General features: G+C 36.4%; 1 protein-coding gene across 3 annotated transcripts; it reads right to left on the bottom strand.

The window, feature by feature from the left end:
* Positions 1 to 28977: 28977 nt before the first annotated feature.
* Depdc1 (DEP domain containing 1) lies at positions 28978 to 68462 on the bottom strand. Of its 3 annotated transcripts, none has more exons than XM_028890372.2 (12): positions 68296 to 68462; positions 64679 to 64944; positions 44068 to 44224; positions 42397 to 42518; positions 41870 to 42000; positions 40878 to 40925; positions 37772 to 37912; positions 35335 to 36174; positions 34742 to 34914; positions 32104 to 32280; positions 30606 to 30791; positions 28978 to 29950 (listed from the first exon to the last, which is right to left on the bottom strand). In XM_028890372.2, exons 1-12 carry the CDS (start codon positions 68341 to 68343, stop codon positions 29810 to 29812), a joined length of 2430 nt encoding a protein of 809 aa, XP_028746205.1. In that variant the 5' UTR covers positions 68344 to 68462; the 3' UTR covers positions 28978 to 29809. The 3 variants fall into 3 exon arrangements, with proteins under 3 accessions (XP_028746205.1, XP_037063156.1, XP_028746206.1); XM_037207261.1 differs by lacking the exon at positions 68296 to 68462 and adding an exon at positions 67478 to 67521; XM_028890373.2 differs by lacking the exon at positions 35335 to 36174.
* Positions 68463 to 72089: the final 3627 nt, after the last annotated feature.

Below are 72089 nucleotides of genomic sequence, written 5' to 3'. Positions count from 1 at the left end.
AATCTAGCTGTCTTACAAAAGAATTGCTTCACCTGAAAGTTCCTTATAAGAAATCAATGCTAAATATCACAGCTGCTAATATCAGGAGTTCAAGCTAATAAAGTGAAAATACTAAATCCTGAAAATGCTTTTTCTCAAAGTAAGCTAATGAAGGATATATTTCACGAAAGAACATCTATGTTCTTGACTCCTTTGAATAGTAACAGTTTTGGTGAAAATATTGGAACTAACAACAATCAAGTCAAAATGTTTCAACAAATCCAAGACACTATTCCACAAAAGAAAGCTACCATGATTTGTGGGCCATATTAGATCTCACTCCAATCTTCCTGGTCCTTTAGCTGAGGGTAATGCGAAATGGAAAGATCCCTGGTCGGGATTATGGAAGGGTCCTGATCCTGTGTTAATAGGGGGTTGAGGACAGGTTTGTGTTTTTTCATAAGAGGAGAATGAAGCTTGGTGGTTACTGGAGCATCTGGTAAGGAGCGTGGAACTAAGAAAAGTCAGCTCCAATGATGTTCCTATAAAAGAACCAGAATGAAAGTGGCTCGATTAGTGTTTTTGAAGTTTTGTCACTGGTTAATGCAAACAGTGAGGAAAGAGTTCAGAGCTGTGCTGCTTTGGCTTTACTTATTTTCTTTAGAAAATACTTTATATCACCTAATAGCTGTGCAGTATTTGGCAAAGAACATTACAGCAGCTAAATGTGGTAATTTCACCCTCAGCATGAAGTGAAGTTTTTTGGTAGAGCAAACCAAAAGTCCTGCTGTAATAGAAATGTTTGTCTGAATTGAAGCACTTAGGGGAACTATTATGAATTTGGGTGAAGGAACAGCCTCTAGTAAAAAAACTGTCTACCACTGACAGTGCATCTCTGCTGGTTCTATAAAGGCTGAGAGAACTCAGCAACTTTGGGATGTGGCTTTGTTCTGAGAATGTTACAATTCCCTAGCAACAAGTATCACAACTCTATAATGACAACACTCACTAAATCCCAGTGCTTTATAACAAAGTTGACTATAAACACTAAACTTTAGAAATGATGTACATACTTCCTGTCTAGTTAAGAGAATCTTTCTAATAGAGATGGTGATAATAATTAAGAGTAAGAAGTAGAAAGAAGAAAATAAGATATGTGAGATTGTAGAAATTATTCTGTCTTGTTAGATCTGTGTTAAGAAATCTTTAGGTGTTTGCTAAGTTAGATATATTTTAATGGTAGTCCTTTATAAGTTTGTAAAATAGATCTATAGAGTTCCTTTAAGAATATAAGCTTGCAAGAAGTATCTAAGGTAGTCTTAAGACATGTAGTAATAAGCTTAAAAGATGCTAGTTGTAAATGTAAATTTAAATAAGAAATAAGAAGATGGAATGAATATAAGTATATAAGAATTAATAAGAAATATATTTGCTAAAGTAGTTTTATAGTTTCCTTAAGGTATAAATAAGTAGATGTTAATATGTTATATGTGAGTTTGTAAAAATGTGTAAATGTTGAGTGAGTTTACGCTTAAGCACATGTTATGTGAGTTTGTAAAAAAGTATAAATGTTAACTATGAGTCTATTCTTAATGTATATGGTGAAAGAACCTGAGACACAGAAGGAGGTGTCCTAGTAGACTGCAAAGTAGGCAGTCTGAATGGCTTCAAAAGCTCCAGAAGCCACTAAGAAGCTAAGAATGATGGACGCCAGAAGCAGCACAACAAGGCATCCACAGCTGAGATCCATGGAAAATTGGTGTAACACAGAAAAACCTGAGCTAACATCAAAAATGGTGCAGTTTAGAATACTACTGTACCTAAAAAGGTGTCTGGCTTGAGAATAAAAGTTCAGAGACACTTGTTTGAACAAAAATTGTTAACTGCAAAAAGTTTTGTTTGAAAAATGTCTCTTCATATTTGGAAGTGAAAGCCTGATACCAGAATTTATTTCTTGTTTGAACTTTTTGAACTTAAAATGAGATAAAATTACAAAGATTTTGGTTATGGATATCTCATATTTGGAAGGCTAGTACCAGAATTTATCATTTGAATTTTAAGACTTAAGATATGAAATAAAAAATAGAGATTTCATTGCAATGGGACAATTTTGAGTAATGACCTAGGTACGGTTTTCTGGAATTGGGTTAAAAATGGAACTGTTTAAATGAAGAAATTTATTTCTACCTGTAATCAAGATGCAGTTTTGTGTATGCATATATGCTTTATTAACTGGTGATTCATGAATTGTTTCGTGGAACTCTTTATGTAAAATGGAATTACTTATGGAACTGGTTTTGTGTTACAAATGGAACTGTTTAAACAGAAAAGTTTGGGTTTTCTAGGTAGGCTTGAGATTTTTGATTAAAATTATAAAGAAAAGGGAGAGTTAATATTCCTTAGTCTTTTTAATTCAAATTGTTGTTTGAGTGGATTAATGTCATGTTTTGTTAGTAAGAAATGCAAATGGGGTATACTAAGAGACTACTTTTAAAGTGTGTAAAGAGTTATTAAGAAACTGCTTTTGGATGTTTTGCTAAAAGTTTTCAAAGTGTTAATGATTAGATAGAAAATATTGCTTTTCAATATGTGTTTGTAGGAATTGTATAAGTTTGGGTTCCTCTAACTAGGTTTGAGATTTTGTTTAAAAAATTATAAAGAAAAGAAGGAGTTATGAGATTGAATTATGTTTGCAGAAACCTATTGATATTAATGCATCCTGGTTTTGTGGAGTTAAGAAAATGTTTAAGTTTAATGTGAGTACATTGAAGTTTTTCCTATGTTCTGTTAACAAGAAAATTCAAATGATTGAGTTAAAGTTATAAGATGGAGAAAATTGTTAAGTATATATAGCACCATATATGCTAATTCAAATGGTTCTGTTAAGAGGTTGCTTTGAGTTGTAAGATTGAGAGAATTGTGACTATGTATACCAATATTTATGTTAACCTGTTAATGGTAATGATGAAGCTAAGGGATTCTTTTAGTTTGTAGTTGCCTTTAGAGTTTTTGGTTTAGAAAGGGCTTGAGGCAGCTAAGACTGCTGTAGTCACCTTGGACCTAATTCAAAAGAGAAATGCCATCTTTATCATCCTCTACTTCCATATTTGGAGGTGTAACAGCTATGAAGATTGCTGAAAGCCATTAATAACTATTTTTTATATATTAAGAAAGGGGAACTGTAGGAGCCTGTTCTCAGGTTCCTCATGGCTTTACCCAGCATGTCCGCATAGAGGATGATTAGGACCACAGGCCTGAGTGCAGGTGTCTGAGATGGTCTGCACTTGACTGTGCTGAGGGAGAAGGTCTTTTGCTCCACATCTTGGTGTCTCTATGAAAACCCTGGGGCAGAGACAGTTGGGGCCTATTGGAAAAGGTTCCAGGCCCTCTCGAGGCTATCCTTTATTTTCTATCTGTTTATCTCCACAAGATTCTCTGCAATAAATCCTTCTATCTAATATTTCCTGCTGCTCAAACTCAAGAAAACTCTGGGGAGCTGTGGGGTTGGTGGGTAAATGCCCCACAGCATATAAAGCAGCTTTAAGGCTGCTGGCTGAAATGGTTCAACCTCATGGACTACTCCAGCTGGGACTTCATTATTATCCCAATTTTCTCAAGGTCCCCCCAAAGATAATGACACCCTTAGACAACAGAAAATAGTCTACAGAATGATGCCCACATTTGCAAAATATTGGTTATTGATATTTTTTATTATTTAAGGGGTTTTGATTACAGTTGTTATTGGTAATGGTCAGAAAAAAAGTGAACACAGGAGATTAGAATCAGGAATCTTGTTCTGAAAATAAAAAAGGGGGATGTAGAAATGATAGGATAAAAGGGTAGAATATTGAATCTACTTTAATAAAAAAACTATTTAGCTCAAAATATTTTATATTCGTATGGATTTTGGTACATTGATACAAATTTAAAGTTATTTTTACTATATTAAATGTATGTTTCTATTCTTATTATGCTAATGCAACTCAGTTTAAAATGTATTGTATAATTAAGAAATATAGATTAACAGTCATCTATAGTAGTCAAAATTATACTCACATTAGGTATGTTCTCAAGATCATACGCAGATATATTTAGATGATAGAAGATAGATAGATGATAGATAGATAGATAGATAGATAGATAGATATAGACAGACAGATGATCTTCAGACAAGTGAAAGACCTACAGAATATGGCATTTAATATGTTTAATAACTGTAGCATTAATTCTAATTGGTCTCAATAATAAAAACTGAGAATCAGTTATCAGGGTGAAAGGTGAAAGATGAGAGAAGCAGAGCATTCAGCCACTAGAAATATTTCTTACCTCTAGGAATTCTCAGACTGACACAGCTAAGCTCCTGTCTCCACTCAGCCATGTTTCTTCCTGTTTCCTCCTCCCAAGTGCTGGGATTAAAGGTGTGTGCTACCACTGCCTCACCTCTAATGGCTAGCTCTGCACTCTGATCTTCAAGCAAGCTTTATTTGTGAGAGCACAAACAAAATATCTCCACATTTCCCCCTTTCTTTGTGTAAAATAAAATAGAACCTTGTAACTAATATAATAAAAACTAAATACAATAAGTACAATATATGTAGGCAATAAATAAATCAACAATGTCTAGTCCACTAACAATTGACAAATTCAGAGAAAATACTCCATATCTATTCTATCTTGGTGAGTCCAAAATATTGTACTTTCTATACTAACTTTCATTATCCAAACTATCTTTTTTTTTTTTTTTTTGATTTTTCAAGACAGGGTTTCTCTGTGTAGCTTTGCGCCTTTCCTGGGACTCACTTGGTAGCCCAGGCTGGCTTCGAACTCACAGAGATCCACCTGCCTCTGCCTCCCAAGTGCTGGGATTAAAGGTGTGCACCACCACCGCCCAGCCCCCAAACTATCTTTTAATATATCTCAACATTATACACTTTACACCTCTTTAGTGGATTTCTTTTCTGAATCTGGTAACAAGGAAAACTATAGCTATAAATTCTTTAACTCCACCAGAGACCTGACAAGGAGATAACATTACCTGAATAAGCAGGAAGTACAAGCATGCAACTTCCAAAAAATATGGGAAATGACAGAAATAGCTGGTTACCTAGACAGTCACCCAAAGTTCCTTTCCAATATCGGAGCATCCATCTTTGGCCTACAGGCCTACCCTATCTGACAGACTTATCTTTGAAGCAGGATTTTCTGAAGGACTATCCTACCTTGTATTAGCAAAGTTTAACAATCCTTTCTTTTGTGTCCTGTTTGTCCCACTTGGACAGCTAACTGTTGTCTGTCAAGGCAAGGGCATTATCTTGCCCAGTGGCTAACTTTTGCTTCAAAGAAGGTAAATTCTATATGTAGTTTCTTTGGTGCCCATCATCTTCTCTGAAGTAGATTGGTCCTGCCAGGAGCAGACATGGCTCATTGTCATTAAAAAACAGCAACAGCAACAACAACAAAAAAATGTGTTGTTAAAACATCTTAAATGCCATATTCTGCAGATCTCTGAATTGTTTGATGATGACCTATCTATTTATAATATATCTATTTGACCTTGAAAACATACCTAATATGACTACAAGTTTGATTGTAATAGGTGGTTAACTACTAACTTGCATTTCCTTATTATCCTAAATAGTTGATAATAATAACTTTAAAGATCTAGAAATTTCCATTACATTGTCAAATGAGCTGCATAGATATAATACTTTGAACAAGAGTAGAAATATATGTACAGTATGTTGTAACAAAAAAACCCTTAAATTTATGTCAATATACAAAAATTCATATCAATATAAAATATTTAAAACAAGTAGTTGTTTTTTAAAAGTACATTTAATAATCTACCCCTTTATCCTATCATTTCCATATCCACACTTTTAGATTAGATTTAGAATCCACATTAGTAGATTCAATAATCTACCCTTTTATCCTATCATTTATGTATCTCCCTTTTTCTTTTTTCAAAACAAGAACCCTGAATCTAATCTCCTTTGTTTAGCTTTTTTAAATGACTACCAAAACAACTTATGAACAACCACCCTAAACAATGACAAACATCCATAACCCATTAAACAACCAAAAACCACCCACTCCACCTCTTGGGAATGTGGGCATCATGTTCTTAAAATTACTTCCTGCTCTCTTGGGTGACATCATCTTTAAAGGATCCTGAAAAGAAAAAGTTGGGTTACTTGTCAAGTTCTGGGAGAGGGAGTTGTATCATTTGTTGCCCAGTCTCTGTATAATGGAAAAATGCTAGACTTGTCCCAAGTCCTGGCTTGAATAATCTGTGAGACTGGATTATCTCAGCTAGCTACCTTGAGATTGTTCTGAGAAATTTGTAGTCCAAAGCCAATCTTTAGGTGGTATTTTTCAGCTCAGTAGTTTTATCACAGTCCTGGTGAAATCATCATTGTGGGGCCCCATCATCCTTTTGGAGACTTCAAAGGTTGCTGTTAGGTGTGGTCATGGTTTGCTGCCAAAAATTTAATATTTTGAACATCATATTCAACAGATCTTAAAGAGGTTATTAAAGGATCAATATTTATTATGTACATCCAGAGTACAAAAACTTAATTTCTAGTTACTTGATAGAGACTCAAACCTGAAATCATGTACAGGAAACTACATGAGCTTTTTCTAGAATTAGTTAGTACTCTATATGATCATTGATATTATGACAAAAAGTTTAATATATATATACTGATCTTATAAATTTTGAGATAATAGTCATACCTTAAGAAAAGCTTTAAGGAGTCAAAATAAAGCCAAAGGATCATGAGATTAATAGGAATAGAATAGTCCCTTAGTTTTGGCTTTTCTTCTGTCCCATATCAGGTGGCTCTTCTAAAATGAGATAGAGATTTTGGATTTTACTTTAACAAGCATGCTTATCTTTAGAGAAGGAGAGAGCCACACTCCAACTACAAAGCCAGCTTTAATTTTTAACTGGACTAGGACTACAAAAAGACCATTTTCTTTATGTGTCTGTAGAGAACAGCAGAAACAAACATTTAGGAAGATTTATGAAGTTTTATCCTGTTGAAAATGTGATATATCAATAAGCCAATTTACTCTTTTTCTTTGGACACTTTTTTCTGGATGATTTGTCCTTTTTTTTTTTTCACATGTGTCATTTGTCCAGTGGTATTCAGATTCCTTAGCTGGATGCCTTTATTCTCTTGAAAAGACAAAAACAAAACCCTTCACCAATCCTAATTTTAGGGAAATTTCCTTTTTCCATGTTATATCTGATCAAGGGAGAAGCATTTGTTAGTTGAAGTTTCCTTTTGCCATATCATATTTGATCAAGTGAGAAGCATTTATTAATCATATGATATAGGAGGAATGTAGCCGGCATGCTGAAAAAAAAAAAAAAAAACCACAGCTGTTCCCACTGATCCAAGTTAGAATCTGCTGTTGCACTTGGTGATTGGTGACAGATGACTATCAGAATGCTGGGGGCCAATGACAAAAAGATAGCACAGCTAAGAGAGTCTCTAGTTGTCAATGGGAAATCGAGAGGGAATATATATGCTTGCCCCATATCTGCAATAAATTATTCCACTGCTTGCTTCTCCTCTGACTCCCAGTTTCTGTGTCCTTGATACCACACCTTCTCACATCCTCCCCAAGGGGTGTCCAGATAGGGCCACTCACAATAGTATAAGTTAGTTTAGATTGAATGGTCATGCTGGTTGATGAAGTATCATCTCTTGTAATTAAGAGGTCTCTCTTGTTCAAATCAAACCTTTATCAGTTTTATCTTTAGTTTATCTTCTGCTTGAGAAACAAAAGTAAAACCTCTTCCCCAACATAACACATATCCTCGTTTCCATTCTGTGGTCAGTACATCTTTATGTATACAGGGTGATTTAATTCTGTAGTTTCTTCTATTACCCAATGTCTCTCAGAAGCTATTGTTCCTTTCTCATTAGCACTGAGAAAATTCAAAGTTAATAGAGCATTATGTAATCTCTTTTTAGGGATTTTGTTATCCCTTCCTGTTTATTTGCCATTGAACCCTTTAGAGCTCAATTTTATCTTTCTGTGACTGCTTGGCCTATAGGATTGTGTGGTATACCAGTAACATGCCTTATATTGTAATAAGCAAATAACTGTTTCATTTTTCCAGAGACATATGCTGGAGCATTGTCAGTTTTAATTTATACAGGTATGCCCATGATGGCCATAACTTCAAGCAAATGTGTGATTACAGAATCAACCTTTTCAGAACTCAAAGAATTCACCCATTGAAACCTTGAACTGATAACAATGGTGTGTTGTACATATTTTAAATTTCCAAATTCTACAAAATGAAACATATCCATCTGCCAGATTTCATTCCTCTGAGTACCCTTTGGGTTACTTCTTGCAGGTAGTGGAGTTATATAAAAAACAAGTATATTATTTCCTTATAATTTTCTTGGCTTGTTGCCCAATGATAGAAAAAATCCCTTTTCAAATCCTTGCTATTGACATGTTTTTTTAAATGAAACTCTGATGCTTCCAGCACATTTCCTATCAATAATTGATTAATTTATTCATTACCTTGTGCTAGAATGCCTGGCAGACACATATGAGATCAGATGTGTGCTATATATAAGGAATGATTGCTGTTCCTGATTATTTCTTGTGACTGAATAAATAACGAATTTAATTCTCATCAGGAATAAATTCAACAGTTTTAATGTGTAAAACATCTCTTTCTGCATACTGAGAGTCAGTAACTATTTTAAGAGCTTCTATAACATTCATCAATACCATAAGAATAGCATATAATTCTGACTTTTGAACAGAATCATAAGCGTTTTGAGCCACATTACATAAATTTTCTGATTTGTGACCTGCCTTCCCTTATTTAGAATGTAGGTGATCCAGATATTGGTGTTCCCCATACAATGTGAGGAAGGATTCAGTTAGTTCTCTAGAAATTGAATTCTCTTGCTTTTGGGATATTTGTTATTAATCTCTCTAAAAAAAAAAAAAAAACTATTGCAATCTCTTTACTGAGGCTCACTTTCTGCCCATAATTTGTTAATTTCATCATTAGAAAAAGGTACTGCAATTTCTGTTGGGTCTACTCTTGCTAATTGATGAAATCATATATTTTTTTTTAGAATCAGCTCATAGACCTTGTCCACATAAGTTTTCAATTTTTTACTCTGTTTCTGTGGTAAAAATATCCATTCTAAGATATATCTTCCCTCTGCATTAATATTCCTGTAGGAAAATGCATATAGAGTAAAATAACCAAAATGCAATCAAGCTCTGGTCAAATGATCCACATGTGCATTGTGAAATTTATTTTCCACCAAAGCCAATTCTCTATCAGTTTCAGTTAATAATGCTTTTGAACTATTTAAGTCTTTGTCACCATTCAAAGTTTTGAACAAAATAATCAGTTCTTGATTTTCTACTCCAATAGTCATCTCTAGATAGAACATGTCTCCTAGCAATCTTTGAAAATCATTAATAGTCCATAATCTATCTCTCCTAATTTGCACGTTTTGGAATCTATTTTTCTGTAGACCAATTTATATCCTAAATAATTGATAGAACCTCCTCCTTGTATTTTTTCATGAGCAATTTGTAATCAACAAGGCAAAATTTTCCTTACTTCTTCAAACATTCTTCTTAAAGTATTTAAATTTGAGTCACCTAGTAAAATATCCTCCATGTAATGGTAAACTACACATTGAAGAAATTGCTTACACATTATTTCCAATGGCTGTTGTACAAAATATTGGCACAGAGTAGGGCTATTTAACATTCTGTGGGAGCACCTTCCATTGATATCTCTTAGCAGACTGAGAATTATTATAAGTAGGCACCAGGAAAGCAAATTTTCCCCCATCTTTGTCTTGTAAAATTATAGTAAAGAAAAAGTCTTTTAAATCAGTAACTATAAGATGAAATTCTTTAGGTAACAGAGAAGACAAACAAATTCTAGACTGTACAGAGCCCATTGTTGAATCACCTTATTAACAGGTCTTAGATCTGTTACCATTCTCCATTTTCCAGATTTCTTTTTAAGAAATCCTTGGAGGAGAATTCCAAGGGCTGGTTGATTTTTCAATATGTTGACCATTTAGCTGCACCTGTATTAGCTGTTCTACAGCCTACAGTTTCTCTGATGTTGAAGGCCATTGCTTAACCCATACAGGTTTGTCTGTCAACCATTTTATAGGTAGGGCTGTTGGTGCCTTTGAACAACCAGTTGCTGTTGTGCCCTGTTCTTGTACAACCTGAATGGTTGATAACTGTTCTTTACAATACCTTCTATTATTTTGCCAGAAACATACATTAATTTATGGTTTGATCCTGAGATTGGAGGAATGTTAATCTGAGTATTGCATTGCTGTAACAAACCATAACTCCATAAGTTCAATGGTATATTAGCCACATATGGCTTTAATTTTTCTCTCTGTCCTTATGGCCCTATACATTTGACACATCTTACACTCTGTTTTACCAACATTCCAGTCCTTAAAAACTGAACACTTATCTCCTGAAGAGGCCAATTTGGATGGCAAAAGTCTGTACAATTATTCTTACATCCTATGTCTACAAGCCATTCAATGATGATGTCCTGCCATCGAATGTCATTCTGTATACTGTGAATATGTGTTGCTCTGATTGGTTGATAAATAAAGCCATTTGGTCTATGGCAAGGCACCTTAGAGGCAGGCAAGAAATCTAGGCAGAAAAACAGGAAAGAGAAAGGCAGAATCTGGAGGAGATGTCAGCAACCTGCCCAAGGAGGAACATGTAATGGAACACAGGCAAAGCCGTAGAACATGTGGCAATACATAAGTTAATAGTTATGGGTTAATTTAAGATATAAAAGCTGGCTATCAAGAAGCTTGAGCCATAGGCTGTGGCCATGCAGTTATATTTAATATAAGCCTCTGTGTGTTTACTTGGGGGATACATGTGGGAGAGATTTGTCCCAGCTATTAGAAGGCTGGGACACAGGAAAACTTCTGACTACAATGTCATTTATTTGTATTTTTAATTTTGGTCTTTGTTCATTTATAGATGTTTGCCAAAATATTTCCTTTATAGTGTCTCCTGAATTTTTGTTCTCTCTCTATAGCTGTTTTATCATCCAGAGCAGTGTGGTTTTTTACAATCAACAATAGATTATTTAATTGCTCTTGGAAGGAGTTTATTCCATGGTGATAGGAAATGACTGAACTGAATTTGACATGGGGGCCTGGTGAGAGGCCCCTCAAGGCATTTCCTGATGGCAAAGGATTGCCTTGATTGTCTCTTGTTAATCTACATTCATTAGTGCAAATGTCTGTCTTTGCCCCACCGTTTACATACTCCAGAAGGGAAGGATGTTCTGTTGTGATTATTCTTAGAAAAAAAATTGTTTCTAGGAATGCTTGCTTACAATCCCTTTTTAGGTGACCTTGTTTACTTCAATTGAAACACCTGACATTTCAATTTTTCTTCAAACCTCTGAAAATCGTATCTCTTATCCAAGCATCATCACAGCTATAAGATTCAATATTGATTGTATAGCAGATCTAATACTTTAATGGTGCTGATCTTAACTTTAAAAGCCCAATTATCTTTTTGCATTGTGCATTAGCATTTTCAAATGCCAGAGATGCAATTATTATTTGTCTAGCTTCTGAATTTGATATCATTCTATTTACTGCTGAAGTCAATCTTTGTAAAGAATGAGTAAAGGTTTCTTTTGGGCCATATATAACTTTAGTAAATGACTCAATTTTCTTTCCTACTTCTTCAATTCTGTCCTAAGCATTCATGGTTGCTGTGTGGCATAAAGCCAGGGTGTGGTCATCATATAGAGATTTCATTTGTACATTAGCATTTTCTCCCTCTCCAAGAAGTTGGTCTTGGGAGAGTTTCATTCCTCTAGCCCTACTTCATTGTTCAACGGTCTTAGCCTCATCTTTTTACCAGGTCCTCCACTGTAATTGAGGACCAGCCTCCAAGATTTCTGTAACCAAATATCTCCAGTCTTGAGGAATAATTCTATTACAAGATGACCATGAGTTTAACATGTGCTTCACAAAAGGTGAATGCATGCCATATGAGACTCTCACTTCCTTGAATCTCCTTAAATCTAACATTTCCTCAGGAGTCCACTCAGCTCCTACACAGCCTTGGGGATATGTATCATTTGACAATTCCTGTATGGTTACTAGATAAATTAAAGTTGGCTATTTGAAAGCCTTCGGCTGTTCTTCTCTAACCTTATAATGCAGTGCTGATATTGGTTCTCCTTTAAATTTCTGTGTGCATCTAAATATCTCTATGATCTGTTTTAATGAGTTTTTCTAAAACTTGTATCTCAGCACTCATATTAACCAACTTTTTAAATGATGAAACAAAAATGATCAAATAGAAAATATCTGTAATGGACATTGTATTAATCCCATCTAAATTAATTATCCTCCCATGTAATTGCTCCATTTTCAAACTGTGCATCCTGTAATCATACAGAGACCTAATAGTTTCCTTGTGACATGTGACAGTGAGATTCGTTTGCTTTTGACAGCACCAATTTACTTCAAATATGATGATGGGCACCAAAGAACCTTCATATGGACTTTGCCCAAATGGTTAGCTTTTGCCATAAAGAAAGCAAAGAAACTGCCCTTGTCTCAATTGCTGACAGTATACTGCTATGGGATGTTGTGTATGGCAAATGTGTTGCTCTGATTGGTCAATAAATAAACCCTGATTGGCCAGAGGCTAGGCAGAAAGTATAGGCGGGACTAACAGAGAGGAGAAAAGAAAGAACAGGAAGGCAGAAGGAGTCACTGCCAGCTGCCACCAGGACAAGCAGCATGTGAAGATGCTGGTAAGCCATGAGCCACGTGGCAAGGTAAAGATTTATGGAAATGGATTAATTTAAGCTATAAGAACAGTTAGCAAGAAGCCTGCCACGACCAGTTTGTAATCAATATAAGTCTCTGTATTTACTTGGTTGGGTCTGAGTGGCTGTGGGACTGGCAGGTGACAAAGATTTGTCCTGACTGTGGGCAAGGCAGGAAAACTCTAGCTACAGTATACTGTGCAAACTAGACCAGTAGTATGCAAAGGAAAGTGACTGCCAAACTTTGCCAAGGCAAAGTAGTGCAGTCTTTCAAAATTCCCTGCTTCTCAGAAATGTTTGTCAGATATACCAAACCTGTAGGCCAAAGTTGCATGACTAAACAGTATAGAATAACCTAGGGTGACTCTCCAGGCAGTCAGATATTCCTGTCATTAGGTAACATTTCATCCTTTTGGAATCTTCGATGGAGTTACAGGCTAAATAATTACACTTAAAATTTTCTTTAGTTATGATAAAAAGGTAAATTAGAGATGAAACTTTAGACTCACAAAGATAAGTTAGATAATAGAATATTTTCTATGATTTTGCCAAATACAAGTAGACTGGATATTGTAACTAATTCTTACTTAATAACTGATTTTGTTGTATATAGTTTACTATGTTAAAGTTGAAACATTCCTTTTTATTATTTAGACATAAAGTGGGGCAGGGTGGCAGTGATGCATGCCTTTAATCACAGCACTTGGAAGGCAGAGCCAGGTGGATTTCTGTGAGTTCAAGGCCAGCCTGGTTTACAGAGTGAGATCCAGGACAGGCACCAAAACTACACATAGAAACCGTCTTGGAAAAAAAAAAAAAAGAGGGAGACAATGCTGTGGAATAATCCTTCCATACACTGTAAATTATGTTGTATCTTGTAGATGTAACCAACCATCTTATTAAATAAGAAACACAGTGCCAATACAGAGATGGAAGCCAAGAGGTCAGAGCAATAGCTATGAGATAAAAACTATACCCTTCACTATGGCTGTTGCACTACCTCTCCGAAAAAGAGACCCATTTCCTGTGTGTCTGTCTTTTTTTATAGTGTTTCTGTTCTGCATTCTCGTTGCTTGTAAACCCAACCACATGACCTCCTAGTCACTGCCTGTCTGTACAAACCTCCAGGTCTTCTATGGTTGGTATTGAGATTAAAGGCATGTGTCTCTATGCTGACTGTATCCTTGAACACACAGAGATCCATTTAGCTCTGCCTCCCAAGAGCTGGGATTAAAGGCATGCACCACCACCCAGCTTCTGCTAAGGCTTGCTATTAGCTCTGACCCCCAGGCAACTTTATTTATTAACATACATATCACATTTTAGTACAAATAAAATATCACCATAGTGACTGATTTAATAAAAAAGCTGACTGACCAATAGGTAGACAGGATAAGTTTAGGTAGGAAAATCAGACTAAGGACACTGGGAAGAAGGGTGGAGCCAGAGGAGTTGCCAGTGAGACATGGAGAGGAAAAAGGAGGTGCAAGTTAAAAGAAAAGTAATGCCACATGGCAGAATGTAGATTATTTCACTTAGCAGTGTTATCCATTTTCATCCACATTGTCATAAATGACAGAGTTAATATTTTTTGCAAGTAAATACTTCTCAATTAAGTGTGTATATTACATTAAAAACATCATGTGTCTACTGAGCTTAAGTTCCAGGAAAGCCAGAGCTACAGAGAAAGCATTTTTAAAACAAAAGAAAGCAAAACAAACAAACAAAAAAAGCAAATTGTGTGTCTTTGTGTGTATCTGTGTATGTACACAAAGAAGTATATGCAGGTGTCTGAAGAGAAGAGAAGATATAAGAGTCTTATATATAAGGGATAATTCCTATTCCTGGTTGTTTCTTGTAACTGAATAAGTAACAAAGTTAATTATGACTCATTAGGTATAAATTCTGCAGTCAGTAACTATGTTTAGAGGTTCAGAAAAACCCATTAATACCATCAGAATAGCATGTATTTCTGATTTTTGGACAGAATTATAAGGACTTTGAACCACTTCACTTAAATTTTCTGATTTTTAACCTGTCTTTCCTTGTTTATTTTCATCTGCATAAAATGTAGGGGCTCCAGATATGGCTATTACCTGTACAATGTCAGGTAAAATGCAGTTAGTTCTCTGTATAAGTTTAATTCTATGGCTTTGGGATTTTTGTTGTTAATCTCTCCCCAAATAATTGCTTCAAGCTCTTTGACAAGGTTTACTTTCTGCTCATAATTTGTCAATTTCATCATTAGTTAAAGGCACTACAATTTCTGCCATGTCTATTTCTGCTAATTGACAAAGTCTCAAATTTCTTTTTAAAATCAACTCAGAGATCTTTTCCACATAAGTTTTTTAAATTTTCACTGTGTTTCTTTGACAGAAATATCCATTCAAATATATCTTCCCTCTATATTAAAATTCCTGTAGGAGAATGCTTAGAGGGTAAAATAACCAAAATGTAATCAAGCTTTGGATCCATATGATCTACATGTGCATCCTGTATTTTCTTTTCCACCAAGGTCAATTCTCTCTCAGCTTCAGCTGATAATTCTCTTGGATTATTTAAGTCCTTGTTACTCTCTAAAGTTTTGAACAAATTATTCAGTTCATCATTTTTAACCCCAAGAATAGTCTGTAGATGAGAAATGTCTTTGAATAATCTTTGAAAGTCATAAAGAATTTATAATTGATCCCTCCCAATTTTCACCTTTTGGGGTCTAAATTTTTTTGTTTTGTTTTGTTTTTTAAAACTCAATTAAATTTTAATTCAGTTAATATCAAATCTCATAAAAAAATTTTCCCTTAAAATACTAAGTTTAAGGGAATTTTTTCTTTTGCTTTTTTTCCCCCATTTTTCTTTATTAAGAAACTTTCTACTCACTCTACATACTATCCACAGATCTCCCCTCCTCCCTCCTCTCACCTTCCTGCCCTCCCTCCCAAGCCACCCCACATCCCCACATCCCCCAAATCAAGGCCTCCCATTGGGAGTCAGCAGAGCCTGGCACACTGAACCTAGGCAGGTCCAAGGCCCTCCCCACTGCACCAAGGCTGTGCAAGGCATCACACCATGGGCACTGGGCTCCCCAAAACCTGCCCATACAGCAGGGATGGATCCCAATCCTTGGGGTCTAAATTTTTGTAGACCTATTTTATATCCTAAATAATTAATAGAATCTCCTCTTTGTATCTTTTCAAGAGCAATTTTAATCCGCAAAAAGGCAAAATTTTCTTTACTTCTTCAAAAATTCTTTCTAAAGTATTTATATTTGAATCAGCTAGTAAAATGTCATCCATGTAATGGTAAATTGTAGATTTAAGAAATTGATCATGTATTACTTCCAATGACTGTCATACAAAATATTTGGACTATTTAGCTCTCTGTGTTGGAGAACCATCCATTGATATCTCTTGACTTGCTGGGAATTATTATAAGTATGTACCATGAAGGCAAATTTTTCTCTGTCTTTTTCTTGTAAGGATATTGAGAACAAAACAATCTTTTAAACTGATAACAATAAGAGGCTCTCCTTTGGGTAACAGAGAAGGCAAAGGAATTTCAGATTGTAAAGAGCCCATTGACTGAATTACCTTGTTAATTGCTCTTAGATATGTTACCATTCTCCACTTACCAGATTTCTTTGTAATAATAAATACAAAATTCCAAGGGCTCATTGATTCTTCAATATTCCGAGCATTTAACTGCTCTTCTACCAGCTCTTTTAAAGCCTGGAGTTTCTCTGTTATTAAAGGCCATTGCTGAACCCATACAGGTTCTGATAACCATTTTAAAGTTAGGGTTGTTGGTGTCTTTGGAAGATCAGCAGTTGTTTTGTCATGTTCTTGTACAATTCAGATGATCAGTGACTGTTTTTTATAATACCTTATAATATTTTTCTCAGAATCATATGTTGATTTATGGTTTGTTTCTGAGTTTGGAGGAATGTTAATCTGGGTATTACATTGTTGTGATAAATCATGACCCCATAGCTGCATAGCTATATTAGCCACATATGGCATTAATTTTCTTCTCTGTCCTTTTGGTACTATATATTCTATCCATCTCATGCTCTGTTTCACTTGAAATAATGTTCCAATCCCTAACAGATGAGCCTTTACCTCCTGAAAGGGCCCATTTGATGCCAAGATTCTAGTGCAATTATTGTTATGTCTGCACCTGTGTTTACAAGACCTTCAATGTGAAAGTCATTTATTCATATTTTTAATTTTGGTCTTTGTTCATTTATAGAAGTTTGCCAAAAAAATCCTTTATGATTTCTCCTGAATTTTTTTGTTCTCTCTTCTATAGCTCTTTTATCACCCCAAGAAGTATGTTTTGTTTTGTTTTTTACAATAGGCATTTGATTAATTGCTCGGGGAAGAGTTTTCTTTTATGATAGCATTAAAGGGCTGAACTAAATTTGCCACAGGGCCTACAAGAAGCCCCCCAGGGAGTTTCCAGATGGCAAAGGCAAATGATTACCTTGTTTGTCCCTTGTTGATCTTCATTCAGTAGTCCAATGTTTGCTTTACTACATCTGCATAATCCAGAAGGGAGGGGCATTCTGTTGGGATTGTTCCTTGAAAAAACTTTGTTTCTAAATCTGCCGTTTCCAGTTCCTTTTTAGGTGACCTTGTTCAACAAAATCAAAACACCTGGCATTACTATTTATCTTTAAATCTCTGGAAATCACCTCTTTTATCCAAGTTTCATCATGGTCATGATATTCAATATTAATTGTATCTCGGATCCATTCCTCCGAGGGTGCTATCTTGCCTTTAATGGCCTATTTTTCCTCTTGCATTGTGCATTAGCATTTTCAAAGGTCAGAAATGCAATAATTTTCTGTCTAGCTTCTGAATTTGGTATCATTCTATTTACTGCTGAAGACAGACTTTGTAAGAAATCAGTTAAGGTTTCTTTTGGGCCCTGTATAACTTTTGTAAATGACTCAATTTTCTTTCCTACTTCTTCAATTCTGACCCAAGCATTCTAGCTGCCATTCAGCATAAAATAAGGGTGTGGTCATCATATAAAGATTGTCTTTGTATATCAGCATAATTGCCTTCTCCAAGAAGTTGATCTTGGGAAATTTCCATACCTTTAGGCCTACACCATTGTTTAATTGTCTTAGCCTCATCTTTCCACCAGGTCCTCCATTGTAACTGTGGACCAGCTTTTAGGACAGCTGTAACCAAATCTTTCCAGTCTTGAGGGATAATTTTATTACAATTTGACCATGAGTTTAATCTCTGTTTTACAAATAGAGAATGCATACCATATGATATTATAGCATCTTTGAATCTCCTCAAATCTGACATTGGCCCAGGAGTTCAGGCAGCTCTTACATAGCTTGAGCATTTGGCAGCTCCTGTAAGGTTACATGATAGATTAAATTTGGCTGTTTGAAAGCCTTAAGCTCTTTCTCTGTAACCATATAATGCAATGCTGAGATTGGTTTACCTTTAAATTCTTCTGTCTGTGTCTGAATTTCTCTATGATCCATTTTAACAAGTTTTTATAAAACTTTTATCTTGGAATTCACATTAATCAACTTTCTTAGTGATAAAACAAAAATGATCAAACAAATACAATTTATAGTTGATGTTGTATAAATCCCATCAACATTAGTTATCCTTTCATTTGATTGTTTCATTTTCAGACTGCCTAATGTGTTATCAAACATAGACAAAGTTCCCTCCATTGTAAAAATGTTTCCCATTTTTTAATGTGGGAAAAAATACCTCTTTTATCAAATTTCTCCTTTTAAGATATCTTAATTGACTCACCAAGTTTGCCAACTGTGATGATTCAGATGTGAGGCTGACAGCTTCTCTGTAGAACAGTAGAAGCTTGAGTGGATTTCAAGGCAGTTACTTAATGTAGTAGCAGCCAAAGTTGGAGATCCAGGGAAAGCCCACAACTCACCAGGAAAGAAGAAGCCAAAGAGACTCTGGCCCACATGGGGTGGAAACTTCAACTTCGTGCAGCTCAGGGCTGAGCTGAGTCCTACAAGGCCACAGGGTGTGGTGATATTGTGTTCCCCAATATATTGTGCACTGCAATATACTTATCTGGGATCAGAGAACAGAACAGCCACTAGATATAGAGGCCAGAAAATGGTGACACACACACCTTTAATCCTAGCATTCCAAAAGCAGAGATCCATCTGGATCTCTGTAAAGTTCAAAGCCACACTGTGAACAGCCAGGCATGGTGACACACACCTTTAATCCCAGGAAGTGATGGCAAGAAGCAGAAAAGTATATAAAGTGTGAGGACTAGGAAATAGAGCCTTTTTAAGTTTTTAGGCTTTTGAGCAGCAGTTTAGCTGAGATCCATTTGGATGAGGACACAGAGGCTTCCAGTTTGAAAAAACAGGATCAGCTGAGGAATTGGCAAGGTGAGGTCACTGTGGCTTGTTCTGCTTCTCTGATCTTCCAGCATTCACCCCGATATATCTGGCTCCCATGTTTTTTATTTATAAGACCTTTTAAGATTCATGCTACAACAGGCAAGTGGCTTTTTTTGTGAATTTGTGCCACAAACATTGATTGCCAGATATAACATGAATATTAAAAGGTCTTATCAAAAAAAAAAAAAAAAAAAAAAAAAAAAAAAAAAAAAAAAAAAAAAAAAACAAAACAAAAAAAAACAGAGCCAGATATTGGGATGGAAGCTGAAAGATCAGAGAAACAGAACCAGACACATTCTTTCCTCTATGAAATCCTCAGCCTCAAGAGTGAGACTTCCTGTTTAATCATGCCTTATATATCTTTCTGTGTCTTGCCATCTTACTTCCTTTCTAGTGCTGAGATAAAAGGTGCATGTGCTTCCCAAACATTTGGTAGCAAAGGCATGAGATGTCAAGTGCTGGCTTTAAAGGCAAGTGCTACCACACCTGACTCCGTTCCCAGTGTGGCCTCAAACTCTCAACAATCTTAATAGATCTCTGCCTCCTGAATGCTAGGATTAACGGCATGTGCTACCACTGCCTGACCTCTATGTTTAATATAGTGCCTGGCTTGGTTCTCTGATCCCCAGGCAAGCTCTATTGGGGTACACAATATATCACCACAGGAGCAGGAGTTACAGATGATTGTAAGATGAAAAGGAGACTGTGATCCCCTGGAAGAGTAGCAAGCACTCTAATTTTCCTCTCTTTCTTTCTTTCTTTCTTTCTTTCTTTCTTTCTTTCTTTCTTTCTTTCTTTCTTTCTTTCTCTCTCTCTCTCTCTCTCTCTCTCTCTCTCTCTCTCTTTCTTTCTTTTTTTGCAAGTGGTTCTTATTTAGAAATCATTGTCTACCTCAATGTTCTGGTTCTTTTTTCTGTTTTATCACATCAGTTTCATAGTTTTTATGGGTCTTCCATTTAGCTTCTTGATTCATTTTGACAATAAGAAAGATCTAATTCAATTCTTCTGCTATGATTGTTGTTTTCTCAGCACATCTTTTTGAAGGAACCATCCTTTATTTAATGCCCTTGGAGTCTTTACCAGAAGTCAACCTTCTGTACTGGATACAATTATCTTGGATACTCAGAAAGCTGAACTTAGAGGGTTATATGAGCTCATAAGTTTGAGAAGAGCTAGGGCAAAAATAGAGGTCCTGAGAAAACACAACAAAATAAAGTACACATGGGCTGTAAATATGTGATTTTCTCAAATTTTTACTCTATTCCTTTGATTTTGATGTCTGTTTTTTTTTTTCTAGCACCACACTATTCTGATCACTGTAGTTTGCCTATGTGTTTTGAAACCTAGTATTTGATCTCAAATATTTACCTCAGGATTGCTGTTCTCTAGGTACTCTTGGTTCATATTAATTTGTTTTTCCTTTCTCTAGAAAATGTCACTAGCATTTTGATGGGAACTATGTGGAATATGTAAATAGCTTTGGAGAGTGTAGCTATTAGCAATACCAATTATTTTCACCTATAAGCATGGGTATCTTTCTATTTCTTATGAACTCCATAATTTCTTCCACTTTTCTTTTTCTTTCATTGTAGACATTTTTCACTTCCTGGCTTAAACTGATTCACAACTAATTTATTTTATTGTGTGTGTATATTGTGAATGGTGCCTGTTTTGAAATTTTTTCATTCAGTTAGTTGGTACATAAAAGTATTTTTATGTTGACTTTGTACATGGAAACTTCAGACATTTTTAATAGATCTGGGATTCTCTATACAGAAGGTAGATTTTGGAGCATTGGCAAGCCTATTGTATTATTTTTTTCTTTCCATATTTTTACTGTGAAGACTTTCAAGATTTTTTTCTCTTGTAACTAGTTTTTGGTGACATGGCTCTAGGTGCTGTGGTATGGTTGTATTTTGCTTGAGGTTGCCTGAGTTTCTGTGGGCTTATGTCCTTTCTTGCATTAAAAAAAGCCATACTTTTGCCTAGTATTTTTTTCAACAACTCCTTCCCAATGTCAACCTACTCTCATTAACCATCTTTGTATCTTTCACATAGCTTATTGAGGTGTTCATTTGTTTTGTTTTTCTCTATTTTGTACTGCTGATTTCAAATTCAGACCTCTCTTTTCTGCTGTATCTAATTTTCACTTTCCCTCATTCTACACATTGAGCATATTGTATATTTTAGCTCTAGAATTTGTACTTGTATCTTTACATCTTTATGTATATGCACTTAGATCTTTATATCTTCTCTATTATACTTTATTTTCTTATTAGAGTATATGTATGTTCATAATAACTTCTAAAATTTGTTTTTCTAATGATTCCATTATCTCATTTATTTCTATGTATGCCATTTTGATTAAGTTTTTGTGCTGGTTATATTTTGATGGACATTTGACATTTTGTTTTCTATACTGTTAAGAATTAAGCATAGACTTGTTAAGATATAAATAATGACACAGCATGGAGCTTAAATGTTCTTTCACGTGTGTTGCACTTATTGAAAAAGTGTCATCTGGAGAGGTTGTGGGAACATTAAGAAGTGAGGTTTAATGGCAGTGGTTGGGTCTTCAGGTCATCAAATGAATGTATTTGAAAGTGATATTGGGTCACCAGCCTCTTCATTTGCTCTCTGGTCAGGAGCTGAGGAATTTTGTTGTATCATGTGCTTTTGCCATATTCTGCCCTAACACTGACTGAAAAGCAATGGGGGGCCAATTGGTCACAGATTGAAGGTTCTACATTATTTCAGATATCTGTTACATTAATGTAACCCTAACACAAACCCACTGATTTTTAAATTTTTTTCCTGTGTATGATTGGGAGTTTTGCCTGAATATATTTCTGCGCACTATGTGCATCCAGTGCCCACAACTGCCAGAAGAGGGCACCAGATACCCTGGGGCTGGAGTTGCAGATGGTTGCCAGGCCCCATATAGTTGCTGGGATTCAAACCTGCATCCTCTGGAAGATCAACTAGTGCCCTTAACTGTTGAGCCATCTCTTCAGCCCACTCCACCCCATTACCTTCTTAAAAACTACACTTATTTATGAGGTGTTCTGTTGTGTGACAGACTTTCCCTGGAGAGAAACACACTTTACTCATCTACAGAAAAGAAACCCATGATAGACCAAAGTAACAATTGTACCAAAGTCCAACTTGGTGAACCAGTGAGATTTTTCTTTTACTTACAGGAGCAGGAATGACTCAAAAGCAGCTGCATCACCAGTAACATGAGTGGCCACTCATAAAAGCTGCAACCATAAAAGTTTCTATACAGCTTGCAGGGAGTTGGTCATCTAAGAATCCTTCCTCTATGAATCTTGCCTGTTCAGTCTCTTCCCCTAGCAGTTATTTACTTCTTTTTGAACTGCTGGGGCAGGGGTGTGTAGGTCCAAGGAGAATCTTGCAGATTTCTTTTTCTGACACCTATGAACTTTTGTTTAACTCCTGAGTCTCATGAGCCTCTTTTCCCCTCTTAGAGGTAATATTTTAATCCCAAGGAAACTGTCATAACTTAACCACATTTTTATCCACATTGTATAGATGAAGATACTTAGTTTCCCAAAGACAAAAAGGTAGTCAGTGGAAATCCCATACAATTTCCACAACTAAATACAATACCAATCTCTGGACAGTGGAAGGATAGTAGATCATTATATGGTACCAATTAACAGAGGGATTGGGGATAATGGTGGCAATTACTTCTAGGATCAAAACTGTATAATTTTTTTATATCTATATTTTTATTTTACAATTAACTTAACTTCACATATCAGCCATGGATTCCCCCATCCTCCCTCCTCCCACCTCCTTCCCTTCCCCCCAATACACTCCCCATTCCCACCTCCTCCAAGGCAAGATCTCCCCTGGGGAGTCAGCCCAGCTTGGTAGACTCAGCCTAGGCAGGTCTAGTCCCCTCTTCCATACACCAAGGCTGAACAAAGTTTCCCAGCATAGGCCTCAGGCTCCAAACAGTCAGCCCATGCACCAAGGACAGGTCCTGGCTTCACTGCCTGGGGGCCTCCCAAACAGTTCAGGCTAATCAACTGTCCCACTTATCCAGAGGGCCCAGTATAGTTCCATGAAGGCTCCTCAGCCATTGGTTCACAGTGCATGCATCTCCACTAATTTGGCTATTTGTCCCAGTGCCTTTTCCAATCATGGTCTCCATATCTCTCACTCATACAATCCCTCCTCTCTCTTGCTGATTGGACTCCCAGAGCTCCACCTGGGGCTCTGACAGGGATCTCTGTATCAGCTTCCATCAGCCACTGGATGAGAGTTCTATCATGACAGTCAGGGTGTTCAGCCACCTGATCACCAGAGCAGGTCAGCTCATGCACTCTATATCATTGCCAGTAGTCTACAGTGGAGGTATCTTTGTGGATTTCTGGGGACCTCTCTAGCACTCTGTTTCTTCCTATTCCACTGGGGTCTTCATTCATCATGGTATCTCCCTCCCTGTTCCCCTATTCTGCTCCTGTTCCAGCTGAGAACTCCTGCTCCCTAAGCTTTCTTTCCCCCATCCCTTGCCCTCCATTACCCCCACCCTGTGCATGTAGATCTCATTCATTTCTCTGTCATTGGGTGATCCCTGTGTCATTCTGAGGGTTCAACCTCCCTCAAGACCCAGCTATACCACTCTTGGGCATATACCCAAGGAATGATCAATCATACCACAAGGACACATGCTCAACTATGTTCATAGCAGCATTATTTGCAATAGCCAGAACCTGGAAACAACCTAGATGCCCCTCAACTGAAGAATGAATAAAGAAATGTGGTACATATACACAATGGAGTACTACTCAGCAGAGAAAAACAATGACATCATGAGATTTGCAGGCAAATGGATGGAACTAGAAAATATCATCCTGAGTGAGATAACCCAGACTCAGAAAGACAAGCATGGTATGTACTTACTCATAAGTGGATACTAGATGTAAAGCAAAGGATAACCAGACTGCAACTCACAACTCCAGGGAGGCTACCTAGTAAAAAAAAAAAAAAAAAAAAAAAAAAAAAAACTGTAAAAATTAATCAGATATCTTTTGATCTGATGGAACCTATGCATGTCAATGTTTTTTAAAAAGAATATTTAATATATTATCTTTTTAGAGCAGATATTCAATCTACCTCTACTTTATCCCTGGAAGTTTGACTTTGATTCTTAGGTCGAGAAAAAGCAAATATAAATAAAAGAGAATTTTTATTTGTAACTAAGTTCAAATTCTATAGGTCAACCTATCTGTGGCTCAACTTTATGACTGTACCCATGAGATCCCTTCATGCTGCAGTGGCTCTAAGCTGTAATTGTACACCAGACCTCATCAGCTTTTTGAGTCTAGAATATTGTTTTGAAAATATACATTCTTTCATTTCTTCACATTTTTCTGCTCTACCTCATCAAAAATATCCAATCAGAATACATAATCAAAATCTTAGTGCCATGTAGTGGGTAGCTGTTCCAGCTTTGACCTAGAAGTCCTACCCCTAGTGAGGCTTCTGGTAACTGTCATGGCTACCTATGACCTGTCCCTGGTGTGGAGCAAAGATAGTAGCCCTTCAGAATCAAGATCTGGGTTGTTTCCAGGTTCTGATTATTACAAATAATGCTGCTATGAACATAGTTGAGCATGTGTCCTTGTGGTATGATTGAGCATTCCTTGGTTATTTGCCCAAGAGTGGTGTAGCTGGGTCTTGAGGGAGGTTGATTCACAATTTTCTAAGAAAACATCATATTGATTTCCAAAGTGGCTGTACAAGTTTGCATTCCCACCAATAGTGGAGGAGTGTTCCCCTTGCTTCACATTCTCTCCAACGTAAGCTGTCTTCAGTGTTTTTGATCTGATAAGTGTAAGATGGTATCTCAGAGTCATTTTGAATTGCATTTCCCTGATTATTAAGGATGTTGAGTAATTCCTTAAATGTCTTTCAGCTATTTGAGTCTCTTCTGTTGAGAATTCTGTTTAGCTCTATAGCCCATTTTTTTTTAATTGGACTGTTGTGCATTTTAATGTTTAATTTCTTGTGTTCTTTATATATTCTAGATATCAGCCCTCTGTCAGATGTGGTGTTGGTGAAGATCTTTTCCCATTCTGTAGGCTGTAGTTTTGTCTTATTGACCAGAAATCCACAAAGATACCTCTACTGTAGACTACTGGCAATGGTTGAGAGAATGCCTGAGCTGACCTGCTCTGGTGATCAGGTGGCTGAACACCCTGATTTCATGATAGAACTCTCATCCAGTGGCTGATGGAAGCTGATACAGAGATCACTAGCCAAGCCCCAGGTGGAGCTCCGGGAGTCCAATCAGCAAGAGAGAAGAGGGATTGTATGAGTAAGAGATATGGAGACCATGATTGGAAAAGGCACTAGGACAAATAGCCAAATTAGTGGAAATGCATGAACTGTGAACCAATCAATGGCTGAGGAGCCCCCATGGAACTGGACCAGGCCCTCTGGATAAGTGGGACAGTTGATTAGCCTGAACTCTTTGGGGGGCCCCCAGGCAGTGGAGCCGGGACCTGTCCTTGGTGCATAGGCTGGCTGTTTGGAGCCTGGGGCCTATGCTGGGACACTTTGTTCAGCCTTGGTGTATGGAAGAGGGGACTAGACCTGCCTAGACTGAGTCTACCAGGCTGGGCTGACTCCCCAGGGGAGATCTTGCCTTGGAGGAGGTGGGAATGGGGGATGGATTGAGGGGGAGGGATGGGGGTGGTAGGAGGGAGGACGGGGGAATCCATGGCTGATATGTGAAATTAAGCTAATTATATATATATATGAATCGAGATCCAGACATACTTGCTCTCTTGGTTCCTTGTGATCCTGGATGCTGGATGGTAGACCAAACAGAGTTCTCTAAAGAACACTGCTTGACTGCACTTCACCTCTCCTGGATCCTGTAACCAACCCCTGTTGCTGGAGGACTTTTCTCCAGGTTCCACTAAGGCCAGCAGTCCCACAATCCACATATAAAATAATCACTCAGACGCTTATATCACTTATAAACTGTATGGTCATGGCAGGATTCTTGCTAACTGTTCTTATATCTTAAATTAACCCATTTCTATAAATCTATACCTGGCCACATTGCTTGTGGCTTACTAGCATCTTTACATGTTGCTTGTCCTGGCAGTGGATGCAGTGTCTCTCCCCGCTTCTTCCTGTTTCCCCAATTCTCCTCTCTCCTTGTCCTGCCTATACTTCCTGTCTGGTCACTGGCCATCAGTGTTTTATTTATATAGAGCGATATCCACAACAAACCCCTTTATTGGCTGTAAGTGATCCCAAAATAAACCTTTTTAATTAAGTGGAGTTGCCTTAATAAATCCCCACAATAGTACCAGCACTTAAAAAAATTGAATAGTAACAATTGCTCATATTTTTTTTTTTTGATTTGTCAACCCAAAGTAACTGAACAGCTATAGTTGGATATCTTCTAATGTTGTAATTCTAGTAAAATAGCTAATAAGTTAAAGTGCTTATCTGATGTCACTGTAAAACACTTCAATAATACTTCCAAAGGAGGCACTATTATAATCTTTATTGATCCAAGGGAACTGGGGCTTGAAGAAGTTAGTAACATGTCTGAAATTATTAGCTTGTAAGTAACAGAATATTTTCAATTGGGAAAAGTTTTAGCATGCAAGTAATTTCTATTACATCTAATTAATTTATAGGCAAATTTTCTGAGCTGAAGATGTATATTTATCTTTTTTTGTCTAAATACAAGATGAAACATAGTAACATTAAAGGGGACATTATCATTATTCATATCCATAGTGTAAAACCACATTGAAAAATCAGAATAGTCATTAAACATCAAGAATCTATTGCCTATATTATATCTATTTTTATACTTAAGGGACTAGGTATTAAACATTTATTGAAAAAGAAAATGGAGAAACCATTGCTTCAGGCTGTACCAAGTCAATCTCTGGAAAACCTGTGCTAAATGGCATTGACACTGGGTATTTTCTTATGGTGATATTATTTTTAGTGGGCTATCATTCTGACATTAAAAATTTTGTAAAAAAATGTTGAGAGTACTGATTCTCAATGTTAGCTAAACAGTGTAATGACCTCTAGAGTTTAAAAGCATAAATGTCTACCCAATAGTGGTGGCATATGCTTGTAAATCCAGCACTTGGAGGCTTAGGCAAGATGACTACAAGGTTAGATCAGTCTAAGCTATATAGTGAGGCTTTGTCTCAAAAATCCATAAGAGTATTGTCATAGCTGAAGTTTTCTCCAGTCCTGCCTGGCCCACAGTCAGGACAATTCTCTCTCACCTGCCAGTCCCGAAGCCGCTCAGACCCAACCAAGTCAACACACAGAGACTTATATTGCTTACAAACTGTATGGCTGTGGCAGGCTTCTTGCTATCTAGTTCTTCTCTTAAATTAACCCATTTCTACAAATCTATACCTTGCCATATGGCTTGTGGCTTACCAGTATCTTACATGTTGGTACTCATGGCAGCGGCTGCTAGAGTCTCCTGATTCAGCCTTCCTGTTCCCTGTGGTGGTATTGTATTCCCCACAATATTGTGTACCCTAATAAACTTTTCTGGGATCAGAGAACAGAACAGCCATAATATTAAACATAGAGGATAGGCAGTGGTAGCACACACCTTCAATCCTAGCATTCCAGAGGCAGAGATCTACCTGGATCTCTGTGTGTTCAAGGAAACATCCAGGCATGATGACTCATGCCTTTAATACCAGAAAGCAAGCCTTTAATCCCAGGGAGTGATGGCAGAAAGCAGAAAGGTATATAGAGTGTGAAGACCAGAAAGTAGAAGCTTTTGGCTGGTTAAGCTTTTAGGCTTTTGAGCAACAGTTCAGCTGAGATTCATTCTGGATGAGGACTCAGAGGCTTCCAGTCTGAGGAGACAGGATAAGCTGAGGAACTGGCAAGGTGAGGTGGCTTGTTCTGCTTCTCTAATCTTCCAGAATTCACCCAAATACTTGGCTCCAGGTTTGTTTTTATTAATAAGAACTTTTAAGATTCCTGCTACAGTTCCCAGAATTCTCTTCTCTGCTTGTCCTGCCTATACTTCCTGCTTGGCTGCTGGCCAATTACCATTTTATTTATACAGAGCGATATCCACAGCAATTGTCTTAGAGTTTCTATTGCTGTGAAGAGACACTATGACCACAGCAACTCTTATAAAGGAAAACATTTAATTGGGGCTGGCTTACAGTTCTGAGGTTTAGTCCATTATTGTTATCGCAGAAAGCATAGCAGTGTGCAGGCAGACATGGTACTGAGAGCTAATACATCTTGATCCACAGCCAGCAGAAGACCGTGTGCCACAGTGGGCACAGCTTGAGAATATAACACCACAAAGCCCACCCCCACAGTGACATACTTCATCTTCCAAGGCCACATCTACTCCAACAAGGTCACCTCTCCCAATAGTGCCACTCCCTATGGGCCAAGCATTCAAACATGAGTCTATAGGAGTTACACCTATTCAAAACAACACAAGTACCAATGTCTTTGTAATATCTCTAAACTATAGACTTGACTGGCTTACCAGGCCTTGATAATTCCAACGTGCTCCAGCTTGAAAACATTAGCTTAACGAATTGTTCTCAGAAAATCCAGTCTTCAGATAAAGGAATCCCTATACCTCGATGTCAGCAAATGCGTTATTACTTTAAGGGCCTGAAAAATGTAGTTCCCATGATTGAAAAAAATAAATGTCTAAAGAGAAGAAATTTTGCTTTATTTATCATGGTCACCATGTTTAAGAAACAATGAAAAGCACATTGTTGTTGCTAAATAACTATTATACATCTATTTCAGTATTAGAATAGATGATAAATGTAAAGATTCAAAAGATATTTCTGGAAAAAAAGACTGAAGTAGTTGAGATAATGTTTAGGGGAAAACAAAACTATTAAACAAAGATTAAAAAAAATAAACACATAAAGCCAGGAATTGTGGTACACATGTGGATTCCTACACTCAGGAGTATAAAGCAGGAGAAATGAGTTTGAGGGGTCAGAATGCAGTACATAAGTGAGACTTTATCTCAAAAACTAATCCCCTTTGGCTCCCAATAAACCAAATTCCAATAAACAAAAACCAAGCTACAAGTGTGTGTTTATATACATTTAAATAGATCATAAGTATAAAAAGATTACATAAAAGAGTACAATATTCTTCATGTTCTGATATTTAAAAATAAAGAAGCAATCCTAAACAACCAGTTCTTTAGCTAATATCCGTAAGCACACATATAGACACAGGTATGTTTTCTTTCCAAACAGTACCACAATTTCATCTGCATGATACAATCCTGACTCTTACTAGAACAATATATTAAAAATATTGTTTCTAATTAAGATATTTGGTATAGGCTTTTGTTAGGTATTCTTAGCTGAGATCTAGTAGCTTTAGCAGCCTTGCATGGATAAAAAGACTATTTTGTCAACACCTTACATAAGGTCATTATAAGGGAAACAATAATGTTAATAGATTTCCTTTTAAGTAGAAATATTCTCATGTATGACTTCATTTATTGAAGTTTTAAGTCAGTATCGCAGACTATGAAGCTTTGGGTTTCTTAAACTCAGCATTGGTTGTTTGATTGTAGGTTTGTCATCCAAAAGTGCTGCTTCACTCTCAGTGGTTGGAAATCTTTTCTGATATATCAAGGGGTATTCCTTCTGAAACTTAAAAATGAGGGAGAAGAATATTAGAAGTTCTTGAATATTATCTCCCTAGATGAAGCTTGTCAAGTATTCTTTTATCTGACTCCTGCTTCTCTCTTTACATTTGTGAAGGGGACACCGTAAGAGCCTTCAACTCCAGTCAGTATTATAATTCCAGGATTCTCTTCTGTTAATTCTCACCCTAAACTCAAATCTCTCTCACTGGTAAAGCCTAGGAAGGTCACAGGAATTTGGTGCAGTTTGTATTTCTCTCGAGTTTTTTAAGGCTGTGTTCTTTCTAGAGCTTTAGAGCTGAGAGTTCTAAACATTGGTAGAGATGAGTCATTCAGAGATAGGTATTATAATGAAGATTTTACATACGCTTTCCCAGGTTAATTCAAAGTTTGATTATACAATATACCAGTGAAATAAAAGAAAATAAATTAATATTACTGTAATTATTATAAATTTAAGATGGACTAAAATCAAACAGATATTAATTCATATACTTTAAGTATATAATGAAGAACAATATATAATATATTTATATATATTTAAATTTATTGTAAATATATTTAAAAGTTAAATTTTTATCTCAAAATATCACGAGAAATAGCAATCACTGATCACACACTAGAAAAAATTTGTAAGATGGAGAAGTTGTGCATTCTCAAACCTGTCTCAGTTTTCTCCTTTTCTCCTTTAGAGGCAAGCTTTTACTTCTAACAATATTCTCCAAAAGTTCTTCAATTGCAGCTTGAGAAGCTGAAATTTTCTGCTCATTAAACTCTTGAGTACTAATCTGCTTACAGTAAGAATATGTTGGCAAAGGAACAACTTGTCCATCTCCGGGATTTTTAACCTGTAAGCAAAGAAACAAGACAGTGAAAATCTGTATGTTCTGGTCTTATTTTTCCTGTGGAGAGCATTTTTGGTGGAATCTAATATCTATCATTTTGGCATCAATAAAACATTCACTGTGTTAAGAAAACTGAATATTATACAGTAGAGGTAAGTGAGCAGGATCTAAATCCAAGCCTCATAGCACCAAATTAACTTCTGATTTGTTTCCTCATCATTAAAATGAAGATTGCATGAGAAAATGTATATGAAAGCACTAAACGTAGCTATTATTCTCACTCTGAACCACAGATTTTATTATTTGAAGTATAAAACATAACAATTAAAATAATGTTTTAATTCAGTTTAAAATACCAATATTTTGACTTAGTAATGAAGCATTGACCCATTGTTTTTGAGAGCAGAACATGACCAGAGCCCATATATATTTATTGATAATGAAGTTTAAGGTACAGTTATAATATACAGGAGAAAAAGCACAAACAAAATGTGTTTTCAGATAATACCCAAATATAGTAGATATCTGCTCCTTAGTGTTTTTTTCTCCTTTTCCTATTAACTTTTTTTTTATTCTATGTATTCTAACCTTTCTTATTTTTTTAAAGAACAAATTCTGTTTTAACTATATAGAAAGTATTGGAATAAGACTCTATCAAACTTACTCTCTGACTTTCAAAAAATGGACATAGCACAAGAAAATCAAGAGTCCATACGTAGGGACTGGGGAGATGGCTTAATGGGTAAGATGTTTCCCAAGCAGGCATGAGGACTTGAGTTTGAATCCTCAGTACCTACGTAAAAACTGGGCACAGGATGCTTCTGTAACCGCAGAACTGAGAGTAGATTACTGAAGTTTTGTCTAGCCAAATTAATTAACTCCAAATTCATAGAGAGACCCTATTTCAAAGTCAAGTTGGAGAATGATGGAGGAAGATCACTGAAGTTGATCTCTGGCCTCCACATGTACATGCATATGCATAGAGTCCATTATCAGAATTTTTTCCAATTGGAGGTTGAGTGATTGCCGTTTTCACCTTGGATTTAAAAAACAACAACAACAACAATTCTGTGACAAAGGAACTTCAATTATCATATTCCTCATAATGTAAAGGAAGCATTTGTCAACATATGACTGCAAAAGAGGAAAGGCCAAGAAGAGTCCCAGCGCTGTGTGAGTTTCCAGGCTCTATCTATTCCTGATTTAGAGAATGTTTATATGAGCTAATAAATGTCCATTTTTATGGGGTTACTTTAAGATGAATTTGCTACTTGTAAATAGCTAATGCAGAGATGTTAAGGCTCAAAATACCTACGTGGCCCTTTCTAATGTAGTCAAGATGTTTCTCCACTGCAGTCTGTAAATAAGTGGGTACTTGAAGAATTTCCTGATGATGATCCATTAGGAAAGAAACTAATCTTGAAGCGAGAAGCTCATCAAGATCCACTTCCTCAGCACAACACAGCACACACCGAGAAAAAGTACGTATCATCTACAAAAAGATGGCAACTTAAGAACCTAAGATTTCATATAAATGACAATGTCAATAATTTCCAATTTTCATTATATGATATGTGGGGATAAAGTTTTAAGGAGACTTCGGTTTAGAACACATGGAATTAATTCATTAGAGTTAGGAAGGTAAGAATTCTATTACATTACCGTACTTTAATAAGCATTTGTTACATATTTTTGTTAACAAAATTCCAATGGAGTATATTTAATGGTTTTTTCTTTAATTTTTTTATAGTTTTATTAATAAATACCTATTAATTAGGTATTCTATTAATATAGAGATTTAATCCTTAAGCCAACAGCTGTTAGAGAACAAAGACTTATTACATTAAACAAATTCCACAAAACCACAAACCAGGAGAATACACAACATATGAAACACATAAACAACAGAAGTTGTAAAGCTGGCAGTATTTATCTTTTGAAATTTTGGGAAACAGCTGTTAGTGATTACTAGTGTTTAGATAGTGAGTTAATGCAAACATCTCCATTTCCATCATAAGGATTTTATAACTCTGGGAGAATTCTTGCCTCAAAACTCATTGCTCTCATAGTCTTATAATCCATATCTATAATACACAATAATTAGAATATTTGAATTCTATCTTAAATATTTGCACATAGTACATGAAGAACATATTTATTGATCTGAACTATCCTCTTTTCTCAGCTTTTTGTTGTTTGTCTATATTCTCCTTCTTATAGAACCCTTTTTACATTTGTTACTATCATCTTAATGTAGATGACTAAAAAAAAAAATGCCCTGATTTTGCTTCACAAGGTTCATATTTCCAAAATTCTGTTGGATAAATTTTATTTAGATGCCCTAATAATGTTAAAACCAAAGTAGAAAACTAAAATTATCACCTTTCAAACATCATCCCTTAATAATTTCTTATGCTTTTCAAAAATGACATAATTATTCAAGAATATTTTTCTTTTTTATCTATTCTGTCATTGTTACTGAAGTGTCCCAGTGATGAACAAAACAGCTGAATAGAGCTCCCAGGTTCCTTATTGTGAGAATCTTTTATAGATTTTTAGCTGGAGTCTAAAAAGTGACTATTTTTAAGAGAAACAAGAGACAGTGAGGGAATTTAAAAGATTTATTTTTTTTAATCAATATCTGCATATAAATCCTTCTACCCTAATTCTCTAAGGAGCCTGAATCTGGGACTGCTTCGCAACAGGTTTTTGTTGTTGTTTTTGTTTTACACTTCTTGTCCACAATGATTTATTATCATAAATCATCAGATACAATTTCCCCACTGCCATATTCTCTGAAATTCTTTGACATATTATACATTGATTGCTTACTCACTCTCTGCTTCAGAGTTGTAGTATTCTTACGTTTGAACAGTACCTACAAATCCTCTTCCCACTCCCTCAGACAGAACTGATGATACAAGATGATATAATAGACTGACTAGCTCAGTCACTGTGAGGTATACAGAATGGTCGAGAAGGCAAAGGGTTCTGCTAAGATTAATACAAGGTGAAAGTATAATAGCCTAAGAACAAAGAATTTGTGTAACACTATTTTCTGCTAGAAAAGATCAAGTTTTTAGGGTTGTTTTGTTTTTAAATTTAACTAACTTTTAAATACAAATACTTGCAATAAAATAAAACAATAACGAAATGACCAATCATACAAAACCAATAAAAACTAAGAACTTAACCTTGGTAGAATATATAACACTGTGGAACTACTAAGCTTTATTTTGTTTTTTGGACACATGGATTTACTTTTCTGGGGCTACTTTGTTTTCTTTAAAGTGATTTAAAAATATTTTATGTATTATTTTATTTTTGAAAACTTTTCTAACTCAAGTATTATAAGATAAAAATATAACATAAGTAGTACTTTCAAATAGCTTGATCTTCTTTTAGTTGATAGTCAGGGCTTACTCTTTCCATTATAAGAAATACTGCCCCCCCCCTCGCCCCCGCCCTCAACACTGCTGCCACACATACACACCAAGATTCAGGGAACATTATGGAAGAGGCAGAGGTCAGGGAGAATTTGAATGAAACAGGGTTTGCAGGATATGACAGAACTAATAAATTCATAAACTCACAGCAATGGTTGCCTGCACAAGACCAAACCAATCAATATTCCAGTAAAGTGGAGGAATTTACAAGCTCCATCCCGAGTTGAAGAGCTGCTGGCAGTTGATGACTATTAGGGGAGGAAAAGTCAGTTTTCTTTAGGGATGTGGTCCCAGCTGGGCCAATGATTCTCCAGTGAATAGCCCTATAGCCATGTATATATGGGCAACATAATGGGGCTCAATGAGTTATTTAAAAATGAGTATATAAAGTAGGAAGGAGGGGTGAGGAACAGGGGGTAAATATGGTCAAAATACATTGTATACATGTATGAAATTCTTGAGAAATATATAATACATGATATAATATTATATTAAAAATCAACTTACCAATGATCTGGTGCCTATTTCTTCATGAAGTTTGGGCATATCAACATTTTGACTCATTCGAGAAATCATACGCATTAAGAGTTGAAGCTTTCTACGATTTGATGGGGGAAGTAACAAACAACATAACTGTAGAGCATTGATGGCAACTCTCTCTAAATGTGGTTGCAGTAAACCTAGAAGGCAAAGCCACCCCCACCCCCAAAAACTCATCAGTGATAATAGTTCTCAAATGAATAAAATACATAATTATATAAAGAGGATAATATAATATCTTAGTATTTTCCTTTTAATTAAAGGCTATAAATTTCCACATTCCTTAAAAGTATAGTAGATATTGCTATTGTTTTACAATCTATTTTAAGTAATAAAATCCTTCATTTATAAAGTGACATAGAATAAGTGAAATTAGGGGAAAAGAAATTAGGTGCTTTAAGTAGGGTAGAATAAAAGTTGGTTATTCCATGACTAAAGTTTTTTATAATAATTTCTTTTCAAGAAATAAAAAAGTAATTTCAGACAAGGAAAGCCAAGAATTCAAAGCTGAGTTAGTAAACATTAAAAGTTAACACTGCATGCATTGAAAACAGCCTTACTTTGTGTGCCAGTCAACATAGAAGCAGCTGGAAGTAAAGAATTCTCTGAAAGTTCTACTGTGCTTTTGCACAGTCTTTTATTGATTGTGGTATTAGACTCTCCGAGCTCACTTCGTACACTTGTACTGCCTTGTCCAACATTTGGTTTCATTATAATTTCAGCCATGGGTGTATTGATATATCTATTCTGTCTTGTACTACTTCTTAAAAGCAAACTCTGAGATCTACAAAGCTGTTTTGAATTATATTTTCCTTTACATAACTCCCCTTGGTCTTGAACAGTCAAAGCAGAGGTTCTTTTAAAACCAACACAGTATGGCTGTTGAATATTTTCTTCTGAGTGAAGATTAAATAGAAATTTCTGTTTGGGCATTGGCACTAAAGATTGATTACTATTTTGTTCTTCTATGTTCAGAAAAGACTGGTAGAAGATTCTGGACACCTTTTTATTTGAATTCCCTGGCATATCTATAATTCCTTCCAAAGAGGAACACCTTGGTTTGATGTTAGAGGACAGGACATGTGTATTACTTAAGCCTATTAAATTATGACAGCTTCCTCCCATTATGTCATTAGCACTAGCCCTTCTGTTTCTTAAATTAACTAGTTGCATTTTCTTGGCACATCTTTCTTGAAATCCTTGATCACTTCTTTGCAGTCTCTCAATAGAATCCAATTCTTCACTGCCTTTGTCTTTGTGAAGCAGACTGAGAAGAAGACACTCAGTTGATTTGAAGGAATTCAAATTGCTTAAATGATGGAATTTTGAAGACCGTGGATCATCGTGGATTTTATGTATCCCACTCGTTCTATCTGAAACTGTGATGTAGCCACAAAGAACTACCAGAAAATGAAACAAAAATTAAGATGCAACAGCAAGACAGTGGACAAAAATAAAAAAAGTTAAAAAATAAAGCATCACTATAATATATACTGTTAGTAGAGAACACATAGAAATTGCTTAATTTGGAAGGCACTTCAATAGGACACATGCAACATTCTGTTATAAACATGCAAGACTGACTAGTGGTATTTCCATTTGTGATATAAATTATTTAAAAATTAATTTAGCTGCCTAATTAGAAAGATTGAATCAGGGCACACTTAAAAATATTTGTTTTTAATCCTACAAGTACTTGAAAACTTCTAATTATAAGACAACTGTATATATAAGCATATATATATATATATATATATATATATATATATATATATATATATATATATATATATATAGTCTTCTTGGTTTTAATGGGAAGACTGGTTCCAGGGATGTGCATGGACAAAATCTGCAGATTTTAGTCCCCTATATAAGATGGTGTACCATGAATATACATATAACCTGGGCATTTATTTAAGAAAAACCCTGTCTCAAAAAACCAAAATCAATCAATCAAACAAATAAATAAACAAACAAAATCTCTGGATTACTTATATAAGTAACACAAAATAAGCATTATGTACATATTTATTGTTTAGAGAATAATGACAAGAAAAAACCCCTGCAAATTCTATATAGCTACATTAAAAACAAAACATTTTTGATTGTGGATTGGTTGCATCCAGAGTTATATAAATAGCCCATGAAGACCAGTGACAACTGTACCTATATTTGGTTTCTGTTCTTGGTTAGTGGCATAGATCTCCTAAAATCCTTGGAATTTCCTGAGTAATCAGTCTTGTTATTCATGAGGAGATATTTCAACATACATGAGTTTGTGCTAATATAACTCATGACTAGCCACAAATCAGCATTACCTCCAACCTCTTGGGAAGGGAAGGGGGATGTAGATTGAGTTCAATAGCGTAAAAATGATAACTTAATCAATCATACCTAACTTAAAAAAAAAAAAAAACCTACTTATAATTCTGAAATAGTGAAGCTAAGGCAGCTTTGGGTTGATAAACACACAGATGTTCAGGGCATCTTTCCTGAGATAGTACAGAGACTCTCTGTTACCCCCGACTCCTTCCATGTGAATCTCTTCTCTTTGTCTGTTACACCTGAGTTCTATCCTTTTTAAATCAAAATAACAAACATCTTTTCCAAGATTTCAGGAGTGAATCAGAGGGGTTCAAATGAACCTTTTAATTGGTAGTTGGCTAAGCACAACTGTGGGAGCAAAGGGAACTTACTTGTTGTCAGTACCAGAAGTAAGGATAGTCTTGTGGATCTGAGCCTTTCTCTTGTAGGATCAGTGCTAACTCTAGAGAGCTGTGTCAGAACTACATAGAACTATATGACAGCTGATTTCAGGACAATTGGTATTAAAGCATATTTGAACCATTTGAACTAGTATAACTATAGTATTACTAAATTTAGAAATAGTTTATAGCTTACCACATTCATATTTACCATGTTTTTAGACCTTTAATCTTAAGGAAACTTAAAATTTTAATAGAATAAATTTAAATAATAAGTAAAATTCATACATACCCAAAATGTTCACAAATAATTCATAATATTCATATGTAAGTAGAGGTTCAGGGAGACCTAGAAAATAATCTGCAATTGTTCTGAATACATCACGTTCAAATCCAACATAAGTTGGATTATTGGTGTCATTACTTCTTGGCCCTAAGAAGCAGAAGGCAAAAGAAATGGGAAAAATGTATTTCAATTTAATAACAATTAAAAGTACACATAAGTTTAAACTTGTATTTCATGAGGGAGCCATAGTTAACAATTCATGTTACAATATATGCAATTCATCAACTCACATCTCATCCTTTCACTGAAAATCACTGTAAGCAGTCTCTGGCTAGTATTTTGTTTTAATATTATTTTAATATATGAAAAACTGTAACAAAGCAAAATTTATGGTGTGTTTTAAAAGTGTCAATTATTTTAGTGAGATTTCGTTGTAATTTATTTTGTGAAGAGAAGAATAATAGAATACAAATAATTCTTCTAAACCATATTTTGCACATCAATACTTCCGTGAATAAATTTATCCTTTAAAAATTCTTAATGATTTCAATATTTTGCCATCATCACTTTTCAGATTTAATACTATTGAAATAATCATGACTATTAATCATTGTTGATCTATTAAACATATAAACTTCTGTACACAGGCTACAATCTATCAAGGGGAATTTAGGGACTTACTGTCCTAGAATTATTTCCTCTGGGGTCTCTAAATTAGTGTTTCTAAACTCTAATCTGGGACTTTTCCCTATAAAAATCTTCTGGAACTGTGTTCCAGAAGAATCAGCTGTATTGGAGTCTTGGAAACATCTTCCTAGTGAATGAAATATGTACTTATATTTTAGAGTTATTATTACCAAAAACCTTTTTTCCTGAACCAAATAAAGTTTTTTTTCCTGTTCCCAATTTTTTGGATGACTATACAAGTTGTAAGCATACACACTGCAAAATGATTAAAGAAAAAACAAATCACATACATATATAATAGTTTAAAAGCTAATATTGATTTTTATGGAGACCAAACTAAGTATTTTTCTAAAGCAGGCATAAGAAATATTTTAATATATACAATAATAATCATTAGTAAGTTTTCTAACATAGAAAACACAGGTTCACTAGAAATAAAAACAAATAATTTATAGTTAATTTAGGTTTGAGTTCTAGGTCCTTTGCATTAACAGAAGGTTCTGATAATTCTGATTTTCAACTCTGGAAAAAAGTTGTTGGCAGTATTCTTCAGACTAATTCTCAAGATTATAGACCAGTGGTTCTCAACCCTCTTAATGCTGTGACTCTTTAATACAGTTCCTCATGTTGTGATGACCCCCAACCATAAAATTATTTTCATTGCTACTTCAAGACTCTAATTTTGATGTTATAAACTATAATGTTAATATTTTTGGAGACAGAGGTTTGACAGAGGGGTTGCAAACCACAGGTTGATAACCACTGTTATAGACTCTAGTTAAATACATTGCAATGAACTGAAATCCAATAAGTTATATATTTGTTATCATTTATCTATAATATGAACTGGGAAGAGAGAGAAGACACAAATCCCTAAAGATGGAAGATAAATGCCTCTGAGGATGCTTATCTGTGTTGCTAACCATGACTCATAGGAGAGCAGGACAGTTGAGCAGAGAAGATATTCAAAAGTCCATGCTTAAACTCAGGCTCTTTATCTTAATTCCTTGAATAAAATGTTTCTGTAACTTGTTTATATAATTGCTATTTATTTTGCAATTCTGTCATTTTGACATATAATAAGGAATATAATCATCAACATTTACAAAATCCCATTAAATTTTCAAAAATACTAACTTTAAAAAAATTAGAAAATGACCCTATCACTAGAATTTCTAAAATACATTTCAACTTTTGATGACTTAAAAGTGTGTGGTATTTTGATTCTGAAAATAAAGCTTGCATTGTGTCAGAGGGTGGAACTAGCCATTAGCTAACCAAAATTAACCATAGAGGTTGGAGGACTGTGGGCAGATAGGGAATAGGAAGTAGTAAGGTGGGGCTGCAGAAGAAATAGGAAGTTATTGGTGGCTGCTCTGCTGCTTCTCCGATCTTTCATGTTCTTACTCCAATATCTGACTCCTGATTTTTATTGGTAAAGAATAATTAGATAAATGCATCATAATAGCATATACCTCTGCAAATTTTTAAATTTTATTTTGAAATTTGTAAGACTTTTGTAAATCAGCTGTCACTGTTTAGTGAGAAAAAAATTGAGCAATAAAATGCTAAACACTGGTTTATAGATTACTAACAATAGCATTTTATATTAATATATCCTATTAAGTAACCTATCTTGGAAAAGGAGGGACATAGGCTTTATGAAACTTTGTTTCTGATTTAATCTCTTCCAGTCCTATGCTGTTTTATTTTTAAGCTGCCACCAATAAGCCTATAGGCCTCATTGTGACAGTCACTGTAGTTTAGAAGAGTCCTTTCAATTCATATAAGCCTATGAGTTTATGATTTATAAATGACAGGTTCTAATTAAAAAAATCACTTTTTGCACAGAAAATAAAGAGCTCATTGCTGTGGGATGGTCTGTATGTCAAATTGCTCTGATTGGTCAATAAATAAAACACTGATTGGCCAGTGGCCAGGCAGGAAGTAGGTGGGACAAGGAGAGAAGAGAATTGTGGGAAGCAGAAGGCTGAGGCGGAGAGACACTGCAGCCGCTGCCATGACCAGCAGCATGTGAAGACGCCAGCAAGCCACCAGCCACGTGGCAAGGTATAGACTTATGGAAATGGATTAATTTAAGCTATAAGAACAGTTAGCAAGAAGCCTGCCATGGCCATACAGTTTGTAAGCAATATAAGTCTCTGTGTTTACTTGGTTGGGTCTGAGCGGCTGTGGGACTGGCGGGTGACAAAAATTTGTCCTGACTGTGGGCAAGGCAGGAAAACTCTAGCAACAGCTCATAATCAATTCTCCTTGACTATAATTTGACTCATAATTTTAAATGTTTTCTTTATTCTTGTTAAATACTTTCAATATAACACACCACACACACATGCACACACACACACACACACACACACACACACACACACACACACACACAATTATTTGCGGTTTAACTTACAGTTTGCTAGGCACTTCATAGCAGATAATACCCAGTGTGGAAGATCCTCTAGATACAAAAATCCAAAGAATGTATATTAAGTCATACAGTTTTTATAATAGTATTTTTTTTAAAAAAATGTCATAGTTGGCTTAGCACCAAGGGCTTTTATCACCTGAGCTAACTACTATTTCAGGACTGATCAGTATCTTAAAATACAAAAAAATTAAAAAGTTATAAATATCTAGAGTTTGATTCTGTCTACAATACATAAAACAAGTAGCTACCCCAAATCAAGAATTAATTATAGCCAGGCGGTGGTGGCACACGCCTTTAATCCCTGCACTCGGGAGGCAGAGGCAGGCAGATCTCTGTGAGTTCGAGGCCAGCCTGGTCTCCAAAGCGAGTTCCAGGAATGGGACAAAGCTACATAGAGAAACCCTGTCTCAAAAAACCAAAAAAAAAAAAAAAAAAAAAAAAAAAAGAATTAATTATATTGGAAGGGGTGGTTTGGATATAAACTAATCCTCTATTTTCTACACTACTTTTCTTTTATCCCACTTTAGTTCTATTGCTATGCTATGTGACTATTACTGATTTAGATGAAGCCTCTGACCAAAATTAACTATGTCTGAATATCAAGAGTACTTTTACACCAAGGCTTGCTTAAAATATTTAAATTGGTACCATATCAAGCTTGCTCAATCCTAAATCTTTAGCAAAATATCTGGCACATTGTAGGCCCTTAACACAAGTGTTGTTAGTAAATTTTTTGTCTACATTTTGGATGCTTATCCTTGTCATTTTTCTAAAGTCATGTATTAACTCATATTAGCAACTAAAAAATTTATGATAGCATGAATGCTTATTTTTTAAAATTCCATTGTTATTGCTAAATGAATGTGGCCTTGGAAAGGATTCTACTTTCTATATCTAGGTCTCTACATTTCCCTATAAAGACAACTTTGGTTACCAAGTTTGAAAAGATTCTAAATTCTTTTCTAAATGCTTACCTGATTTGTCTTGTAGCATAACCACTCCATGCTTATTTGTGTTGGCCATGTTGTACATTATATATTGAGGGATTACTTGGTTTGGGTTTATGAGTTCTTCTATGGATGGCACACCTAAAATGGTTTGCAGGCTAAAAAGAAGAGTGTGAATAATTTTTCTTTATAAAATAAAAGGAATAGAATATAAATGTAAGCATGACTTGTAACAAACAAAACCACCAGAGTACTTTATTTTTTTCTTAATAAAAATTCATGGATTACATTTACTGTCTACTTTTACATATATACTTAACAAAATTCAGAGGAATCTAATAAAATTATCAAACTAGTGATAATTTTAATTTAAAAGGTGAAACTTTTCTTTTAGTGTACTGGATCTGGACCAAAATTAATTACTAGAAAACATACAAGCATATTTAAATTCTCAGTTTTTAAAAGTAATGTTTTTATTCATTTACATATTTAGATGAAAAATATCAATAATCCACATACTTCAGAATCTTAACTATAGCTTAATTTTGTCTTACTAGATCATAATAATATATCTCCAAACTTCTTCAACATCTTCCTGGCTTATTTCTCTGTTGTCAGCTGAGTTTTCTTGGTCTTCATTAATTATCCTCTCATGATTTATGTTTTCTGTATTTTCCTTAAGAAAAAAAATTGGTTTGTTACAGCCTATACTCAAACTAAAGGAATGTTGAACACTTTTAACACAGAATTTTTTGTTTGTTTGGTTTGGGTTTTTTCTTTCTTTCTTTTTTTTTGTGAGTGTAGAACTGAAATTGACATTAGCTGTCTTCCTTGAATGATCTCTAATTTATTTACTGAGGCAGGATTTTTCATACTTAGTTGTAGCATGAATTTTAAAAGTTCTTATTAAATAAAAACAAACCTGGAGTCAGGTACTGGGGTGAATGCTGGAAGATCAGAGAGACAGAACAAGCCACAGCTTCCTCACCTTACCAATTCCTCAGCAGATCCTGTTTCCTCCTACTGGAAGCCTCTGAGTCATTATCCACATGGATTTCAGCTGAACTGCTCCTCAAAAGCCTAAAAGCTTAGCCAGGCTATAGTTCCTCCTCCTCACGCCTTAAATACTTTTCTGCCCTGCCATTACTTCCTGGGATTAAAGGCGTGAGTCACCATGCTTGGCTGTTTCTGGTGTGGCCTTAAACACACCGAGATCCAGGCAGATGTCTGACTCTGGAATGCTAGGATTAAAGGCATGTGTGTCACTATTTTCTGGCCGCTATATCTAGTGGCTGTTCTGTTCTCTGACCCCAGATAAGTTTATTAGGGTGTACAATATTTTGGGGAACACAATACTATCATACTTAGTAGTTTTATTAGTTAAAGTCTACTGTGGAGTTACAAAGTGTCTGAAAAGTAATGGGACACATAGCAATGGTTTTCAGTTTTGCACCTTTCCTAACACATCCAAATCAACTTCATGTCTAGGTACTTTATAGTTTGGTTGTCATTATTAAAGTCTAGGGACAGAGACAAGTTGAAGAGTTACATAATTATGCAGCTATTGTTTAGATAATGAATATACTCAAATACATAATTATGCAGCTATTGTTTAGATAATGAATATACTCAAATCACCCATATTGAAGTCTTAGTCTCTAGCCTAGTCCTACTAGGTGGTGCAACCTTTAAGAAACAGGGTCTGGTGCAAAGAAGTTGGATCACAGGCAACAGGTTTTTGGGGCAGCTATTGGTATCCCAATTCAGGACCTTTTTCCTTCTTTTACTGTCCAGTTTCCATAAGTAGCTTCCTCCCACACATGCTCTTATTATGATTGCAGTGTCTTGTCATAAGACCAAAAGGAACAGAGACTAGAGAATATGAACTGAAACTTCTGAAATCTAAGGTCTAACTTGCCTACTTGGAGATTGATTCTCAGGTGTTTTATCACAGTGGTGGAAATCTGATCAACATGCCAAATAGGAAGAATAACAAATGACAAAATATTAAATTACAACAATCATTTTCATTTTTACCTCATTACTATATTCAACACTGTTTCTGCAGGTTCCAAACACATTCACACATAATTTTAGTTTAGACTGTAATGTAGGAGATTTCAGTTTTGGCTTCAAATATTAAAGCATCATTTATTTTTAACAGTCTTATTGTCAAACACATGGTAATGCTATTTAAACTAATGGTTAATAAAAAGAAATTTTACCTGAGAGAAATGTAATCCACGCTTCTTAGGAGTTTTACGAGATAAGTTTCTTAATTTAAAAATACTGTCTTTATCTTTAGAAAAGTGCTCTTTCCTTGCTTTCCTTATTTCTGTATGTCTTTGTGGAAGAGTTTTAAGTGGAGAAGTTGCAGGAAATCTGGTTAAAAATAATATGGAGTTAAATAGGACATTATAAAATAAACTGTAGTGTATATTTGAAAAGTCACACAAAGAATCTGATTTACTTAATTATCAAGTTTTGAAGATTCTAGATAAATCAATATCACCATTAAACCTTTAAAGTATTTTAATAGTTTCTTGATGTCTTTAATATACACATTTCAGTTTTGCTTATGTACAATGCAGAGCTACAATCAGGATTAGTTTGGTTGAAGAAGTAGTGCTTACATATAAATAGCTCTGGAATACTGTTCTGTAAATGCCTTCAAAAAACAAAAACAAAAACAAAAAAATCACAGCTTGGCAGTGGTGGCACACACCTTTAATCTCAGCACTCAGGAAGCAGAGGCAGGTCTGTGGGTACGAGGCCAGATTGGTCGACAGACCAAGTTCCACAACAGCTAGGGCTACACAGAGGAAACTGTCTCAAAAAACTAAAAAAAAAAAAAAAAAAAAAAAGGAAAAAAATCATAGTTTGGATATACTTCCAGCCTTTTGATAGTTTGTTCCAATTTTAGAATTTTAGGACTTAGTATCCTGCTTCTTTTGACTATGATGCATTTTGTTTTTCATTTTAATATGAAATATTTCAATGATACAAATAAGAACAGACTATATACCAACACATATATATTTAGCCATTAAGCAATATAATTGTTGATTATTTTACCAAATAGTTGTCCTGTTTTTAAGTACAAGAAAGTCCTTGCCCATTTAAGTTCTTAACCCTCTCCTAAGGGAAATCATGAACTTATCTTTTTATTTAATGTGTTTAGACTTTCAATAAATATATTTAAATGACATAGCCTTATATATTTTTCTCTTTTGGTATCTTTTGTCACACACTAAATTTATACTTAATATTTTAGTTGCATTAAAAGCTCTTTATTATAATATGGCTTTTAGATTACCTCATAAAATTTTTATTTTTCATACTGAAGTGTTTAAAACAGGTATAATGTTTTGTTGTGAAAAATATTTAATTTTAATTATGAATCATGCAAGTGTAGGTGCCTTCAGAGGCCAGAGGCATCAGTTCACCTTCAGCTGGGAACTGAAATCAGACCTTCTGAAAGCACAGTCTGTGCTTATAAGCGCTGAACTATCTCTCAAGCTGCAACCCCCACCCCCACCTTTTTATTTTTTTTTCCTTGAAAAGAGTCTCTGGAAGCCCAGGCTGGTCTTAAACACCTCTGTAGCTAAGAATAATTTTAAAGTTCTGATTCTTATGCATCTACCTCTTGAGTGCTGGGATTACAGAGCCATCTGATTAACACACCAAATAGGAAGAATAACAAATGGCAAAATATTAAATTACAGAAATCTTTTTCAAGTATACCTCATTACTGTATTCAATACTGTTTATGCAGTGTTGATGGGATTATAAATAAATTCTATCAAATTCCTACCTATGTATTAGTTTGTTTTCTTAGCATGTAATTGCTTTAAGCCCAAATATCAGGTGAGGAAATTCTTCTCCCCTTGTTCTTTGAAACTGTCTTAGACCTTTATCAGATGAATTTAGAATCTGCTTATCTTACGTATAAACATGGCCTCTTACTCCATTTATTTTCTTTTCAGTATCAACTATATAATTTTCCCTATTAAGACTTTATTTTTGTTTTTAGGAAACTTTATTTCTAGGACTTTATAATTTTTCCTTTTTAATTGTTGTACTGGGTGGTTTTGTACGCCAACTTGACACAAGCTACAGTCATCAGAAAGGAGCAGCCTCAGTTGAGGAATTGCCCCCATGAGACCCAGCTGTAAGGCATTTTCTCAATTAGTGATCAATAGGGGAGGGCACAGCCCATGGTGGGTGGTGCCATCCCTGGGCTGGTGGTCCTTGATTACATAAGAAAGCAGACTGGGCAAGCCAGGAGAAGCAAGCCAGGAAGCAGCTCCCTTCCATGGCCTCTGCATCTGCTCCTGCCTCCGGGATCCTTCCCTGTTTGAGTTCCTCTCCTGACTTCCTTCAGTGATGAACAATAATGCCTAAGTGTAAACCAAATAAATTGTTTCCTCTCCAACTTGCTTTTTGGTCATCATGTTTTATTACAGCAATAGGAACTCTAACTAAAACAATCGTTGAAAGTCTAAAGGCAGTGAGATTAGTTGATAAGCTATAAAAACTCCAGTGAAGGGTGCTGGCTCAGTGGTTAAGAGCACTAGTTGAATGTCCAGAGGAGCTGGGTCTGATTCCCAGCACCCACATTGTAGCTTACAGTCTAAAGGGATCCCATGCCCTCTTCCGGTTTTTGTCATCTCTGTACACATTTGGTATACAGGCATACATTTGGAAAAAAACACCCATACACATAAAATACAATTTTAAAATTCAAGTAAGAAAAAAAAATCTAATAAAGGATATATATTGGAGGAAGAAATATACCAATCAGAGTACTAGGTAGTATACAGAGTTTAATAATTACATCGTATTTAAAGTGGAGAAGAAACTGAATGACAGCAACTATAGGGAGGAATATCACTCATTCAGAAACAGAACATAAGTAGACAAAAACTTAGGTTAAAGATGATAGTGATTTTTTTTTGGGGGGGGGTTGAGACAGGGTTTCTCTGGGTAGCTTTGCACCTTTCCTGGAACTCGCTTTGGATCTCAGGCTGGCCTCGAACTCACAGAGATCCGCCTGCCTCTGCCTCCTGAGTGCTGGGATTAAAGGCATGCGCCACCACCGCCCAGCTGATAGTGATTTTTTATATGCTATATTTAAGTGTATATCTAATAACAAATTTAAAAAATGACTCCAAAGCTTATGGTACATTTATTTTAGGAGTTTGATAGTTGTAGGAAAGCACGTAAAGACATGGCATGAGACATTGAAGAAACAAGCAAAAAGTGAGGATAGGTCCCATACTGCAAAACTACTATGCTATAACTAAGAGAGGAAAAGAATGCCACACAAATGGTCCATTCATATGCTTGTTACTGAAATTCACTTGTATGTTGAAAATCATTTGATGTTGTGTCCCATCTGAAAGTCATGTGAAGATGTATCCCTATGGATGGTGGGGCCTTTAAGATGGATTAATGCTTCTTTTGAGGGAGTTCTGGTTCTAGCATGACTCAGATACTACTACCAAAACCTTTCATGTTTATTTCTTGGCATTGCTTGTCCTTCTGCTTTTCTGCCAGGCTATCATGTAGCACAAGATGGAGCCAAGATCAGAAGAGATATGGAAGTTTATTAGTATGATAAGTGTATACAGGGCTTTAAGGAGAAAAAACTTTGAGAAAGATAAAGCAACATTTATCAAAGCATGGTCCCAATAATCTCATTTGTAAATAGGGCTTAATGTATTCCTGATCAGCTTTCTTAGGGATTAAACTGGGAAGCACATAATTAAGCAGCTTCAGGTACATGATTCTGTATCCTGTGATTAATTTCCTGTTATTTGTGTGTATCTGTGTCTGTGTGTGTGAGTGTGTGTGTGTGTGCATATGTGTGTGTTGTGTTGGACCAAACCCAGGGCCTTGGGAATAGAGGACATGGAGGATAAGCACTCTACCAATGCCAGCACTAGGATTTGTTACATAAAATACTCTCATCATTTCATTATAATAATTATATATTATTTAAAGGCAAGGATCCATGAATTTGTTTTGCAATTAGAGAATTTATGAAACTTAAGGTAAATAATAATGTCATTGAAACCTTATGACTTTCATAACATGCAAAAATACTATTATATGTTATCTTTCTGACTTTCTACTTTATAGTATACTACTTAACACTCAAAAATTTTGAACTTTGTAGCTCACAACTTTCAACCATATAGTTTTTCTAGTTTTAACTGACTTAAGAGCAGCAATACTTGGCAATCTCTAGACCTTCACTCTGCCTCTTCTCTTTTAGTCAGATCTTGAGTTCTGTAGTAAACCACCTATTGCCATCTCACTTTTCTCTCTGCTTCCATCTTCAGTAGATCATGAAGATCTTCTACATCTGCCCACACCACCCCACCTCTTTGTCTCAGCTTTTAGCTTCCATAGGAACTCCCTGGGAAGCAAATAAGCCAGGAAAGTAGGTAGGTAATCTTCAGATCTTCACTCTACCTTCTCTCCTTCAAACTCAACCCCCCAGTCTCATTCCCAACTCTGTAGCAGATCACCTGCTGTATGTAGCCTCTCATTTCTCTCTGCTCCAATTCCCACAGGACTGAGCAGATACTGGTGGTATACCCTGCTTTTATTCCTTCTGTAGTTCCTCTAAGCATTCCTCACATCTAGCACATCTCCATCTCTAAGTATTAAGCTCCCATTACTAATAAAACACACTCTACCCATAACCCTCAGTGGTCATACCTGGCAGGATCTGAGGAGGATTCCTATGAGGCAACTCACAGCCATCACACTGTCCTAAGAACCAGAGAGCAACAGAAACCAAGGAATAGAACACCCACCTAACAAAAAAAATACCAGATATCAGCACCTAGAATTATAATCATCCTAAATCCAAATGTCTAGACCCAGCATAAAAACACAATCAAAATAGCCAGAACAATATGTCTCCACTAAAGCTAAGCAACCATACTACAATAGGCCCTGAGAAATGCAATATAGCTGAAGCACAAGGAAAGGACTTCAAACTAGCCTTTATAAATATGTAAATATGTAAGAGGTCCTTAAAGAAGAAATAAATTGCCCTTAAAAATCCATGAAAACACAAAACATTGGAGTGAAACGAAGAAAACAATTGAAGATTTGCAAGTAAAAATAGAATCAATAAAGAAAATCCAAATTGAGGAACAATTGGAAATGAAAAATTTAGGTACTCAAATGAAAAACTCATATGAAGGACTCACCAACAGATTATAATAGATGGAAGAGAGAATCTCAATTGTTGAAGGCAAAATAATAGAAGAAATGAATACCTTGGTCAAAGAAAATGTTAAATCTTTAAAAATCCAGGCACAAAGCATTTAGAAAATCTGGGACACCATAGAAAGACCAAATCGAATAATAGGAACAGGAGAAGGAAAAGAAACCCAGGTCAAAGGCACAAAAAATATTTTTTTTTAAAAAATCATAGAAGAAAAATTTCCCAACCTAAAGAAGGAGGTGCCTATCAAGTTACAAGAGGGATATAGAACACCAAATAGATTGGATCAGAAAAGGAGTTTGCAGTATCACAGAGTAATCAAAATATTAAAGGTATAGAACAAAGAAAGAATATTAAGAGCTGCAAGGGAAAAAGACAAAATACATATAAAAGCAGACCTATTAGAATAACATCTGACTTTCCAATGAGGACTACAAAAGCCAGAAGGACCTAGAGAAATGTTCTACAAACTCTAGGAGACCACAAATTTCAGTCCAGACTATTATACCATGCAAAACTTCCTATCACATTGGATGGAGAAAGACATTCCATGATAAAACCAAATGTAAGCAGTGTCTATTTATAAATTCAGCCCTACAGAAGGTGCTAGAAGGGAAACCTCAAACTGAAGACACTAACCATACCGAAGAAAACATGAAGAATAAATATTAGAAGAAAACATGATGAATAAATATTAGACCAGCAAATTAAGAAGGATGTGGGGGGCATACTTCCGACAACACAATAGGGGAATCAATGAATACTGCTCATTAATAATGCAACATCAATGAAGTCAAGTCTGGAAAAAAAATACCAATGGATTCCAAAACAGAATCCATCCTTCTGCTATATGCATAAAATATAAGGATAGACATCACCTCATGGTAAAAGGATAGAAAAAGATATTCAAAGGAAGCTGGTGTAGCTTTTTTAATATCTGACAAAATAGACATCAAACTGAAACTAATCAGAAGTAATAGAGAAGGACATCAAAAAAAAATCTACCAAGAGGATATCAAAATTGCTAACATCTATATATCAAACACAAGGGAACCATCTTAGGGTTTCTATTGCTGCAATGAAACACCATGACCAAAAAGCAAGTTGGGGAGGAAAAGGGTTTATTTGGCTTATACTTCCACAATGCTGTTAATCACTGAAGGAAGTTAGAACAGGAACTGAAACATGGCAGGATCCTGGAGATAGGAGCTGATACAGGGGCCATGGAGGAGTTCTTACTGGCTTGCTTTCCCTGACTTGCCCAGTCTGCTTTTTTATAGAACCCAGGATCACCAGCCCTCCCCTGTTGATCACTAATTGAGAAAATGCCTTACAGCTGGGTCTCATGGAGGCATTTCTTCAACTGAGGTTCCTTCCTCCCTGATGAGTCTACCTTGTATCAAGTTGACACATAAAACCAGCCAAAACAGAACCCAAGTTCATAAAAGAAGCATTAATACAGCTTAAATCACATACTGACCCTCACACAGTGTTGGTGGGTAACTTCAAAACTTCACTCTTTCCAAACCAACTGAAAACTCATCCAGACAAAACTAAAGAGAGAAATGCTGGCACTAAGTAACATCATAAACCAGTTGGACCTAACAGATATGTACAGGACATCTCACTCAAACAAAAAAGAATGTACATTCTTCTCAGTAACTCATGAAAATTTCTCCAAAACAGCACAGACTCAGACACAAAGCAAGTCTCAGCAGATACAAGAAAATTGAAATAACACTCTACATCCTATCTGACTATCAAAGATTAAAGCTGGCTACCACCAACAGAAACTACAGAAAGCTTACAAACTCATGGAAACTGAAACACTCTCTAATGAATTAAAAAATGGGTCAAGATGGAAATTAAGAAAGAAATTAAAAACTTTCTAGAATAAAATAAAAAGGGAAACACAACCTACCCAAACCTATGGAACACAATGAAGGCAATTCTAAGAGGCAAGTTCATAGCACTAAGTGCCTACATAAAAAACAAAAACAAAACAACGACAAAAAAGAAAAACCAGAGAGATCACATACTAGCAACAGCACACTTGAGAGCTCTAGAACAAAAAGAAGAAATAATACACAGAAGGAATAGATGGCAAGAAAAATAAGGGCTGAAATAAAAACAGCAACAAAACACCAATACAGACTCAATGAAACAAAGAGCTGGTTCTTTGAGGAGAGAAGATCCAAATTAAATAATTAGAGACAAAAAGGGGGACATTAACACACACCAAGGAAATCCAAAGAATCACAAGAGAATACTTTAAATACCTGTACACCACCAAATTTGAAAATCTAAAAGAAACAAATAATTTTATTGTTATACACCACTTACCAAAGTTAAATCAAGATCAAATAAACAATTTAAACAGACCTATAATCCCTAATGAAATAGAAGTAGTAATTAAAATTTCCCAACCAAAAGAAATTGAGGGGTCAGAAGGTTTTAGTATAAAATTTAATAAACTTTCAAAGACTTAACCCTAATATTCCTTGAATTATTTCAAGAAATAGAAACAGAAAAAAACATTGCCCAATTCTTTTTATGAGGCCACAATTGCTGATAGCCAAATCCCATAAAGACCCACAAAAGAGAGAATTAAGGACCAATCTCCCTTATGAACATCGCTGGAAAAATTCTCCATAAAATTCTTGCAAGCCAAATACAATTACACATCAAAAAGATCATCCACCAGGATTAAATAGTGAAGCAGGGATGGTTCAACATATGTAAATCAATAAATATAAACATATAAACAAACAAAAGACAAAAACTACATGATCATCTCATATGATGCAGAAAAGACACTTGAACATTCAACGCCACTTCATGATAAAAGTCCTAGAGAATTCAGGGATACAAGGAACACCCTACAACATAATAAAGGCAATTTACAGTATGCCTATATACAACTATTTAAATATAGAGAAACTCAAAGCATTTCCACTAAAATCAGGAACAAGACAAGGCTGTCCACTCTCTTCACACCTATTCTAGATACTACTTGAAGTCTTAGCTGAGCAACACAACTGAAGGAGATACAAATTAGAAAGGAAGAAAAGGTAACTTTTATTGCAGATGAAATGATAATATACATAAGTGATCCTAATACTGCTTTGGATATCACTCTGTATAAATAAAATGCTGATTGGCCAGTATCCAGGCAGGGAGTATAGGTGGAACAAGCAGAGAAGAGAATTCTGGGGAGTGAAAGGCTGAGGCAGAGAGACACTGCCAGCCACCGCCATGACAAACAAGATGTAAGGTACCAGTTAGCCATGAGGCACGTGGCAACTTATAGATAAATAAAAATGGGTTATTTTAAGATATAAGAACAGTTAACAAGAAGCCTGCCATGGCCATACAGTTTGTAAATAATATAAGCGTCTGTGTATTTATTTTATAAGTGGGCTGTCAGACTGCCAGGGCTTGGCGAGACCCGGAGAAAAAACTCCAGCTACATAATACTTACACTGGGGAGCTCCTAAGGCAAAGCAGCTGGATACAAAATTAACTCACAGAAATCAGTAACTTACCTATATACAAATGACAAATAGAATAAGAAAGAAATTAGGGAAACAACACCTTTCACAATAGCCTCAAATAACAAAATACCTTGGGGTAAATCTAACCAAGCAAGTGAAAGACTTGTATGATTAAAAAATTAAGTCTCTGAAGAAGGAAATTAAACAAAACATTAAAGGATAGAAAGATCTCCCATGTTCATGGATTAGCAGGATTAACATAGTAAAAATGGCCACTCTACCAAAAGCAATCTACAGATTCAATGCAATCCCCATCAAAATTCCAACACAATTCTTTATAGATCTTGAAAGAGCAATTTTCAGCCTTACATGGAAACTAAAAAAAAAAAAAAAAAAACAGTATAGCTAAAATACTCATGAATGATAAAAGAACTGCTGGGGGTATCATCACCCCTGATCCTAAATTATACTCCCGAGGTATAAAAAAAATTAAATTAAAAATAAAAACATGGTATTGGCATAAGAGCAGGCATGTTGATGGACAGATTAGAATTGAAGACCCAACCATAAATGCACACATCTATGGATATTTGATTTTTGATAAAGAAGCTAGAAATGTACAATGGAAAAAAATATTGAAATTTTACTACAAAAAATATATAAGAAAACAGACCCCAGCCACTTTCTGAGACTTAAAGACTGGCCCCCAGCTCCTAGCCCCACCGGGAAGGATCCCCTTCTCCAAAATCCCTGCAGCCCCTGCAATCTCCACGCCCTGACCCCACGCCCATCCGAGTGAGACCCCAACCACTTCCTGAGACTTAGAGACCGGCCCCCACCTCCCATCCTGCCCCCGACTTCCCTTCTGGACCAGAGGTGAGTATCTGGGCCCAGCCTGGACCCCATCCCTGGGCACCATCCCCTCTGGGGAAGACCTGCCCAACATAGCCCCAGGTTCTGGCCACCGGGCAGGTTCCCTTTTGCCCCACCAGGAAGGATCCCCTTCTCCAAAATCCCTGGCAGCCCCTGCAATCTCCATGCCCTGCCCCCACGCCCATCCATGTGAGACCCCAGCCACTTCCTGAGACTTAGAGACAGGCCCCCAGCTCCCATCCTGTCCCCAACTAACCTTCTGGACCAGAAGTGAGTATCCGGGCCCAGCCTGGACCCCATCCCTGGGCATCAACCACTCCAGGGAAGATCTGCACAACTTGGTCCAAGGTTCTGGCCACTGGACAGGTTCCCTTCTAGCCCCACCTGGAAGGATCCCCTTCTCCAAGTCCCTCGGCAGCCCCTGCAATCTCCACGCCCTGCCCCCACGCCCATCCGCCTGAGACCCCAGGCACTTCCTGGGACTTAGAGACCAGTCCCCAGCTCCCATCCTGCCCCGGACTTCCCTTCTGGACCAGAGAGGGCTCCCATCCTGCCCTGGACTTCCCTTCTGGAGAAGAGCGCCCATCCTGCCCCGGACTTCCTGTCTGGACAAAAGCTCCCATCCTGCCCCAGACTTCCAGTCTAAATAAGAGCTTCCATCCTGCCCCGGAGTTCCCATTTGGACAAGAGAGCTCCCATCTGGACAAGAGATAGAGACTTCCTGAATCTGTCAGCTCTGTCTGAACCAAGTGCGCTGATAAGACCAAGAAGGAACCACAAGGGGATGGGCAGACATCAAGGCAGAAATACATACAACAAAATGAAGAGCATTACAGCATCACCAGAACCTAGCCCACCTCCAACATCTAGACCTGAACATCAAAAACTGGAAGAAGCAGAGGAAACCAGTCTTATGAATAACATCATGAAGAAGGTAGAGGCTTGTGTAGAGGAAAAGACCAAAAAAAAAAAAAAATGGGAAGAACGCTATAAACAACTAGAGGAAATGGCAAACAAATTAGAAGAAAACAATAAAGTCCTGGAAGAAAACAATAAAGTACTGAAAGGAAATCATGAAAAAGCAATGAAACAAATAAAGGAAACAGTCCAAGACCTGAAAAGGGAAATAGAAAAAATGAAGAAGACACAAACAGAGGGAATGCTGGAAATAGAAAATCTGAGTAAAAGATCAGGAACTTCAGATGCAAGTATAACCAACAGAATGCAAGAGATGGAAGACAGGATCTTTGGCACTGAAGATACAGTAGAAGAAATAGATTCATCAGTCAAAGAAAACACTAAAGCCAACAAAGTCATGAAACAAAATGTCCAAGAAATTTGGGACACCATGAAAAGACCAAACCTACGAATTATAGGGATAGAAGAAGGTGAAGAATACCAACTCAAAGGCACAGAAAATATATTCAACAAAATTATAGAAGAAAACTTTCCCAACTTAAAGAAGGAAATGCCTATGAAGATACAAGAAGCCTATAGAACACCAAACAGAATAGACCCCCCAAAAAAAGTCCCCTCGCCACATAATAATTAAACAACTAAACCTACAGAATAAAAAAAGAATATTAAGAGCAGCAAAGGAAAAAGGCCAAGTGACCTATAAAGGCAAACCCATCAGAATAACACCCGATTTCTCAATGGAGACTTTGAAAGCCAGAAGGACCTGGACAGATGTAATACAGACACTAAGAGACCATGGATGTCAGCCCAGACTAATATACCCAGCAAAACTTTCAATCATCATAGACAGAATGAACAAGACATTCGAAGACAAAGCCAGATTTAAACAATACTTATCTACAAAACCAGCCCTACAGAAAGCACTGGAAGGAAAATTCCAACCTAAGGAAGTCAGATACACACTCGAAAACACAGGTAATAGATAAAGCCACAGCAGTAAACCCCAAAGAAGAGAAGTACACACACACAACCACCAAAAATAACAGGGATGAACAATCACTGGTCATTAATACCCCTTAATATCAATGGACTTAATTCACCTATAAAAAGACATAGGTTTACAGAATGGATATGAAAGCAGGACCCATCTTTCTGCTGCATACAAGAAACACATCTCAAATTCAAAGACAGACACTACCTAAGAATAAAAGGCTGGGAAAAGACTTTGCAATCAAACGGTCCTAAGAAACAAGCGGGTGTAGCCATCCTGATACCCAACAAAATATACTTCAAACTAAAATCAATCAAAAGAGATCAAGAAGGGCATTACATACTCATCACAGGAAAGATCGACCAAGATGAAGCTTCAATTCTGAACATTTATGCCCCAAACATAAGGGCACCCACATATGTAAAAGAAACATTACTAAAGCTTAAACCACATATAAAACCCCACACATTAATAGTGGGAGATCTCAACACCCCACTTTCACCACTGGACAGATCTCCCAAATCGAAACTTAACAAAGAAATAAAGGACTTAACTGATGTCATGACCCAAATGGACCTAATAGATATCTACAGAACATTCCATCCTAACAAAAAAGAATATACCTTCTCAGCATCCCATGGACCTTTCTCTAAAATCGACCACATACTTGGCCACAAAGCAAATCTCAACAGATATAATACAATTAGAATAACCTCCTGTGTTCTATCAGACCACCATGGTTTAAAGTTAGATTTCAACAACAACAAACACTACAGAAAACCTACAATCTCATGGAAACTGAATAATGCTCAACTGAATCACCAATGGGTTAAGGAAGAAATAAAGAAAGAAATTAACGACTTCCTAGAGAGCAACGAAAATGAAGACACCACATACCCAAACTTATGGGACACTATGAAAGCAGTGCTAAGAGGGAAATTCATAGCACTAAATGCCCACATAAAGAAGTTGGAGAAATCTCACACTAGTGACTTAACAGCACACCTGAAAGCTCTAGAACAAAAAGAAGCAAAGTCTCCCAGGAAGAATAAGTGCCAGGAAATTTATTATCAAAGTGGGAGGTGAAATTAATAAAATAGAACCTAAGAGAACAATACAAAATATTAATGAAACAAAGAGTTGGTTCTTTGAGAAAATGAACAAGATAGACAAGCCCTTAACAAAACTAACCAAAAGACAGAGAGAGAGAGAATCCAAATCAAGAAAATCAGAAATGAAAACGGGGACATAACAACAGACATTGAGGAAATCCAGAGAATTATCAGGTCATATTTCAAAAACCTCTACTCCACAAAACTGGAAAACCTAAAAGAAATGGATAATTTTCTGGGTAGGTACCACATACCTAAGTTAAATCAAGACCAGATAAACTATTTAAATAGTCCAATAACACCTAAGGAAATAGAAACAGTCATTAAAAGTCTCCCAACCAAAAAAAGCCCAGGACCAGTTGGTTTCAGCGCAGAATTCTACCAGATCTTCAAAGAAGAGTTAATACCAATACTCTCTAAATTGTTCCACATAATAGAAACAGAAGGAACATTACCAAACTCTTTCTATGAGGCTACAATTACCCTGATTCCTAAACCAAACAAGGATACAACAAAGAAAGAGAACTACAGACCGATCTCCCTCATGAACATTGAAGCAAAAATACTCAATAAAATACTGGCAAACAGACTCCAGGAACACATCAAAAAAATTATCCACCATGATCAAGTAGGCTTTATCCCAGGAATGCAAGGGTGGTTCAACATATGAAAGTCCGTCAATGTAATACACCATATAAACAAACTCAAAGAAAAAAACTACATGATCATCTCACTAGATGCAGAAAAGGCATTTGACAAAATCCAACACCCCTTCATGATAAAAGTCATGGAGCGAACAGGAATACAAGGAACATACCTAAACATAATAAAGGCTATTTACAGCAAGCCAACAGCCAACATCAAATTAAATGGAGAGAAACTCAAAGCAATTCCACTAAAATTAGGAACGAGGCAAGGCAGTCCACTCTCCCCATACTTATTCAATATAGTACTTGAAGTTCTTGCCAGAGCAATAAGACAACATAAGGGATTAAGGGGATACAAATTGGAAAGGAAGAAGTCAAGCTTTCCCTATTTGCAGATGTCATGATAGCATACTTGAGTGACCCCAAAGATTCCACACAGGAACTGATACAGCTTATAAACATCTTCAGCAACATAGCAGGATACAAGATCAACTCAAAAAAATCAGTAGCCCTCCTATATACAATGGACAAAGAAGCTGAGAAGGAAATCAGAGATACATCACCCTTTACAATAGCCATAAATGACAGAAAATACCTTGGGGTAACACTAACCAAGCAAGTGAAGGACCTATATGATAAGAACTTTAAGTCCCTGAAAAAAGAAATTGAAGAAGATGTCAGAAAATGGAAAGATCTCCCATGCTCATGGATAGACAGGACCAACATAGTAAAAAATGACAATTTTACCAAAAGCAATCTATAGATTCAATGCAATCCCCATCAAAATACCAACACAATTCTTCACAGACCTGGAAAGAATAATACTCAACTTCATATAGAAAAACAAAAAACCCAGGATAGCCAAAAGAATCCTGTACAATAAAACAACCTCTGGAGGCATCATAATCCCTGACTTCAAGCTCTACTATAGAGCTACAGTAATAAAAACAGCTTGCTATTGGCATAAAAACCGACATGTGGACCAATGGAATTGAATTGAAGACCCTGACATTAACCCGCACACCTATGGACATATCATTTTTGACAAAGAAGCCAAAAGTGTACAATGGAAAAAAGAAAGCATCTTCAACAAGTGGTGCTGGCGTAACTGGATATCAACGTGTAGAAGGCTGCAAATAGATGCATATCTGTCACCGTGCACAAAACTTAAGTCCAAGTGGATCAAGGACCTCAACATAAATCCAGCTACTCTGAACCTGCTAGAAGAGAAAGTAGGAACAAGTCTTGAATGCATTGGCATAGGAGATCACTTCCTAAATATAACACCAGTAGCACAGACACTGAGAGAAACAATCAATCAATGGGACCTCTTCAAACTGAGAAGCTTTTGTAAAGCAAAGGATGCTGTGGGATGGTCTGTATGTCAAATTGCTCTGATTGGTCAATAAATAAAACACTGATTGGCCGGTGGCCAGGCAGGAAGTAGGTGGAACAAGGAAAGAGGAGAATTCTGGGAAGTGGAAGGCTGAGGCAGAGAGACACTGCCAGCTGCTGCCATGACCAGCAGCATGTGAAGACGCCGGTAAGCCACCAGCCACATGCAAGGTATAGATTTATGGAAGTGAATTAATTTAAGCTATAAGAACAGTTAGCAAGAAGCCTGCCATGGCCATACAGTTTGTATGCAATATAAGTCTCTGTGTTTACTTGGTTGGGTCTGAGCAGCTATGGGACTGGTGGGTGACAAAGATTTGTCCTGATTGTGGGCAAAGCAGGAAAACTCTAGCTACAAAAGGATATGGTCAACAAGGCAAAGCAACAGCCTATAGAATGGGAAAAGATCTTCACCCACCCCACATCAGACAGAGGACTGATATCCAGAATATATAAGGAACTCAAGAAATTAGACATCAAAACGACCAACAGTCCAATTAAGAAATGGGCTATAGAACTAAACAGAGAATTCTCAACAGAGGAAACTCAAATGGCTGAAAGACACTTAAGGAATTGCTCAACATCCCTAATCATCAGGGAAATGCAAATCAAAATAACTCTGAGATACCACCTTATGCCTGTCAGAATGGCTAAGATCAAAAACACTGAAAACACTTTATGCTGGAGAGGATGTGGAACTAGGGGAACTCTCCTCCACTGCTGGTGGGAATGCAAGCTTGTACAACAACTTTGGAAATCAGTATGGTGCTTTCTTAGAAAATTGGGAATCAATCTCCCCCAAGATCCAGCTATACCACTCTTGGGCATATACCCAAGGAATGCTCAATCATACCACAAGAGCACTTGCTCAGCTATGTTCATATCAGCATTGTTTGTAATAGCCAAAACCTGGAAACAACCTAGATGCCCTTCAACTGAAGAATGGATAAATAAATTGTGGCACATATACACAGTGGAATACTACTCAGCAGAGAGAAACAATGACATCATGAGGTTTGCAGGCAAATGGATGGATCTAGAAAAAATCATCCTGAGTGAGGTAACCCAGACTCAGAAAGACAAATATGGTATATACTCACTCATAGGAGGGTACTAGATGTGGAACAAGGATGACTTGACTGCTACTCACATCACCAGGGAGGCTACCTGTAAAACAGGACCCCAAGAAAGACACGAGCATCACCCAATGACGGAGCAAGGGCTGAAATCTACATGAATAACCTGGACATGAGTGGGAGCAATGAAGGGAGAGGGTTGAGGGAAAGAGAGCTGGAGATCCCAGCTGGATCAAGAACAGAGAGGGAGAACAAGGAATAAGATACCATGGTAAATGAAGACCACATGAGAAAAGGAAGAAACAAAGTGCTAGAGAGGCCCACAGAAATTCACAAAGATACCCTCACAATAGATGGCTGGCAACGGTCAAGAGACAGCCGGAACTGACCTACTCTGGTGATGGGATGGCCAAACACCCTAATAGTCATGCCATAAACCCCATCCAAGGACTGAGGAATCTGGATGCAGAGATCCATGGCTAGGCCCCAGGTGGAGCTCCGGGAGTCTAATTAGTGAGAAAGAGGAGGGTTTATATGAGCGAGAATTGTTGAAACCAAGGTTGGATAAAGCACAGGGACAAATGGCCAAACAAATGGAAACACATGAACATATGAACCAAAGGCCGAGGGGCCCCAAACTGGATCAGGCCCTCTGAATAGGTGAGACAGTTGATTGGCTTGATCTCCTTGGGAGGCATCTAGGCAGTGGTACCAGGTCCTGTGCTCATTGCATGAGTTAGCTGTTTGAAACCTGGGACTTGTGCAGGGACGCTTGGCTCAATCTGGCGGGAGGGGACTGGACCTGCCTGGACTGAGTCTACCAGGTTGATCTCAGTCCTCGGGGGAGGCTTGCCCTGAAGGAGGTGGGAATGGGGAGTGGGCTGGGGGGAAGGGGAGGAGGACAGGAAGGGGGAGAACAGGGGAATCTGTGGCTGTTATGTAGAACTGAATGGTATTGTAAAATAAAATAAAAGGCAAAAAATAAAATAATGAAAAGAAAAAAAAGTGAAAACAAATAGCCCAAATAAAAAATGGGGTACAGCTCTAAACAGAGAATTCTCAATAGAAGAAACTCAAATGGCTGAGAAACACTTAAAGAAATGTTCAATATCCTTAGTCATCAGGAAAATATAAATCAAAATTACTTTGAGATTTCATATAATGCCATCACAATGGCCAAAATCAATAAAACAAGAAACAGATTATGTTGGCAAGGATGTGGCGGAAGGGAAACACTCAACCATTTCTGGAGTAAGTGCAAAACTGTATAGCCAGTATGGAAATCAGTTTAGTAGTACATCAGAAAAATGGTAATTGACCAATTTCAAGATTCAAACACATACCTAAAGGATATTTTTCCTATTACAGAGACACTTGCTCAACCATGTTCATTGTTGCTCTATTCATAATAGCCAGAAATTATAAACATCCTAAAATTTCATCAGCGCATGAACAGACAATGAAAATGTGGTACATTTATACACTGGAATATTACTCAGAAGTTTAAAAAGTGAAGTCATCAGAGACTGAGGCAGCATGCACAGGGCCTGCACCAGTTTGTACCAGGTCCTCTACATATATGGCTTCCAGTTTAGTGTTTTTATGTGACTCCTGAGTGTGTGAACAAGAGATCTCTGATTCTTGTGTCTTCTCCAGGGCTCTATTCTTTGTCTGTTTGTCTTGTCCAACTCCAATTTGTTAGTTTTTATCTTATTATATTATAGTACATTATATTATGCTTTATTATTATTCCTTAGACGCCTCTCTCATTTGTTGTCAAGACACAGAAAGTGAATAGACAATAAGGGACTTGTGGGCAGGGATAGATCTCTCAAGGAAAGGTAAATAAAATAGATAGTTACAGAACCAGATACAGCAAATCTAATAGAAGAGAAAGTGGGAGAATAGTCTCAAACTCTTTGGCACAGGAAAAGACTTTCTGAACAGAACACTAAGAGCACATGCATTAAGAACAAAAATTAATAGACAGAACTTCATAAAAACTTGAGATCTTTTGTATTGCAAAGGACACCACCATTTAGACAAAACAGAAAGCTACAGAATAGAAAAAAATTTCAACTACATATCTAACACAGGGACAATATTCAAAATATATAAAGAACTCAAAAAACTGGAAACAAAGTAAATAAATATCCCAATTAAAAATGAGATACAGCTCTAAACAGCATTCTCAAAAGAGGAAACTCAAATGGCTGAGAAGCACTTAGAGAAATGTTCAAGATCTTTAGTCATCATAGAAATGCATATCATAAGATTTCATCTTACACCAGTCAGAATGACCACAATCAGTAAAACAAGTGACAGCTCATGCTGATGAGAATGTGGAGTAAGGAGAATACTCATCCATTGCTGGTGGGAGTGCAACTTTTACAACCACTATAGGTATCACTGTGGCAGTTCCCTGAGAAGATGGAAATCAATCTACCTCAAGATACAGCTATACCACTGTTAGCATATACCCAAAGGTCACTTCATCCTACTACAGAAGCACTTGCTCAACAATGTTCATTGCTGGTCTATTCATAATAGCCAGAAACTGGAAATAACCTAGATGTCTGTCAAAGGATGAATGGATAAAGAAAATGTTATATATTTACTCAGCTGTTAAAAAAAAGTGGGAGTAGCCAGGCGGTGGTGGCACATGCCTTTAATCCCAGCACTCGGGAGGCAGAGGCAGGCGGATCTCTGTGAGTTCGAGGCCAGCCTGGGCTACCAAGTGATTCCCAGCAAAGGCGCAAAGCTACACAGAAAAACCCTGTCTCAAAAAACAAACAAACAAACAAACAAAAAAGTGGGATTATGAAATTCATAGGTAAATGAATGAAGCTAGAAAAAAGAATCATCTTGAGTGAGGTAACCCAGATCCAGAAAGACAAATATGGTATGTATTCACTTATACATGGATGTTAGATTTTAAGTCATTGATAATCAAGCTACAATCCATAGAGCTTGAGAACAAAGGACTAGGGTGGAGGGATAGACCTCCCAAGGAAATAGAAATAGAATAGATAGCTATGGATGGATAAATGTGTATGTGTGGTGGGGGAAGAGGGAAGCAAGCAAGGGAATATGGGGAGGAACATCTAAAACTAAAGGTCACTTGAAGAGTCATATGGAAATATAATAGAAACTTCCTACAATATATGCACATATGAAGGCAAACTAAATAAAATCACCAAATAAACAGGGAGACAGAGGCCCAGTTGGACATCTCTTATTAACAAGTAAAGCTTCCAGTACCAGGAATGGGTTAGAGCTAACCGAGTTGTTGGCTAAAGGGAAGCAATAAGAATCCCCAAACAATCTGGATAATTGTCAAGACTATTGGTGGCTCTCCACAAACTGATGGTAAGACCCTGTTGCTGAAGACAACACCTACACAACTCATTGATCATGGAGAGTTTGAGCTGATGCCTACATGGAGTCTTCACCCCTGTGTTCTAGCATCTTTAGTAAATGAAGGTACTCTACGCAGTATCAAAAGAGAAATGCAAACACCAACCTAGCCACAAACCCTTTGATCTATGATGGTGTCCGGCCTACAATATATGCTAGCAATGGTGGCACAAAGCTTGTGGGAATAACCAACCAAAATCTGAGACAAGACAAGCAAGAGACATAGGGTAAAACCAAATACTTCTGTTTTAAAACAGAACAAAACAAACAAACAAAAATGTACCAATAAAATGACTTCTAATAACATTCCGCTATACTCAAAGATCAGTGCCAACTTCAGCCATCATCAAGAGAAACTTCCCCCTGCAGCAGATAGGAACAAATACAGAGACTTACACAGTCAGACATTATGCAGAGAGTAAGAGACATTAGAACACTCAGTTGTAAATGGAATGTCTTCGTCAAATGCCCCCCCCCCCCCCCCGGGCTTAGGGAACTCTGAGGAAGAGGAGGTTAAGAGTATAAGAGCCAGAGGGGATGGAGGGTAACAAGGAATTAAGGCCTTCTATACACAACAGGACTGGCACACATATGAGTTCACAAAGACTGTGGTAAAATGCATAGGATCTACACATGTCTGTACCAGATGGGGTCCTACAGCTGAAAAGAGAATTAGACACATACCCATCCCTAGCCCAGAAGCTATTTCCAATTGATAGCCACTTGAAAATGAAAGCTTAGATTTATCCAAGGGGGCCTCCCTGGGGAAACGAAACACTCTTAAGGGTGGGCTCTGTGCCCAGCAGTTCATGACTAACACGAAACAAACTCAATGGCATCTTTGAAGTTTCTTTGTCTCATAATGTTAAGTCAGGACATTGTTTTGTTTTTCTACATTACAGGTCCTTTCCATATATATTTTATGGCTTCCAATTTTGAGTTTCTATGGGATTCCTGAGTGTGTGAATGTCTGTCTCTGCAACTATATGCATTTCTTATACTTTTCCTTTGGCACTTTTTCTGTTTGGTTGTTTTATCACATTCCGATTTATTTGTTTATTTACCTTATTTTATTATATTACTATTTTTTAGATACCTTTTGTGTTCTAAGAAGAGAAAAAAGGGTATGGATCTGGGTATGAGTAGAGGTGGGGAGGAACTGGGAGGAGTGGGGGAGAGGAAACTTTAATCAGAATATATTGTATGAAAAAAATCTATTTTTAATAAAAGAGGAAAAAAGAACAGTAGTACCTTTATAAAAGAAACATTACTTCTCTGAAAGAAGCTGCTATTGCTATAAAAATGTAACAAATGTGGAACTACAACTTCATTGTAATATCAGATTTTTGTCTTTACATTTATTTTTTTCATTTTGAAATTAAAATATAATTACATGATTTCACCCTACTCTTTCCTCCCTCTAACCCTTCCCATGTACCCCTCCTAGCTCTCTCAAATTCATATGTCTATTGTGTATGACTATTCTAAACATATAAATGTAACCTGCTCAATTCATATGAATTTACTTGTATGTGTTTGATTCAGGGATGACCACTTGGTACTGGATAACTATTTTGGGGGTTCTTTACCAGGGAAGACTATTTATCTTAAGTGAAATGCTGGGATCAGAAGTAATTAGATTTTATAATGACATATTTATTCAGTACCTGAATAGTTGATTGTTGTCATCAAGGTTTTCCGATCCCCATCTACCTTTGATATCTTCAATCACATGATTCTTAAGAAATTTTCTCAATAATTGAACAGTCTGTTGTCTTGTAACGTCAGGGCCAAAATTATTATTACTTCTTAATAGATCATAAAGCCAATCTACTGCTTCTCCTGCAGTGAAGCAATTGTTGTATTTTTTTAAATGTTGTCTATGTTTTCTTAAAGGCATTCCTACTCGAAAAGATGTGGTTACTTCATTCCACTGTGAAGAGAAGGAAAATACTGTTAAAAAAATCATAGCAAAAATGAAATCTTATTGATTTGGGTATATAGTCAGTTCTAGACTAGTTTGGGCTACATGAGTCCCTATCTCAAAATAACCAAAAGGAATAAAGAAAATCATTAGACAAAGAAAATTCATTATTTCACAGCTGATTATACTGTAAATATTTTTGATGAAATCATCTTACCTGTGATACATAAAATCTTATATCTCACTAATTTATTATTAATTCTAGTGCCAAAATAATATTTTCTTTTTTACTATACATTCATTGGGCATTTCACTTAGGAAACTTAGAAATGAAAAGAACTGTAATGTACCCATTTCTTAGTCCCTGATAAAGCATTTAAAGTATACTAGGTTATTTACTTTAATTAACATTAATGATATGCTTTATATTCATAATTTAACTGTAAATCTCACAGTCTTATGAAGTTACTTGTAGGATGAAGTGCTAAACAATCTTATTAATAAAAACATGGAGCCAAATATTGGGGTAAAAAGCCGAGAGATCAGAAAAGCAGAAAGAAGCCAGCCACATTCTTACCATTTGGAGATCCTTCGCCAAAAAGAGCTACTTCCTGTATACCTATGTCTATATACCTTTCTGTTCTGCCATTTCATTTCCTCTTCCTGGCCAGCTCTGTCACTTCTTGTCTTTCTGTACAGACCTCCAGACCTTTATGGTTAACTAGTGTTGGAATTTAAGGTGTGTGCCACCATGCCTGGCTCTTTCCCAGTGTGGCCTTGAACTCACAGAGATCCAGACTGATTCCTGCCTCCTGAATGCTAGGATTAAAGGTGTGTGCTACCATGGCCTGACTTCTATGTTTAATATAGTGGCTGGCTTCAGACTTTATTGAGGGACACAAATAAAATATCACTACAGTTACTATTATAGAAGGAAAAAGAAGCACAGATTGATAACTTGACCAAGATCATATATCTAAATCAGTGGTTCTCAACCTTACTAATGCTGTTATCCTTTAATACAGTTCCTCATGTGGTGAATCCCAACAATAAAATATTTCATTGCTACTTCATAACTGTAATTTACTACTGTTATGAATTATAATTTAAATATCTGATATACAGAATATATGATATGTGACCCCCAAAGAGGTCACAACCCACAGCTTGAGAACTACTGATCTAAATGATTAACATAAGCATTCAAATCTAGGCTTAGGTGGGCCTGGTGAGGCAAGCCTGCAATTTCAGAGGCTGAGGCATGAGGTTTGTTATGTTCAGGTCCTAGATGGGTTACATAGTAAATTAAAAGCCAGCCTGCACAACTAAGTGAAACCCTGTACCAAAATTAAAAGTAGAACTGATGCTATAGGTTCTTATCACAAAATAAAATCCAAACAAACAATAGTAACAAAAATTAACCAACTCTGTCTAGAATCTGTATTCAATTATTGTACTAGATAAATAAAACTTCTGGGATGCAACAGTTACAATAGCAAAGTGCTTTCAATGTCAGGTATTTAGTACAGTATCTCTTATAAAGGTCCCTAGAGTGCTGGGCATGGTGGCAAAGGCTGGTGGATCTCTGGGAGTTTAAGGCTAGCCTGGTCTGCATGTTGAGTACCAGGACAGCCAGGACCACATAAAAAGACCTATCTCAAAATAAATAAATAAACAAATATATAAATAAATGGATACCTATAATGAACATAGAATATATAAAATGGTAAAATAAATTAATAAAATAAATTCATTGCACATTTAATGAACTTAAGCATTTAAAAAAACCACTTATTTTCTGAACTAACCTCAATCAGTCAAATGTCTAGATTTGAGACATTAACACTAGAATGTAAAGGAGGTAGTATACAATGAATACATCACTTTTTTAATAGAAAAATTCAAACATTAGAAATTAGATCATTAACCTGATTTATGAGACTGTTAATTATATTACTACTGTGTCATATGTCTGACCCTGGCATCACAACATTGAACTTACTGCTGAAAAACAGTAACTGCATTTCTTTTCTTCCCACATAGTTCCATTGCTATTCAAGAAACTTTATTGAACTGTTTTACTACCCATTGTCCTGAGTACACAGTAGTAAAGTGACATGCGACTCTGCACTCAAAGACATCACAGAATAGTTTTGAAATGCAGTGTGTTTATAAAGTCCGAGAGTGAAACATTTAAGATTTGTTTCAGCTTTACTTCTTGTTTATGAATCTTCATTCTTTTCTTCTCTGTCCTTCAATATTCTTATACTAATACCTTCCTTGTGGTAACAAAAAGACTTACTTTATGTAAAGTATTAGTAAGTACTTGGTGAATTTTTTTAAGTGTGCTTGTGTTACTTTCATCTAAGATAGTAAATTTTTAATATGTCAAGACTGCCTCATTAAAGTACCTTTCAGCACTAAATTCTATCCTTTATATTGATAAACATAACCACCAACTACTTGTTGAGCAGTAGAATATATGTCCAGATCACCATGCCAGAACAAGGTGCATTTTCTAGTTCTTCCGTTTACCACTTACGTGTCTTCAGGAGAGTCCCTTCCTTGAGCCTTGGCTTCCACACTGGTAAAGTAGGACGGGTATTTGTGAGAGAGTAACTTGCTTATTATTCTGTATACTACAACACAGTATATTTTTAGAAAATCTCTTAAAGTGGGTATGTACTACAGGCCCACTGTACCAATATGGAAACTGAGGTTAGGTGACTCTCTTAATATCATATAACCAGAAGTATATGATAGGATTTTCTATAGAATAGAAAATCCAAATGCACAGCCCTGGTGACCACCCTCAGTGGTTACTAAAAGTATTCTGGGTTAAGTTTCAACAGTTCTTTCCTAGTGTCACTTAGCATACACATCCTACAACAAATTTTATAGAGCCAACAAGCCAAATTGTCATGCCTGGGCTTTCAATTTGAAACTTTAATTTCTAATTATGAGAGGCAGCAAATAAAACATGAAAAGTGGCTAACAGTGGTATTTGAGAATGAGGGAAAAGAAGACACCAGAGGAGTTGTCCTGCAGAGTCAGAAAGTGGTGCTGCTTTGGGGCACTGCACTTTGGATCTGAAGCAGAGAGAGACCAGAGTGGAGTGCAATTCAAAGAAGGGAACAGGAGCTATGCCTTACCAACTACATTCCCTCAGTACCTGTCTCAGAAATCTAGGTGCCTTGGGTCCCTCCGGATATCAGATCCCTGGCTCATCATAAATCCAACAGTTCTGAGTGCCCTCAGCAAACCTAAGTCCCTCATACACCCAGATCCTCAGGATCTCTGGGTCCCTCAGAAAACCTAGGTTCCTGGTCCCTTTCCCCAGCAGCTCGTCCACTCTCTTACCAGCTTGGTGGCCCGGTAAGGCCCAAGAGGAGCGTTCTGATCCTCCATGTCAGCGCCAGGCAGAGTCCATGGAGGCAGCTGAAACAGCGCGTAGCTGATGAAACCAGTAGTCCGGTGTAAGTGTCTGAACAACTGCCGCGCTGCTGATTTGAATATCTCCAAGCAAAGCTGATAGGTGGTGCGGTTGAGTCACGTGACGTAGCAACCCCTACGGGGAGCGGGGTGGAGCACGGGGAGGCGCTCTGACGCTCAGCCAGTGTAGCTGGTGCAGGATTTGTCAGGTCAGTTACTATGTTGCTTAAAAGAACTGTGCACATTAGACCCAAAGGGATTGTGTACCTCATGAACAGCACAACAGCAAAACGATTCTCTCTTCCTGGGTTCTTCAGCAATACCAATATAAACCAGGTGGGGCTTTACCGGGACATAGCACCTAAAAGGCTGGCCTCTGTATGTGTTTGTTTCCTTTCAACTTCTCCGTCTTTCTTTCTCTCTCACACACACTTTAGGAAGAGCCACGGTTAGAGTCTAAGAGAAATAAATGTCGGTTCCAATTCGTCTTCTTCCATGATTGGAATGGCATATAAGCAGCTTTACCTATAAAACTTGCCTTCCTTAAGAAAATCTACCGTGATATCCTTAGAAGACGCCTGGGCTATGCTTAAACCATGACCACACACTTAAATCATTATTGGGATCTTTAAAAATATATCTGCAACAAGCATCATTTGTCAAATGACAAAAATTAAGGTGATCTAAGAGTTGGAGAGATTTGCATAAAGTCTCAGAACCCTTTGCCGATTACAGACTTGCTTTAATAAACAATAAAAGGCTGTTACCATTCTCTAATTGCTCAGCATAGTGACTGAGAGGTTGGTTTCTGTTAACCTATCCTGAGTCAAATTGCTGCATCTTCTTAAAACCATCAGATGTGCCTGCTTTCAAAAGATCATCACTACTGGGCTTTTTGTTGACATTCCCTCAGAAAAGAAGTAGGTGGGGAGGATCATTGGATCCTAACTGAAGTATCTTGTCACTCTTCCCAGCTAGTTGTGAGCAGTTCTGTCCTAATTGTATTTAACTTCAGGCTTCAGGGAGACAACAGAGCATATAGGCTTTGGAAAACTTAAGGAAGGGAGGGACCTATACCTATGAAGCCATGGGGAAGCTTTCACCTGTGTTGGGTGCAGACCTTCTAGTGTCTTAAGGTCATCCATGCTCCTGCCCGTAATCTCTCACCCATGCTCTGTATCAGTGATCTGAGCAACCTTGTGGAATTGAACTTTGGTTTGTCATTGGAACCATATGAAAAGAGAATAGACAATTATTAGTTCTACACATGGAGAAAAATTCTCCCAACAGTCTATGAATTCATTCTATTTCATCACATCATATTGGCAATGTCTGTAGATGCAAAAATATCTAAAGGCCAGATTTTTACAAAAGTTGAATTTTGGACTTTCTTTTATATTAACTGCATACCTCTGTTCTTGTGAATTACTTATTGTTTTGATGGTTAAACTTTGATTTTCAGTTTGACTGGATTGATATACCTGTGAAATTAGTCAAACACAATTCTAACTTTTGTCTTGTGGGTTTTTCCAGAGATTGACATGTGGAACAGTAACTCAGAAAGGAAGACCAGTCTGGAATGTGGGCAGTATCCTCCAGTAGTTTGTGTTTCCTCCATTTACATTGTTTCTATTAGGAATTTATAGTGATGAAAACCTAACTTGTTCTAATTGAATAACTTGAATCCTTGTATTAATTTTATTTCTATTATTTCATTTTACTTTTAGTCACACACTTTTTTATCAGGACCATTGGAATATATTATTCCTGGAACCTTCCAAACAATATTTGGGGAAGGGAAGTATGCAGAGCAGAGGATATTCCTTAGGATCCAGGATTTTGCAACTTTAACAATCTTGCGGAGCTGAGCTGAGCTTCTTTAATGCCCACATGCTATTTTACTGTGGACGAAGATAGAAAGAAATACAAGCCTCTATAACTTACTCTTATAACTGAACCCAGCCCTCCCCTACCTCATGTATATATACATACATATACGTACACACAACGGACATCAGCTTATCATTTCTTAAATATGACAGAGAATAATGTTTTTCTACTTAGAAATGATTCTAGTTGGCATTCTTTATTTTGCCTTTGGACTTTTATTTATTCTTACTAAAATATCAGATCCAATACAGAGAATTTAACCAGAGTATTCACTGTTGTATTTTTTATGTTCTAACCAGCACATAATAATAATTTAATGAATATTTGGTGACTGGGTGAATATTTTTTCTTAGCATTAGAAAAAATACTTTAAGTGATATTGTCTATCTTTTCTAATTAACTTTTAATGAAGTATTTTTGTAAGATTCATTTATCTTTAAATCTTAAGGCTTAGTCATTCTGCAATATAATGTCTAGTTATACATTTTATTTCACTAATATTATCTAGTATTTATCTTGCCTGAGGAAATTTCTCATTTTTCTTTTTAGTTGTGGTAGTTATTTTCCTTCATGTTTCTGAAATTGTCACTATTTTGAAATATTAAGACAGCTGCTATAGAATTTAGGTTTGAAAGTATAGTTAACATGCATTATTTGGCTTGGCAGCAAGCTTTCATTTTCTTAGAAAAAATGTACCTTCTCATTTAGGGAAATACTTTTTTAGTTTTTCTGATTTCCATCTGTAATTTTGATTTTCTTATTTTTTCCTCTCAGACCATGAGATCATTCACTCTAGCTGAATTTCTAACTCACTATTTTCAAGTCCCTGCCCCATTTTTTTCCAACATGGTCTCTCATTCATCTCCAAGAAAGCTTTTCTTTAGATCCTTTGATTGATCTTATTTCTATATAGCCTTCATTTAATTTATGTTTGAGAAGGTAAATCACAAATTTAAATTTAATTACTTTTCCCTTGTGTTTTGTGATAACTCACTATAAAATGATCAAAGATGACCCTCATTAAACTGTTGGTTTTCTCATTATAGGTATTGTGTATTATCTACTTTTGCATTGCTCTAACCAAAATGCCTGAAGAAACAACTTAAAAATAAATACTTGCTTTGGCTTATTGTTTCAAAACTGTCAGTCTGCAATGGCAGAAAGAACATGTTATATTGAGGAAAATTATAAAGGCCACTCCACGTAGTTAAAAGGAAGATTTATTTAGTGGATGACTTACAAATGAAGGAATAGATAGGTTGCGGTGGTCTGGGGAAGGTATATTGCAATCCAGCGGTGTTCTCTGGAGCTCTGCTCAGTCAACCTGCACCGTCCAGGGTCCAGGAACAGAGAGAGCGCTTGCCCATCCAGGTCTCGGGTCTCCAGACGCCTCCCTTGGCCCTGCCTCGTAGGTGTGACAGTTTCCAGAGTCTCAATGAGGGTTGGAACTTCCAGAACCAAGCTGGAATAGCTACCCACTACAATGTTAGATGCCCTTCCCAGAGCTGTACTTTCCTAATCTAGGTATTGATCAATCTAGTCAACTTGACAAGATTAACCATTACACATTAACTTAAAGAATCATTTGTTTTTCTAAAGATATTAAAACAATTACTGTAGCACAAATCTTAGAAGGTCTTATTAATAAAATCAAACCTGGAGCCAGGTATTGGGTTAAAGCTGGAAGATCAGAGAAGCAGGACAAGCCACAGCTTCCTCACCTCGCCAGTTCCTCAGCTGATCCTGTTTCCTCAGACTGGAAGCCTCTGAGTCCTCATCCAAATAAATCTCAGCCAAACTGCTGCTCAAAAGCCTAAAAGCTTAACCAAGCT

This window comes from Peromyscus leucopus, chromosome 6 (genome assembly GCF_004664715.2).
Source record: "Peromyscus leucopus breed LL Stock chromosome 6, UCI_PerLeu_2.1, whole genome shotgun sequence".
NCBI lineage: Eukaryota > Metazoa > Chordata > Mammalia > Rodentia > Cricetidae > Peromyscus > Peromyscus leucopus.
Note: the sequence above shows the minus strand (reverse complement) of the source record. Positions and strands in the feature narration are given on the sequence as shown.

Bases quoted from the DNA above. Each gene is read 5' to 3' on its own strand.
- Depdc1 (XM_028890372.2), bottom strand. From the start codon at position 68,343: ATGGAGGATCAGAACGCTCCTCTTGGGCCTTACCGGGCCACCAAGCTG. The intron at 64,945-68,295 runs GTAAGAGAGTGG...TTCTCTTCACAG, and splicing joins CTTACCGGGCCACCAAGCTG to TGGAATGAAGTAACCACATC. The intron at 29,951-30,605 runs GTTTGAGAATGC...CTCATTTTTAAG, and splicing joins AAAGGAGAAAACTGAGACAG to TTTCAGAAGGAATACCCCTT.